A 72,089-nucleotide genomic window follows, 5' to 3' on the forward strand; every position below is an offset into this window, starting at 1 on the left:
CTTTCCCCAGTTCTCACTGAATTTTCTCCTTCAATTCCCATGTCATCTAAAACTAAAGGAAGTTTTACTTTTTTTCCAATCAGTATGCCTTCTATTTTTCTTCCTGACTTTATTGTTTAAAAATCACAGTAGAGTATTGAGTAGAGTGATGAGTATGTATATTTGCCTTGCCCTTATGGGGAAAAAATTAGTCTTTCACCATTAAATATTTTGTTTGCTGTAGGTATTTCATAGATGCTCTTTATCAAGCTGAAGAAGTTCCTTTTGAATCCCATTTTACTGAGTTTTTGGGCTTCCCTGGTGGTTCAGCTGGTAAAGAATCACTCCAGTATTCTGGCCTGGAGAATTCCATGGACTGTATAGTCCTTGGGGTCGCAAAGGGTCAGACACAACTGAGGAACTTTCTCTTTCTTTCAGTTTACTGAGCTTTTATCATAAATGAGGGTTTCCCTGGTGACTCAGATGGTAAAGAATCCACATGCAATACTGGAGACATGGGTTTGATCCCTGGGTTGGGGAGATCCCCTGGAGAAGGGAATGGCAACCGACTCCAATATTCTTGCCTGGAGAATTCCATGGCTAAAGGAGCCTGGCGGGCTACAGTCCATGTGGTCAGAGAGTCAGACAGGACTGAATGACTAACACTTTATCATAGATGAGTATTAGATTTTGTCAAATACTTTTTCTTCATTTATTGAGATAATCACTTTTTTCTTTTTTGTTTGTTAATATAGTTAATTGTATTGTTTGATTTTTTAATGGTAAATTAGCCCTATATTGTTGAGATAAACCCCAATTGATCTTACTGTATTGCTTTTTCTATACAGTGCAGATATATATTGAAATTATGTTTAGAATTTACATCTATGTTTGTGAAAAATCTAATTTGTACTAAACTCATCCATTTTCATCTCAGATATTGCAGCTTTCCTATGTAGAAGTTTGATTTAGGTGTTTTATTTGGCTGCTAGTTATTTTATAATTTTTAAGTCTCTTTTTAACTTTTTTCTAATGTATAGAGTACAATAATAACAGCTGTTTTAATTCCTTTCTGCTCATCCTAATGTCTATTTTTATTGGTCGATTTCTCATTATGCATCTTGTCTTCCTGCTTTTTTGCATGTCTGGTAATCTTTGATTGGATGCTAGACACTATTATTTTACCTGATTGGATGCTGCAAATTTGGTACTTCTGGAAGCATTTTTGAGTTTTTCTTTGGGTCAGAATTAAGTGACTTGGAAGCTTTCTGATCCTTTTTGGTTTCTTATGATGATTTTTTTATGATAGTTATGGATAGTACTTGTGCGTGTGTGCTAAGTCACTTCAGTCATAACCAACTTTTTGTGACCCTGTGGACCATAAACGGCCAGGTTCCTCTGTCTATGGGATTCTCCAGGAAAGAATAATAGAGTGGGTTACTGTGCCTTCCTCCAGGGGATCTTCCCAACCCAGGGACTAAACTCTCATCTCTTACGTCTCCTGCATTGGCAGACAGTTTCCTTACCACTAGGGCTACCTGGGAAGCCCTATGGACTGTACATAATCTAGAGCTAATTATTTCCCACTACTGTGACAAGGCCTCCTTGAGTACTCTACCCAGATTCCCATGAATTGTCAGTTTTTCCTATATAGCTGGTGATAACAGGCGTTAATCTAGACGCTGTGTGAGCCTTGGCACTGTTCCCTTTAATCCTGCTGGACGGTTCTCTGGCCTTGTGTGGTTTTTTCATATGCAGACTCTGAGCACTGCCCTACTGAGTTTTCTCCTTAGATCCCTAGGGCTTCTTCCTCAGGTGGATCTCTCTTCTCTTGCGCTCCGCTGGGGGTGCTGGGTTTCCTAGTGTATTCTCTCCATGTATCACAGCCTGGAATCTCTCTTAAGGCAGTAAAACAAGGCAGTAATAGAGATTACCTAATTGATTTTCCATTTCTCAGGAATCACTATACTTTGTTGCTTGATTTCCATTGTCTTGAAAACTTCTTAATATTTTTATCTATTTTTGGTTATTTGGGTCTGGAGGGTAAACCTGGCCTCTCGCTTCTTATCTTGGCCAAAGGTGGAAGCTGTTTTTGTTTTGTCAGTGGAATAGAAACAAAGTCATCAGCTGAGAATGAGAAGGGGTGGGGAGTTTAAGTTTTAACAAGAGAAGTAAAGGCATGAAATAGTTCTCTTAGAGAATAGTCAAGCAAATTTACTCCTGAAAATGTGTTAAGATTCCTAGGCATTATAGTCAGTCTACAATAAAGAAGGCAAGGATATACAATAGAGAAAAGTTTCTTTAATAAAGTCTCTAAGACTTGATGGTATCAGGACATTTAGGTCTTTAATACATTTTGAGTTTATTTTTGTGTATGGTGACATCATACCTGATACCATCAACTCTTAGAGATAACATAGGCAGAACATTCTTTGACATAAATCTCAACAATATATTTTTGGATGTACCTCCTAGAGGAATGAAAATAAATATAATCAAATGGGACCTAATTAAACTGAAAAGTTTTTGCACAGCAAACAGCAAAGGAAACAAAATGAAAAGACAACCCACAGAATGGGAGAAAATATTGAAAATGAAATGGTAGAAAATACTTGAAAATGAAATGACCAACAAAGAATAAATCTCCAAAATGTAAAAACAGCTCACAAATAACAACAAAAAATCTAATAAAAAATTAAAAGTAGATGAAATATCTAAATAGATATTTCTTCAAAGATACATAGATAGCCAAAAAGCATGTGGAAAGATGCTCAACATTACTAATTATTAGAGAAATGTAAATTAAAACTACAATGAGGTATCACTCCACATTGGTCAGAAAGGCCCTCATCTAAAAATCTACTAACAGTAAATGATTGAGAGGGTGTGAAGAAAAGGGAACTCTCTTGCATTGTTGGTGGGAATGTAAATTGTTACTCACAGTATGGAGGTTCCTTAAAAGACTAAAAACAGAACTACCATATGAACCAGCAAAGGCTTCTCAGGTGGCTAAGTGGTAAAGAATTCTCCTGCAAAGCAGGAGATGTGGGTTCCATCCCTGGGTCAGGAAGATCCTTTAGAGAAGGAAATGGAAACCCAATACAGTATTCTTGCCTCGGAAACCCCATGGACAGGGGAGTCTGGTGGTGGGCTACAGTTCATGGGGTCACAGAGTTGGTCACAACTTAGCACCTAAACAACAAAATGAAACAATAATCCCACTCCTGGACTTATGTCTGGAGAAAACTATAATTTGAAAAGATACATGCATTCCAATGTTCATTGCACCACTATCAACAACATCCAAGACATGGAAGCAACATAAATGTACCTCGATAGAAGATAGATAAAGAAGATGTGGTACATATACACAATGGAATATTACTCAGCCACAAAAAAAGAATGAAATAATGTCATTTCCAGCAACATGGATGGACCTAGAAATTATCATATTAAGTGAAGTAAGTCAGACAAAGACATATCATATGATATCTCTTATATGTAGAATCTAAAAAAAAAAAATGATACAAATGCACTTATTTACAAAACAGAAATGGACTTCAAAAACAAACATATGGTTACCAAATGGGAAACATGGCGGGGAAGGACAAATAAGGATTTAGGAATTAACAAACACACATCACTATATATAAAATATATAATCAACAAGGACCTACTATAGCACAGGGAAATCTACTCATTATTTTGTAATAACCTATATGGGAAGACAGGGGCTTCTCAGTTGGTGCACATGGCAAAGAACCCACCTGCCAATTCAGGAGATCTAAGAGATGCAGTTTCGATCCCTGGGTTGGGAAGATCCCCTGTAGGAGGGCATGGCAACCCACTCTGGTCTTCTTGCTTGGAGAATCCCATGGACAGGGGAAACTGGCAGACTGGTATATAGATGTATGTATGTATGCATGTGTGTGTGTGTGTATATATATATATGTGTGTGTGTGTGTATATATATATATGTGTGTGTGTGTGTGTATATATATGTGTGTGTGCGTGTATATATATATGTGTGTGTGTGTGTGTGTGTATATGACTGAACCACTTAGCTGTACACATGAAACAAACACAACATTGTAAATCAACTGTCCAATATAAAATAAAAATTAAATTAAAAAAAAGATTGCTAGGCATTATATGAAAAGGTAAGTATCTTCAAACTAAGGAGTACTATGAAGAGGGTTAAAATAAGCCTGTGTAAATTAAAACTTCTTTAATCTCTCATGTTAAACTTGTCATTATCTTTCATCTGAAGCTTAGTGTTAGGCCTTGCATGTCCAATTCTACTTCAATGTAAATGAAGGAAGATTTAACTACTTCAATTAATTGAAAAGGAAATGATTTCTGGTGGCAATATTTAAAGAAAAAAATGTAGCGTAGGCTGATAGTTTTCAAAAATATTTCATTATAAAAATATAGTATTAGAATGTAAAGGAAATCTCAAATATATAATTGGATACCTTTAAACAATTGCTCAGTTGATTGAGGAAAACTGATGAGCATTGTTTTCTATACAGTTTATTTGCCTTTCTGCAATGCAGGTCAAATTCCATAAGGAACATGTTAGTCTAACTGTTGCACATGTTAGCTTTAATCATTTTTCCCCCAAGATTTATCTCACTCTTTACATTTTTACAGCATCTTTTGATAAATCAATTTTGTGATTTCCTCAAGAATGCTTGCTTTTACTTTTTTGTATATACCAAATACGTAACACAGCAAAAAATGTTAGTTTTTGATTTACATTTTCCTGGCTTTATGTCATGTATAGTATTTGTTGACTGTTTTTCACTTTGAATTATTTAGTTCATGCCAGTGAATCAAATGTGAAAAAGTTTATGCTTTTGAGTCATGGATGGATTTAATATACAAACATGAGGAAGCATTTGTTTGAATTTAGAAATTTAGTATTTTATATATTTCTTAATCACTTTTACCATTTGTAATTAGTAATCACTAAATTTTATATACATGTTAATACCTTTATGTTTTTGCCAAATTTCCCTAATTTCTGAGCAAATTATTTTAAATAGTCTTTTTAAAAATGGCTATTATGTCCATAGCATTGTAGCAGACCAGTGATGGAAGCAATGACAATTAATATCTGATTACTGCCATTAATAAGAATTCACTTTTATTATCAAAACAGGATTTATACAGATCAAATAAGAAGAGGGATACAAAAGATCTGAAAACCATCCAATTGCTGGTTCATTTCTGCAGATGATGACATGCTTAGGTACTCAGAAGAGAATAATACAATTATGAAATGGACTTGGGCATTATTATAGATATACTACCAAGATAGACAGTGGAATGTCAATGTTATTTGGAGGGTAACAAGCAGTAGGGAAGGTAACACAGATACAGCATTCTGGGCACCAAGGTAGAGAAACCCATGGTTATATTGCGGGATGTGGAAGGTGGGGACAGTATAGCTGGAGCAGAGAGTTTGCACTGGGAAAAGGTGAGAGAGAGTAAAGGTGAATTTGGATGAAACTGTCAAAGGCATTAAAGTCAAGTTCCAGACTATTTCAAGGGCCTGATTAGCCCTCCAAGGGCTCTCCCAAGTATTACTAGGTTAAAAAAAAAAAAAAAATCACTTCTCTTTCCAATTAATAGCGAGCCATTAATTTATGCCATTCAAGGGCAGCTGAAAGTTTCAGTTGGGTCAGTCTTGCTAATTTAAAAGTGTCAGTCTAACTAAGTCCTTTGAGCTCACCCTGTAATATTTACTTCCCTGCGTTCTACAAATTATCCATTAAATATATTCACAGGCATCTTGATTTAATCTAGAACTAGATGGACCTCAAAGAAAGAATTTTCTTTTTTTCCTAAATGCTTGTATCTATTTTAAAAGCTTTTTCTGACCATTTTGTTTATTTTTTAAATGTTTCTCTGGCTTGGTTTTTTTCTTACATTGTGAAATGATCTAAGAGTTATAAATGACATTGAGGAAGAACAAAGCAACCCAGCAGTTGCGGAGAAAGCTCAGTACATGCCATAATTTTCTGCTCTGAAGAGATAAACTGATCAATGATATGCTACAGTGATTTTACCAGAAAACCTGTTTATTGTTTTGGCTTTAGCACATTAAAACTAGCAATGGTTCAATAAGAAGGGGTCGTGTTAAGAATTTTCTTGCCAACTGTAAAGTTCCTTGTTGGTTTCATAGATGGTTTCCCCCCCAGGAAATCTGTGCTCAGAAGGAAGGTTTTTGAACCCAAGAGAACATGCTTTCATTTGAAAATCTATGAAGAAGCCCACAACATAGTGAATGAGACATCAAGAAAATGTAAACATCCTTATGGTGGTGGAATTCCCTAAATAGAGTACATGACTCTTGTGATACAAAACAGCTGTTTTTCATGTGTCTCTACAACCCGGCACAAGGAGAAATTCTGCTCAGACACCTTAAGTCATTTCAAGTCAGCTTAAAGCATCTTTGGCGCCCTTAAATATTAATGAAAGTCAACAAGCAGTGAAGTCTTTGCCCTACAGGGACTGTCACTGGTCAGCTCCTTGCTGTTTGCTTCTGAGTTAATCAAATTACTATATCATTGGTGCATTTGTACCCTCCACCATTAATGATGAGAGTCTTTGAAAAAAAAAAGAGGATGTCTTGGCATAATGGCACATTAATCCTGTGGGAGATGGGGGAGGGGCATTCTTTTACCAAGACTGCCCTTGTGTGTGAGGTGGAAGTATAGATGAAGATCACTGCCAGAAATCAACCTTTAATAAGTCAGCCTAAAAGCCACTTCACTTCACATTATCCCAGCCAGCTAGGAAATATGCACGTGAAGAAGAAAAAGAAGCTATAAAAGGAAGAGTTTAATGATTTTAATTTCTTAATTTGGTTCCTTTGATGTAGTATCTAGATATTAGGACCATTCTTAATACGCGTGGAAGTGACTTCAGAAAAATCACTCCTGCTGTAGAGCTAATTGTTATCAAAATGAAAAAATACATTCTGGATGATGCCGATACGACCTATTTGCAGTTGGCAAAACAGATCCTTTCTTTCCAGCATCAAAATGGTTAAAATGAAGAAGCCAGGTTATTACACATTTCAATTCCAGAGTCAAATATAAAAATTTCTATTATAGGGACAATTAATTACATCTCAAAATGGCAAATGTGCATCCTTGTCAGGTAGAGTGTACTCTGATGGCCTTTCCTCAAACACTGAATGTGGAGATTTGATCTCTTCTAATGGTGCTGAGAAAAGGGTAATTACGCTATGGTCAAAGCTAATTTGCTTTCTGCCAGATGAACTGTTGTATTTTATTGTACGCTGACATTTTAAAGTAATTACGGCACTGTTGACCTTAGACAATTCCAGTTGTATCGCTGTCTACAGCTGCAGCACTCCCTCCACCTTGGGCTGGCAGACAGTGGCTGTAACGAGGTAATGACACGGACAAAGAGCACCATATGGGGCTCCTTTGAGATACACAAAGCCCAGTGAAAGGAAACAAGAAAATTTTAACATCATCATTACAGTCACACATCTTTACAGCTATAAAGGATCCTGTCCACACATGCTTGTGCGCATGAACATACACAGACCGACAGGCAAATAATCTAAACACTTTGCCTGCTTAGGTCTTAGGTGTGTGCATGGGGGGGTGTGAGTGTGCGTGAGTGTGCGTGTGTGTGTGTGTGTTCCTTTGTAAATGGCAGCAGCATCAAGAAGAAAAAGAGATCAGGTAGAACTGAACATGACGGACTGGTCTTCCTCTGACATGAGTTCAAAGGCTAAAGACTATTGATTGAGATAAAAGCTCAGGTTCTTATCTAATGTTAAAGACACGCCTTGTTGTCTGAAAGCCATGCACATAATTAGGCAGAGAGAAGAGCACTTGAACCACAAAATCACTATAAACGGAGCTTCATTAAACTTAGATATTAGTTAATTTAAAGGAAGAAGTTATTATTCACTGATATATTTTAATGAGCTATCTGGCTGTCTTTTTCTATGGTAAGAAATAAAAACGTGTCCAGAGTTTGGTCTGGTTAATGTATCCCTGCTAAGACAGCAAAATAGATTAATGCCACTGGAAAAAAGGACTTTATCCTCTCAATCAAAAATGTACAGGATATTGAGCTATGGAATTATTGTCAAGAAGAGGTGGGAGAAAACTGATCTTTTACCATCATGTTAAATATTTTATTCTGTTTATTAGGGTATGTGAAAATGGACTATGGAAATGCATGCTTGCTTCCAATAAGCTGTGGGTGTTGCCTACATCATAGCTTATGGCCTACTTATGTGACAATTACACGGATCAAAAAAAAAAAAAATCAATTTATTTCCTTTTGAATTATATTTGTGTCATTCAGGGTGTTTTTTTTCCCCCTAGTAATTATTGGAAGAGCCCTTGTGTCATTATCTTACTGAGGAAAAAAATTAATTTACAAATTATGTTAAGAGATAGTAGAGATTGCTCTAGTGTCCTCAATTTATTTTTGACTCTGACATTTATTTTTCCCTAAAGTTTGTTGGTTTTTTCCTAGCCTTTTTCACTTTTAGTAGTATTTCATTAGTGTTTGGAAAACTCTGTGACAATATAGGTATCTTTTTTTTAAGGCAGTGTTCATTTAATAGGGTTACTAAAGAATTCCTATTCAAAACTGAAATTATATGGAATTAAAGTGTATATTAAAATGATCATTTCTGTGATGCTTACTTTTGGAGGCATGTGACTTAAAATTTACCTTGTTTGTATCCCAAGTGAGAAAGAAGTTCTTTTTCTGTACCTTAAAAAGGTACAGTCGTCTCTTTTTAAGTTGCATTTTTGTTTTACCATAAAACTTAGGAAAAACTGATTAACTTATCTACTGTATCCATTGTGAAGGTCTTAGGGATACATTAATGTTATTTTTTAAAAAAATTCTTGCAGCTACTGAATTCCACATACAATTTCTGATATCGTTAGAATTACTTAACTATTCTGGCACTGTGATATTGGTGTAAATACACCCAACCAAGATCATACAATAAAAAGAATGTGTGACCAACACAGTTTAGAATGTGGAGGAGTAACAACATAAAAGCAATATAGCACAGGAAGTGTATATTAAAAGACTTAAAATTGAAACACTTTTGCTCTTTGCAGATTCAGATGTGCACTCAGCACCAGGAAAAACAACTGGAAGTATGAACAACTTGTTTATTTGTATTTTCATTTTTTGTCATTGTTAGAGACAACAACTCACACCTAAGACCTAATCAGTTCAACTCCAAATATCCTTGATTTAAAATATTCACTACATTTGTTGATGAGTAAGATCATGGAAGCATACTATTTCAGACTTATAGAAACTTTTAGAAAAGATTTATTTCTTCAGAAGTGCACTTAGTGATGTGAAGTTGGTATGTTACCGTCTAGTTTTGCTGTAAAAGGTACAAAAGGATAAAGAAAGAAAAGGAGACTTTTAGAAAGCTGCATCAAAAAAAAAAAGTGGAAAGCAAGAATCTTGTTCGTGTTTCTGAAAGAGGAAGGGAGTGAGGGAGATACACGAGTTCAGAGCATACATGGAATCAGGGAACGAGTTCTGATAGATGGAGAGTGAGTGGGAGAATGAAAGAGAGTGACAAGAAGTAAGAAATCACTTCCCTGAATTAAGAGTGAGTGATGCAGTGAGAGAAGCAGAGAGACAGATAGATGGTGTTGGAAGCACAGATAAGGCGAGAGCTACTCCGCGGCAGCAGGGAGACTATAAAAGACCATTGCATAATAAAGAAGGTGCACTGTGGGCAAACCAGAACATTAATGGTGATATCCGGAATTGAACCCTGTAAAAACCCCAATTACTTTGACGCTGACAGAATACTAATAAAAATAAATGAATAAAGGGAACAAAGTACACACAAAATAGAAGAAAAGACATATAACGGTTCCGAGTTCTAATTCTTCCTGTTGATTGCTTTTTTACCCTTACTAAAACAAATCTCCCAACGTGACATGCCAACATCAATTCTTCAGTTCTGTTCTGTGAAATGGGCTAAGTAAGGAAGACCTGAAAAATCTTGAAATGATTGCAAGACTAAGATTTCAATGCAACATCTCAGTAATTACACTGGTTACTTGAGAAATAGAATTTTTCATACCATTAAAAGATGGCAGGGAACGATTTTTCCATATGCAGTACAGGCTGTGAAACAAAACCAGAGTTGGCAAGGGGGAGGACAGTTTTCTGGAAGGTTAGAATTTTAAAGCAAGCATTTAAAAGTCTTTGGAAAAGTTCTAAGAGATGTGTTAGAAGCAAAATGATTCTTTCAACTCTACTTAAAATGAGCTAGTTTTCCATGCAAAGCTATTTTGAGCCATAAAAACACAGTAACTCTAATCAAGTATACAGATTCATTAAGGACCATACTAGATCGAGGTCAAATATGTGACCCTCCAATCTGGGTGCACTTAGCGGAGGCAATACTATCTCATCATTACTATCTTGAATTTATTGTCCATGAAATAGGCTGTTGCCTGCTTTTCTATCAAAACAAATATAAAGACTAATCCAGCACGTAAAAATGTAAGTCAGAGTATTTAATCTTTGTAGCTGGACTGGATATACTGAGCAAGAGAAGTCTGCATAACATTTTTTAATATCTTCCATAAAATAATGTATTTTCTCTCCTAAAGATCCACTGCATAGAGTGACTTTCATTAATTTCAGGAAATGGAAGCCAATCTTTGTCTATCTGCGTTTTAAAAAATGTCATCTATGCAGGAAAGTTTTAAACACAGTCAGTATTTTGCCTATCCAGAATAAAATTGGCCTGAAAAACAAGGGCACAAGGCCCTGAGGAAATTGTAAGTGATTAAAACACCAATGTTGTTATGAGGACTAAATGTATAAGTAAACATTAAAGGTTTGTAGAAAAATTCAGCTGACAAAGAAAAATACATATGTATGTATTGATTTCCATATATTTATATATACTTTTATTACTTTATGAAGCTTTAAGAGGAACACTCCTGTTATTGAGAAGACTTCTTTCAAAAAGCAATGGCTAGAAATTAGTTTGGTGCTGATTTAATCAAAATACTAGGTTTACATATTATTTTAGCATTTTCTCATTCAATGTATTTATTGCACATTTATATAAGGATTAAAAAAGAAGTAATTTAAGATTATTACAGTCGATTAACTCAAATCTTCAATTACTCATAATTTCCTTTCCTATATAAAGTTTGGCCTTCAGTAAAACTTTTCCAACCTTTTCTATCACAAGGTAAAATAATTCTTGTTATAAATTCGGACCAGTGGCAATTTCCAATTGTACCAGAAAACTGTTCTTATAATGGTTGTTATTAGATAATGTATTTTACATACATTAGCCTAAATTAAGAGTCAGGAAGAAAATCTTTCTTTCATCTCATTTTTTTTTCTTTCTTTTTCTGAATGATGAGTGACTGTCAGTGTGTGGATGCCTCTTTTCAAGGAATGTGTGAAGCTGTCACCCTGCTACAGCTGCAGGACAATCCAGATGTTACACGTATGAAATCCGGGTCTCAGCATGGTGATGATTGTCAAATGAGAACAACCTAATTGCAATGCCCAAGTCTCCATAAAATGACAATTTTTGGAGAGTTGAAGGAGGCCAGTATCTTTCAATTATTTTTAACCAGTATCTTTTATCTGTTAAGTTTTCATTATCTTCTTGTTGGTTAGCGTTAAAAAATATTTTAAAGTCTGTTTTGGAAAGGAATGAACCTATACCTCATGATCAGATTTCATTAGTATTTATAGAGAAAAAAAATGTTCTGTTTGAGAGGTTTTCTCTCATCATCGCTATCGAGGATGACGAATTCCGATCTGAGGACAGTGTACGTGCCACGCTGGCATCCAAGCCTGTTTATGCAGGTAATGGCTGGTTTAGGACACCTCTGAACTGTCACGTACCGTTTGAATTAATGAGGCCATACAGGTCTAAGGTCTCTAAAAAGGCCTCTCTAGATTAGGGTCTATTAAACCTGCCACAAGCTGCTTAGTGTTCTAAAAGTGACAACAGAGGCTCTTTTGGCTTATCATTTTGTTCTTTTCTTTTTTCCATTCCCTTTTCTAATTTTTCAGAATCTTGAAAAAATGTATTTTCTCATTCTTCAGCTAGTACTTTGGTAACTTAGAGTGAAGAAATTCCCACAGATTTCTGAGACACTCCAACATTCTTTAAAGAACACCAATATGCCAAAGGGGTAAAAAAAGCCATGATACCAAAAAAAAAAAAAAATAGGTTGAAAAGTAGGTTTTAGAAATTGCATGGTGAGTTAGTGAGGCCGTTAATATTATCTTGTTTTGTTTTGTTATAAAAGATTATTTAATGTAGCTAGATTTTAGCACAGCAAAATAGCAGAACCTTTTTAAAAACTGGCCTTATAATTAGGGATAAATAGAAAGCATTATCTCTGCTTAGGTATAATTCGATATTTAGCTGAGAGATTAAAATATCATGGTATGTATATGAAGGGCACAAACATCAACAAATAAAGAAATGATAATTAGCATTCTTTAAGGATCACATTCAATAGCATTCTCCTGACAATAATTTTATTGTCACAATGTTGGCTTAATATTTTCTTGCATCTCCTTTGTCTGCTTCCTGTATTATTTCAAAACTCTTCTTCAGATGACTATAGTTTTTCCTGGACCGTGAATATTATTGCATTAATGGACTTTTGTTTTTACTTAGAAAAAATTGTGTGCAAAATCAATTTAACATCTCCAAATCTATTAGGTGCTTAGCCTTTAATTTGCTCCACATTAACATTAAATGGTCAAAATATGAGGTTATTTTTGGAGTGATTATTATGATTGTAATAAGGCCTGACACTTGCGCCACTTCAAACACACAACCACCAACAGTTCTATTACAACAAAAGAGCTCCCAGCATAACACATTTTAATAGTCAGAAGAGTTGTGAATTCACAGCTTTGCACAGCAGGTGTGGCTGCACATCTTTGCACCCCTAAATACACTTGCTCATCTAATCTGACAGATTAGACAATGGCACAAAACCCCCATCACCGATGTCTAAACAAAGACTTCATTTCAGAAGAGACAAAGCTTCACGCAGACTGTGTTGCCACTAATAACTTTTCCGAGCAGAAAACAATGTATATTTTATTAATGAAAAACAAATTGCGGCAGGGAAGATGAATGTCTTGGCTTTTCTGACATTTTACATCATTTGCTTTCCCTTCCCTTTTGTGCCTTTAATATTTACCTTCATATCAATCTTGATGCAATTTTGTTAATTAGCTGTGGTGCTGGCAGCGAAAAATGGAAGGCATCACAGTCCAGGACCTTAAAATCCAGGTTGCAAAGGGGAAACAATTTTACAAATTTTGTGTAAAAATTGTGTGTGTATGTGTGTGTGTGTGTGTGTGTGTGTGTGTGTGTGTGTGTGAGTAAACTAGAGCGGAAAGCATCACCTTAATTAGAGCCAGAAGTAAGATGGACTTTGGGGCACCCACGTTTTGGTGGCAAGGTGCTTGGCAATTTCAAGGAAGCCAAGGCAACATGATTTTCTATTCAACTTCATCACAGCTGAACATTAAAAAGTGAGACTAGAGATGTGCATATTTACCATAAAGGACTGGACTGAGCATTAATGGGCTCGGGGGGCTTATTTGGAGGCAGCTGCACTTATCATGAATCAGGAAAAGGAAATAGCAGCCCTGGTGTGCTGTAGGTCAGTCACAAATGTCGGCTGGAGAGAGACATAAATTTCCCCCCGACTTCAGCCTGTGACTTGCAGAACACCCTTCTAGCATTTTTCGATAATTTAAAGATTAGGTAAGGTTTATCACGAGTGTGTTCGATGAAAATATTAATTTAGAGATAAATCCTGTAAGTGCTCTGAAGCAGCGGCTTCTGCCGCAGTTACACTTCAAACAGGATTGACTGCTAGTTTTGTCAACAGCAGGAGGTCATGGAAGGCTGCCAAAGAAAACAAACCTTTTTCAATAAAATGCTTTCAGTTCTAAGTAGTCACAGAATATCCCCTGTACTGTTTTACTACTGATATTTAAACTTTGATATACTGTCTTTTGCTGACAATTTCTTGAGTCAGAAATCTTAATCATAAAATGAAGTGTGGCACACACACCAGAAAGGCAATTAATCACAGCAAACTTGGGCAAGTTCAAATAATTTTGTTATTTTGGGTAAGGGGGGGCAGAAAACTATGGCAAAAGTTATGCTTAAACTGTTTCTCTTTCTTTTGAAATTTATTTGCTGTTTCCTGAAAGACACGATATATACTGTTGAGGAAAACTTGAACCTTCCATAAAAAGAGAGATGTTTCCCATTGAAGGAACGGTTTTATTAATGATAGTGATAAGGTGAATTTCATTTTCATTTATCAATATGGTGTAATTTACCCTAAAATTAAAGTACTCTACCTCTGTCTCTTTGTTTACATGTATAAAAATGTTAAAATAGGAAACTCAATGCACAATGGATATTCAGATTTGTCACATATTTAATAACCTGTATTAGAAGTTGATGCACTTGAAAATATTGTCCAGGTAAGGAAAATGAAAGTTGACGAGACTGATTTCCAAAACCACCTCTCACATGTAAGGTGAGCATTGTGCTAGAGGACTGGTTACAAAAATTTTCATTTGCACTTTCTAACCCAAGAGGCTTTGTTTGAAACTAGAAATCCATTAATGTTCTTCTGTCTTACAAGTTGGAAAGAAAAACACATGTAGCTATAAACACCGAATTCTATAAAGTGGGCACAGGATAACACCAAATACATATTTCATGTTCATCATTGAGGTTCATAGGAAAATTTTTGTTTGACTTTTTTATTTTTTACCTTTTACTATTATTCAAGTCCTAAAGATATAAGAATAAATGCAAATTGAAAATAATGTAAATTAGGATTTCACATATTCTTAATGATATCCTGGGGTTGTAAGATATAATTAACATTATATAGAGTGCCTGGAGAACCCAGGTAGGAACAAAATGAGAATTTAAGTCTCAATATTAGGAGTGTTGATGCAAAACTCACAGGCATCTCTCTTGCTTGCTCCTTATTTTCTCGGAGTATGGTTCAAGTGTTTTAATACTTACCTTGGCATCTTGGCTGGCTTTAAAAGTAACCTATGCATGGAGAACCCTGACACTTTGGTGCAGGCATTATCAGCACAGTCATATCTGTAAGCTATGCTTGGCCACCTTTATTGTTTTACTGTTTTAAAAGCTATGTTCCACTTTGAAATTACATTAAGAATATAAATTTCAACCTCAAAATTATGATTCTATACAACAGACGCAGAATGTGTGCTTTGTAGCACAAGATCCCTTTCACTTAATATTAAGCATTCATCCTCTCACATTTTTTTTTTCTATTTTTGAAAACTATTTGAAATGAATAGACATGCACCATAGGATTCTAGACCCTGTAGAATCCCAGGGCCCGTACAGACTGAAGCCTAGCAGTCTCTTGTGCAGACACTGCCAGCAGAATATTTGAAGTTGATGCAGCTTAGGGAAGAGGCTGATCTTCACAGAAAAGCTAGAATTTCTAAAAAAAAAAAAAAATGTAAAGCTATTTCACCCCTAATCATAGACAAGCATTAAAGATCTTAAAACATGGCTGTGATCAGGCAATTTTTTTTCTGGCATACTTTTTAAGTGAAGACTAGTGTCTGCACAATTTAGAATGAAGACCTGATGTTCTAACACATCCCATATAGTCTCATTTTGAAAGCCATCAACTATGTGATCTTCCTGAGTCTCAGCCTGTCCTCTTCTTTAGTACAGCTAAAATGAATGGAAAAGCACAGAAATCATTTAGAATTGATGTGAAATATATCTTTTTCCAGCTGTCCTAAGACATGGCTGAGATTGGCCATCACGCATTCAACTTGATTCCTTCATATTAGTCAATATAGATTACAAGCCCAGGCTATTCTATTCTTCTTTTTCTTATAATCATCATTGCTTACTTCAAACCATATACATAGGAACAAAAGTCATCACAAAGAATTGAGAAAACAGAGATAATGAGAGGTAATGTTTTTCATCATTTTCTTTCATAGAACTAGTTTAGAGTTTTAATTTAAGTTTTGTCTGTGAATTAACTCTGTCTAGAGTTTTATGGTACAAAAGAAATAGGAAGCTTTCCTGTTTGGTTAGCGTGAATTCTAGTATTGTTCATCTAACATTAAAGATATTAATTTTTGAATTGACAATAAATCTAATTGCTTACCATTAAGGAATAGTGTATTTCTGCGATGGAAAACAGGTTGGAAACAAGGATTAGGAAAAACATTTCATTATACAAGCAGGCTATTCTCTTTGGGGGATTTTCTCTAATACAACCATAATATCAAGAAATGCCATTGGAAAAATTTTGCAGTTGGTAAATTTGATAGATGGCTAGTATTCTATGATCACCATCACTTGACTGGGAAAATACGGGCCACAGACGAAGAGAACTGTAGTGTGAGAGTTTGGAGCCATTGTTGGCACAGTCAGAAAACGGGAAAGTTTATTTATTTGCTGACGTCCATGAATAAGTCAGTAGTTGCCACTGACATCTATGATATATGTCAGTATTTCGTTATTCAGTAAATAACTGTAGATCATTATATATTCATGGAATTCATGTATTATAATACCTGCTGAAGTTAGAAACCTATGACATGGCCCTTATCTTCAAAAGAAACCTCCCCCCCAAAAAAAGAAACCCAGAGTGTAAGAGGAAACTTCACAGCAGTACCTGGTTCTCCACTAAAACATTTATGACCTTCTATGGTCATGGTCTGCAGCCCCAGTGAGGTCCATAGGGCTGCCTGGACAGCTCTCTCACCCATTCTTTACAGCAACTATTTCAAACTCAGTCTCACCTCCCCAAGACGCTTATGCTGACACCAATGCCTCACTCCCAGGACATAACCTTTCCTCCCACTCAGCAGGAAAAGCAGAAACCATTGAGAGTCAACTCCTTCAACCTGCTGACCTCCAATTGCACTGAGTCTTCTTTCTCTTCTCTTGCCACTTGTATCAATCTACCAAAATTGTTTTCACTAGTGCTACACATGGATTAACTTTCAGTCACTCTCGTATTTGACCCAGACATAACTTGATATTAAAAAGGACTTTCATCATTCTCAAAAAATATTCCTACTGCTGCCTTTTCACCCACTGGCTTGTCTGAATATTACACTTTTCCCAAACTACTTTGGTCATTTCTAGTCTAGGGATTTTGCCTGGTTGTTTCCCCTTATTTCCTTCTTAAACGCAGGTTTTTAAAAATCTGATTCTATCTTTACAATACATGAAAGCACTATTTTAAAGCCTAGTATAACAAGAGTGATGGAGATTTGTGTTTGTTTCTTAGTAGCCAAAGAAACTTTAAAAAGAAATTTGCTTTTAAACTTAAAAAAGAAATTTGCTAGTGTTATATTTCCTTATACTTCAATTTCTTTTGTAGTCAACCACAGTATTCAGCTATCACCTATTGTGTCCAAAGCACCATACAGGCTTTCTGCCTGTTTACAGGATCAACTCACTACATCTGTTATGTGAGGCATACACTAACACTTTGCAATCATTACTAGAAAGTAGAAACACATCAACTTTTGATTTAGTTCAATTGTGGGCTGTGTTTGTGCCCTCTTCATGAAATTTTTCATCAACCCTCTCAAGTCTTATATCATAGGTGTATCCAGACTCATCAATAACAGCAATTTGTGTAGACTCTGGAAATTACTGACCGCTAAGATTTTCTATAAAAACTGAGTAACAAGGTAGTGTATTAAATTCATTTTATCTGTACAAGGAGCTTAGCCTACAAAAGGATGTTAAGTGATGACACTTTTCATGAGCCTTACCCCTTTCCTTAGGTCAAATATCAAAGATGTCACTTCACTGTTTTTTGTGGGAACCATGTTGGCAGGGCTGAGCATGGAATCTTATTGCCCAGAAGCTAGTATAAAAGAATTAATGAAAATGTTTACATAATAGATTATAAGGTATTCTAAGTTGCCATTCATTTTTTACTTCACTAAGACAGGAGTTTCTTTTAAAAATATATATATGGAGAAGGCAATGGCAACCCACTCCAGTACTCTTGCCTGGAAAATCCCATGGATGGAGGAACCTGGCGGGCTGCAGTCCATGGGGTCGCACAGAGTCGGACACGACTGAAGCAACTTAGCAGCAGCAGCAGCAAGCCATCATCAGTGTCTAGCACATCAGTTCTATGGGCGCTGGGCACTGGGTCCTGGCAGGGATGGACTGGGACGAGCGAGGAGGCTGGAAGATGCCAATGGCTAATGCGGCAGACTGGCCAGGGAGGCTGGGCTGTTTACCCTGGAGACCCGGCCAGTCTCAGGGCCAGAAGCAGGGTTATCTTCAGAGCCCCCAGTGACTGGTTTTAGTCATCTCAGATTTGTTATTTCACTCATCTCTAATAAAGGATTTTTTGGAGTAAAAAAAAAAAAAAGTATATATATACAATTCATATGAGTCTAAAATATTAGGCTAGGAAAGTACAGATTCTGAGTAATTTATTAACTATAGGTTCAGGGCATGTGTGACACCCTAAAAGGTTTGCTAAATTAATTAGGTTTTGTATTTGTACTCTGGGGAGTTTTTCAATAGAAGCATCATCGGGGTTATTTATGCTGCTTTGTGATAGCAAAATATTGAACTATCCATGTTAGTGGAAAGAACATACCTTTGAAGAGATGACGGAAATAATGACCAGTTGTTTTGCAAAGCTGATGTTCTCATGAATTGCTTTTCTTGAGGAAAATAAGGGCAGAGCTCTCTATTTCAATGTTAAAGGATGAAACAAAGGAAATTAAAAATTAATTTGGAACTTAAGACATGCCATGATGATGGAGACAAAAGAAGACTTAACCAAACTTTTTCACCTCAATCACTCCACCCTTTTAAAATAGCCAGCATTTATGTTTTATTCTCTTCATCCACCAGGTTCAAACAGCAGGGAATGGAGCTGGGAAGGTGGGCGTGGGAAATGGCTAAGTAAAGATATAGCCTGTTGGAATGGAGACAGAGACATTTGAGAATGTGTTCTCCTGCCTGTAGTAAACATCTGACAGAGAAATTAGAGTAGACACATCTTCACTTTCTTTCGTTCTCTTCAAATAACACCTTCTTTACTTTCATGGGGTATTATAGGAACACAATAAAGAGGATGCAGGATGGTAGTAGTGGGGTTGGATAGGGTCTTGCCAGGGCTCTAGATACTAGCTTCACAGATCATACTGCTTTGCCCACTTTGAAAACATCTATTGTATAAAAGGCTTGTTAGCATCCTTGATAACTAATAGGTTGGTCATTTAAACTGGAAAATTTACAAGTATATGGAAGTTAAACAACATACTCCTAAATAACAAATAAACAAATAAGAAATCATAAGGGAAATTAGAAAATACTTGATGGAATGAAAATGAAAACACCAGATAGCAAAACTTGTGGGATACAGTCAAAGTAGTCTTTTTTTTTTTTTTTTTAATAAATTTATTTATTTTAGTTGGGGGCTAATTACTTTACAATATTGTAATAGTTTTTGCCATACATTGACATGAATCAGCCATGGGTTTACATGTGTTCCCCTTCCTGGACCCCCCACCCACCTCCCTCCCCATCCCATCCCTCTGGGTCATCCCATTGCCCCGGCCCTGAGCCCTTGTCTCATGCATCGAACATGGAATGGTGTTCTGTTTCACATACAATAATATACATGTTTCAATGCTATTCTCCCAGAACATCCCACCCTCACCTTCTCCCTCAGAGTCCATAAAATTGTTCCATGCATCTGTGTCTCTTATTCTGACTCGCATATTCCATATATATGCATTAGTATACTGTAAAGTAGTCTTTAAAGAAAAAATGACCTAAATCTAGATCTACATCGAATGCCTACTTTAATGTCAATTGTAAATCAATTATATATCATAAATAATTGGAAAAAGAGGAGAAAACTAAACTCAAAACAGGAAGAAGGAAGGAAATAAAGACTTGAGCAGAAATAGCTGAAATGGGTAATTCAAAGATACGAAAGTCAGTAAAAACAAAGAGAAATCTACAAATAGACTGCTGAGGAAAAAAGAGAGAAGACTACTAAAATTGGGAATTATAGTAATGACATTACTTCTCACTTTACAGAAGTAAAAAGAATTATAATTGGATAACATGAATAATTATATTTCAACAAATTAGGTAACCTGGATGAAATGCACAGATTCTTAGAAACATACAACCTACCAAAACTAATTCAAGAAGAAAGAGAAAATCTGGACAGACCTAAAGAAATTGAGCTAGTAATATAAAAATGTATAACAAAGAAAAGCCCAGGGCCAGATGTCTTCATTGCTGTATTACACCAAATATTTAAAAAAGAATTGATGTCATCATAGAGTGCCAGGCTGTGCTCCCTGTGTTATATAGAGGGATCGGGTGGGAGGAAGGAAGCGAGGCTCAAGAGGGAGGTGATATATGTACAATCATGGCTGATACACATTGTTGTATGACAGAAACCAACACAACATTGAAAAGCAATTTTCCTCCAATTAAAAAATAAAGAACTGATATCAATCCTTTTCAAATTCTTCCAAAAAATAGAAATGAATGCTTGTTAATTCATTCTATGAAGCCAGTATTACCCTAATTCTAGAGTCAGAAAATAAGAAAAGAAAATTATGTCAATATTTTTATGAATAAAGATAAAATGCTAACAAATGGAATTCAGAAGTATATAAAAAGGATGATATATCATTACTAAATAGGACACATTCCAGGAATGCAAGATTTGTTGAGCATATTAAAATCAACATCCTATATCACACTAATAAAGAAAAAAAGATCATCTCAATAGACACAGAAAAAGCATTTGCCAAAATACAACACACTTTCATAATAAAAACACTTACAATCTAGGAGTGGAAAAAAAAAAATCCTCAACCTGATAAAGGACTTCTCTGAAAAATCCACAACTAACATCAAATGTAGTGGTGAAAGACTGAAAACTTCCTAAGGTAAGGAACCAGACAAAGATATCTGTTCTTTTTATTCTTATACAACACTGCATAGGATTTTTAGCCAAGGAATTTAGGCAAGGTAGAGAAATAAAATGATTCAGATTGGAAAGGAAGAAGTAAAACTATCTACTTGCAGGTGGCATTATCTTACATATATGCAAAATGCTAAATAATATACACATAGACACATAGTCATACCCTGTAAATGAATTCAGCAAATTTACAGGATATAATGAAAAGTCAAAGTTTTAGTTGCTCAGTTGTGTCCCACTCTTTACATATGACCCCATGAACTGTAGCCTGCCAGACTCTTCTGTCTATGGAATTTCCCAGGCAAGAATACCAGAATGGGTTGCCATTCCCTTCTTCAAGGGATCTTCCTGACCCAGGGATTGAACCCAGGTCTCCTACACCGAAGGCAGATTCTTTACCACTTTCACTTTCATATTAGCCATGAACAATCTGAAAACAAAATTAAGAAAATAATTCTATCTTCAACAACATCAAAAAGAATAATATATTTAGGAAAATATTTAACCAAAGAAGTGCAAGACTTGTATGCTGAAAACTAGAAAACATATTTAAATAAATTAAACAAGAGTTAAATAAATGGAAAGATATCCTCTGTTAGTGGATTAAAGATGGCAATAATTTAGATGGCAGTAATCCCCAACTGATGTATAGATTTCACCAAAACCAATACCAATGAAGGGCTTCCCTGGTGGCTTAGATGGTAAAGAATCTGCCTGTAATGAGGGAGACCTGAGTTCAATCCCTGGGTTGGGAAGATACTCTGGAGAAGGGAAAGGCTATCCACTCCAGTATTCTGGCCTGGAGAATTCCATGGACTGTATAGTCCATGGGGTCACAAAGAGTCAGACACAATTGAACGACTTTCACACACACACAGACACAATACCAATGAAAATCCAGGTGCTTATTTTTTCAGGAAAAGAAAAACTCATTTTAAAATTTATAATCCAAGGGACTCTAGATAACAAAAGTAATTTTGATAAATAAGAATAAGGCTGAAGGACTCATATTTTCTTATTTTAAAACTTACTATAAAGTTATAATAATCAATTCAATGTTTACTGGCATGAACCTAGATGTACAGATGAAGGGAAAATAATTAACAGTTGAGAAATGAACCCATTCATCTATGGTAAACTGACTTCTGACAAAAGTATAACCAAGAGTGTTCAGGGGATTATAGGATTATAATATTTTCAACAAAGAATTTTGGGAAATCTGAATATCCACATGGAAAAGAATGAATTTGGACCCCTCACACACTACACAAAAATTAAGTCATAAAGGATCACAAACATAAATGCAAGAGCTAATAACTCTGAAAACCTTAGAAGGTCTTAAACATATAAATTCACATGAGCTCAGATTTGTCAAAGATTCCTTGGGTATGACACCAGAAGCAAAAGCTACAAATGAAAAAATAGATAACCTAGACTTAATCTCAATATAAAAATATTGTGCTTCAGAAGACACTATCAATAAAATAAAAAGACAATCACAGATTTGATAAAAATATCTACAAATTATATATCTGATAAGCATTTAGTATCCAGAATAAAAAATAACTCACAACAAAGAAATAACTCAATTACAAAATGGGCAAAGGATGTGAATATACATTTTTATAATGAAGATATACAAATGGCCAATGAACACGTAAGAAAATGCATAACATCATTCATCATTAGAGAAAGGTAAATCAAAACCATAGTGAAACACCACTTCAAACAACAAGGATGTCCATTGAAAACAATAGAGAAAATATAACAAGTGTTGGTGAGGATGTGGGGAAGTTGGAATCACATACATTGCTGGTGGGCATACAAAATGATACAGCTGTTAAAAATTTTGGCAATTTCTCAAAATGTTAAACATAGAGATACAATATGCCACAGATATTCCACCTTTAGGTATACACCCAAGAGAACTGAAAACATGTACACAAATGATGTACATGTACAAAAAACATGTACAAAAAAACTTGTACACAAATGTTCATAGTATGATTATCATGATATTCAAAATGTAGAGGACCTAAAGAGACCTTTCTCCAAAGAAGACAAACAGATGGCCAATAGATACATGAAAAGATGCTCAACATCACTAATTATTAAAGAAATACTAATCAAAACTTCAATGAGATACCACCTCACATGGCTCCAGAATGACCATCCCTAAAAAGTCTACAAATAAGAAATGCCAGAGAGGGTGTGAAGAAGAGAACCCTCCTACCCTGTTGGTAGGAATGCAAACTGGTGCAACCGCTGTGGAAAACAGAATTTCTCAAAAAAAGAAAAATAGAGTCGCTATATGATCCAACAATCCCACTCTTGGGTGTATACCCGAAAAAACTAATTTAAAAAATGCACCCCTATTTTCAAAGTAGTACCACTGACAATAGTCAAGACATGGAAACAACCTAAATGTCCATTGACAGAAGAATGGATAAAGAACATTTGTCATATGTGTGTGTGTGTGTGTGTGTGTGTCTGTGTGTGTTTGTGTGTGTGTGTTTATATATATATATAGAGAGAGAATGAACAGGATATTATTCAGTCACCACTCCAGTATTCTTGCCTGGAGAATACCATGAACAGAGGAGCCTGGCAGGCTACAGTCCTTGGGGTCGCAAAGAGTCAGACATGAATCAGACCAAGTTCACTTTGATACAAAAATCTATAAACAGATAAATGTAGGATAATGGAACTTTGTCTAGAGATGTTGAGAAGGCATGGATTTTCTAACTTAATTTGTAGGTAAATAGAGGAAATGTCTATTTATTGGCTACACTAGTAAGATAGTCTAATGTATGCTGTGGTAACCTAACAACCCCAAATTTCCAGGGCTCAGAACAATATTTGTTAATTGTTTCCAAAGATTTAATTTTCTGTGATTTTACTTTGTCGTCATTTTAGAGAACAAAAAAGGGAAGATCAGATGCCGGGTAATGGCATTCTCATATATCAAAATTTTTCTCTTTGCTATTTTGAAAATTAAACTTCATTCAAAAATTACAATACCCTTATTACTGACATATAAGTATCAGTACATCACATTTAAAATGAATTAAAAAATGATCCAAGTTGAAGTTACACAGGGTTAGTGGAAGATTTGTTTTATATGTATCTGCCAAACTTCAATTTTGGAAATCACTTTGTGATTTTTCTTTTTCCAAAAAAAAATACATCTTTTTTTTTTTCAAAAATCCTTACCCATTGGAAAGCTTTGGTATCACACCTTTCATTCAATTTTCCTAATTATTGTCATAGATGTTTATATTAATTGTGTGAGGTTCACATTTGGATCATTCTGTTTCACTTTCCCTTTAAAGCTCACAGGAAGATTTCTTCTTAGAGTGTATGTAAGAAGTCAAGGACCTTATGCCTATTGAAATTACTATATTAGAGAAAACCAAAATCATGTCTCAGATTTTTAATGTCTTGAAATATCCCTGCCAATGTTATGTCATTCCTATCAAACAGTGGAATTCTCTATATTTTCCACTGCTACCTAAATAGTTACTTTTGTGGTGATCATTTGATGGCAAAGCAAATAATGGGATATTTAAATATACATGTACAAATAAATCAATGTGCTTCACTCTTTTGCTTAAAACACTCCAGTGTGCTTAAACTAATATTCACAAAACTTACTGTGGTCTGCCTGAACCTGCAGGGTCTGGTCCTTGCCCATACTTTCCATCCCACCTCCCTCCAGAACCGTGAGGTTGTACAAGTCTTAGAGCCTGGCCTGCCAAGGCTCTTGTCTATTGTATCTTTATTTCCACTGCAGATTTCACATGGTTGCCTCCTTCTCATCAATGTGGTCTCAGGTCAAATATCACTTCTTCCAAGAGAAGACTTTCTCTAAACACCCTTGTAAAACTATTCCCACCACTCTAATATTATTCAGTTTTATCATTTTTACTGCACTTATATAACTCCCTGGCTTATTAATTTGCTTGTTTATTGTAGGTGTTATGCTCCGAGAACGGGAAGTCCCCGAGAACAATGTATAGTTAGTGCCTAGATGAGTGCTAAATTGTGGAATAAATAAGTGAAACATGCCTTGGGTGACTCTGACATGTCACATTACTAATAGTTTTGATGCTCCCCATCCCCAACTCAACGCATGTGCATCATTGCACACATTCAGAGCAAAGGAGCTTCTGCATTCGGAGTCACTTCTAAAATGCATTAATAATCATTCATTTGCACTATTCATTATTGTGCAAAGACTGATAGGAGCCTGGTTTGAAGACCATAGGCTGCTGTATGAAATGTGCTTATTTTCCTCGACCCCAGTGAGTGTTCTCTGTGCTCATCTAAGGGCAGAATTTGGCCATGTGTGTGTTAGTCGATTACAACAAACATATGGGGAAAATGGCTGAGAATGCTCAAATATTGAAACCATATGTTACTGCATGGGAAACTATGCCTTATTAAAAAACAAAACAAAAACTGAGAATCCATCTAGAAACATACAGCTCAGAGCTTTTGCTGTCAGGGTTTAACCAGCACTTAATTTATTAGACAGAAGACTTCCTTTTAGATTGAACTCAGTCCTTATATCTCAGAGCAACTACTTAGTTAAAATATTTCTTTAGACTACAGAAGGTTCCAAAAATCAAACATCTTGCAAAATTTGAAAATTCATTAAAAAGTAAAAGTATTCTGAATCCTGTGAGATTTTTAAAATTCTATTTTAAATGCCATGAAGATTTCATAGCTTTTATATATACTGCTCATATAAATGGAATATTTAAACTCTTTTTCTCAATTAACATCACATCATCTTCATAGAGGAATGGAACAGATAAGGAGCTAGAATGATACATTTATAAGATATTAGTCTTGTAATAAAGACTAATAAAATTTAGATCAGAATAGGATTTGCAGTGGAAGTGATGCTGAGCATCAGTGGAAGACCTAAGAATAGTCTCATACACATTTCACATGAACCTCACTTAAGATCCTTCATTAAATCTAATATACTATCAATTGTAAGATACACCACTATGAAGAAATAAAATGCTGCCAATTAACTAAGATGCAATGCTCTCTTATTACATAAAATGCAATACACATTCTGATTTCACAGAGTTTAAAATGTGAAAACATACGCATGTTTGAATCAATGAAGTATGCTATTATACAGGGTTAAATTTTGGTTTAATGCCCTAATATAAAGCACCACATTCAAGGCACTGTAATCAACTCAAGAAATTTTCTTTTGATGGATTCACACTTCCTTTTCCATTTTGGTCCCCGTTTCTTTGGCTAAGGAGCTCAATGCCCTCTCCTCCCCATCCCCAACCATACACAGAGCCCTGGCAGGAGGGAGTTCTTTAGAGCTTTGCTTTCTAGGGAGAACCAATACTCCAGACCTTTTCTTCCACCTTTCTTCTTTCTTTTTGCCCCCAATAGATATTGATCTTATAGATTACTTCGGGCTAGGAAATTTGATATCCAAAGATAACCTTATTTGATCATCTCCCCAATATTTGCCTTTTAACTTCAGATGAACAAATTCACAAATTTTAGCCCAATTACACCAGCCACCTATAGTGGATTTGAAGTATAATCACAGGCTATATTTTGAGATATAAAGACATCTAAACATGTAAATATATTCTCATTTTGATTCAAATATAAAGGGAGGCAATATACTACATTAGAAAGAGCATTAGCTTAGGGATTTACTAAGAACTTGTTTTAATACCGACTATGTGATCTAGTCAACACTGAAATCATGTTGATTATATTCTTTGCAGTCAAAGATGGAGAAGTTCTATACTAACCCTATCATAAAGCATGAGTTGTTATTCCTGATGCTTTTCTTCCTAACTTTACATGAACTGTTTAGATATTCTTGGGTACATATCAAAAGCATTTAACAAAAATCTAGGCAGTTATATAACTGATATTTCACATTGTGACAATTATTTGAAATGCTTTTTTTCTCACATGAATGAAATTAATATTCTATATTACTAATGTGTTTTTAAAATTTTTAACATAGTGTTTCCTATGTATTTTTTTCTTGTATTATAATTTAAAACTGCCATGCTTTGGTAAGAGCACACTTCTACAATGAGAATTACAGAACTTTTATCTCTCCTACATTTCTCTGATTATTCTTACCTTTCCTGAATGGTCATTTTTCCTTTTCTCTTGATTCTCCATGTCTTATCTTTAATTTTTTGTTGTTATAACCTACTCCTTACCGTTTCATGACCCCTCTTCCAACTCTGAATTTTTTTTTCTTATTTCAATAAGATTATAAATTCAATAGATATGCAGTTACATTGAACCCTGTTTCTTTTAGAGAGTTAAGATCCAAAATATATTCATTTATTAAAAGATGAATTTGTGTCCATGTCCACAATTACCTGTATCTTTCTTGTTTTTCATCAAGTTCTATAAATAATTTTTTTCAGCATGTTTACATTCTCTCAGGTTCAAGCTTTTTCAAGCAAGCACAAACTCTAAATAGTTTTAAAGAAACAATTTAAAACTTAAATTTTAACTTAAAGCTTAAAAAAGTTTTAAAGTTCAATTCTAGCAAAATGCTACTGCAGGGGAATCATGCTCCCCACTGAGCAGGTTATTAGACATTGAGACATGAAGGCAACTAATCAGAAGTGAATAAAGGTGAGTTTGACCACAGAAGGCAGTCAAGAGTTCTCCCACTGAAGATGGCTGAAAGGTAATAATACACTAAGGAAGGAGAGGAAAGAAGGGGAAAAGTAAGATGGAGTCAGGCTGGATAATAAAGTGAAATCTTTTTGAAAATAGAAAATACTGGAGAACTAGTGGTTGGCAGTGGAAAATGTACCAGCGGACAGGGAGGACTTCAACATTTTAAAAGGAAGAAGGCAACTGATGGACGAGGAAGGACAAAATTATGGACTTGACAGTCAGTTTAAATGTTAATGGAGAGTTCCCGAGTGTGTAGGCGCCGCTGCTGACAGGAACTGAGGATACATCAGTTTTAACTATCACCCCTAGGCAGATGAGTCCCAAGTCCTGCCTCTCGACTTAACCTTTCTCCCGAACTCCAGTTCGGTGGGTGGGCTTGTCACTCAGGGACACACAGGCAGCAACCATGCTTCTGTCCAACTTCTCCTGCTATTATTAGTCTACAGACACATATCTATTTCTGTCAGTTTGTCTCTGTTAACTTCACCATACCCTGGCTTCTCTTTTTCCACTTGCCTTCTAAAAATACGCTATTTGATACATTGACAGTGTCACTACATGCGATTTAGATCTAGAACCTTTAAAGGGAAAAATGTTGAATGGAAGAAGGAACAGATTGATTGGCAGATGCGTGGATGACTGAATTTCTTGATTGCTTAGTATCTGCCAAGTGCTATTCTAGTCCCTTTGCATACAGACATGTCAAGAGATGAATTCCCTGTCTCTACTTTGTTGACCGATATAGACAAAACAAACGTAGTTTAGGCCCATTTGTGATAAGAGCTAAGAAATGAAGTAAAGCCAAATGAGAACTGAGAATGGCGGATTGCAAGAGCTGTTATAGTTTGGTTGATCAGAAAAGGCCCCCGTGAACATCTGTCATTTGGGCAAAAGCTAAATGAAATGAAATGAACAATATATTTGGAAGAAAAGTTTTCTAGGTCCAGAGAAAGCAAACTCAAAGACCCTATGATTAGAACATTCTTAGTCTGAATGTGGTAAAAACTACTTTCTACTTTGGTAGATTTGCCTATTCTGGATATTTCACATAAACAGAATCGCACAATATTCAGGCTTTTGAGTCTGTTTCATTTTATTTAGTGCTATGTTTTGAGATTCATCCATGTTATAGCATGTATCAATACATCATCACTTTTAATTGCTGAATAGCATTTCATCAAATATATATGTTACCAGTTGGATTTTTTAACAAAAATAATGCAGTTTTGAATATTCACACACAAGGTTTATAAAAACTGTGTCTTTATTTCTTGTGGGTAGATTCCTCGGAGGAGAATTACTCAGTTTCATGGTAAATTTAGGTCAAGAGCTTGGTTTTGAACTAACATTCAGGTAGAGGTATCGTGAAGACACCTCATGTATTGGTCTAGAATTCAGGAAAAAGGTAAATAAAAATTTAAACATTATATACATGATTTCAAAATAATTGGACCATGTAAGCTCAGATAAGTAGTAAATACAGTTTTAAAAGAGAAAGCGCTGGGGTGTAACTCTTAGGGCATGACAATTTAAAGGCTAGGAAAATGAGGAGGATTCCTAAAAACAGAATACATGGAACAAACAGGGAAAAGGTCAAAGCAGACATTTTGTGTGTCCTGTGGACCATGTCCCCTAGGCCAGTCCCTAGGCTCCGCTGAAACTGGGGTACATGGCCCCAGGCCGTGCTAACAAACTCCCAAGTTCTCCTGCTTCACTGCCTCGGGAATTTTTTTTTTTTTTTTTTTCCAAAATGAAAAAAACTCACTCAGCCCTTGTGGTGGTGTATGGAATCAAGGACCCCACAGGCAATTCTCAATAATGAGAAGACAGGACTCAGGATTATAAATGCCCCAGTCTCCTATCCTTTGGCAAGATAATTTTGAATTTCAGAATAACAAAAAGACTGACAGGCGTTGATTCAAGAGAAAATAGGAGGAAAGAAAGGGAGGAAATTGAGATGCATATAGAATCTATTTCTGGGAATTTTGCTGCAAGGCAGAGGAGAAAAGTGCCAGGGTGGTAAGTAGACAGTGATAATCAGTGAGAGAGCTCAAGAGAGGGATTTGTTGTAGAGGTGGGGAATGTTATGTTGTGTTTGTACACTGGAAAGAAAGGGAAGACACAGGAAACAGGGAGAATTGCTGGAGCGATGTCTTTGAGTAGGTGAGGAGGCATGTGATTAGGAACAAGCACGGAATGTTACACGAGGATAACAGATTTTACCTGTTTTAACCAGGGACCGCAGAGGTTCGGGATGTAAATGTGAGTATATTGGTATATTTAACTGGGAATTAGGTGTTTGATCTATGGCTTGACAAGTAAATTCATTCCTGAACATCTAGAAAACAGACAGTCTACCTTCTATTAGAACCCATGAACAATGAATATTTATGCTTTATAGTAAACCATTGCATTTCACACAATCCTAGAACACCACAATTTCTTCTCCGTGATAATGAGTTAATGGATATAGAGTGAAAGTCCTGAGTGTATAGTGTATATAAAGTCCTGAGGGTATAGCATATATAAAGTCCTGAGGGTATAGCATATATAAAGTCCTGAGTATCGGTGGAAGAGACCTACTCGCTGTGAAATGAGAAGCAGCCTTTTGCAGCAAGTAAGGAGAAGGCAAACACCCCTACCCACCAGCCAAGACCAAGATCAGGAAATATGTATGTAGGAAACCATGTATGTATGCATGAAGAAAGCATAAATGCAGTGGAAAAGGTAGCTGTGGCAATCACAAATGTTAGACAAATTTAGCTACAAAGCATGATACAAAAAAAAACTACCTTAGCATAACAATTGTATTTTATATCTAAAATTCTTATGATTTTCATTTGTTTTGAGTTGAATAGTGAGATTGAAGTCTTAATACACATTCTTGTTAGAAAAGAGCCTTAAAATCACATAGTAGATAAAGTCTTGCCATAGCAACTGGGGAACTGGTCACGTTAGCTTAGCCTTTTTTTTTTTTTTCTACTAGTATAAAACTATATAATAACTCTTGTCAACTCTAAAGAAAACATTGATTTCTTTTAACATTAAGCCAGTAATTACAATGGTCAGACACTGACTGGTACGTACTAGAGATAAAAATGAGTTAAGTTGTCTCTGCTCCCATGGAATACACAAAAGATTGCAGTAGAGTATTATTTAAAGACAAAGAGCTTGGTTAAAAAAAAAAAACAAAAAACTAGCGTATGATGATTTTTTTCTGGGAGATGTCAGTTAGGTCATGACAGAGTAGTAGTCCCATGAAAAGGGTATTTAAATACGAAGACATTGACTAAGGAAGGACATTTCAGACATAAAGCTAGTGCCACTTCACTTTTTTGGACTTAGTTTTGTGTCTGTGTAGTCAGATTACGTAAGATATTTCAAGCTCTGCTCATGGAGTTCTTTACAAGCCACAGTAAACTCCAGAGAAGTTTGGGAGGAGGAAGTCAAGATGAGCAATTAGGGCTCTCGGGCTCTCACTTCCACTTCAATGAAGCGATATCTTCACAGAAATATCTTCTGCCAGTTCAGTTTAGTTGCTCAGTCGTGTCAAACTCTTTGTGACCCCATGGACTGCAGCATGCCAGGCTTCCCTGTTTGTCACCAACTCCCAGAGCTTGCTCAGACTCATGTCCATTGAGTCGATGATGCCATCCAACCATCTCATCCTCTGCCATCCCCTTCTCCTCCCGCCTTCAATCTTTCCCAGCATCAGGGCCTTTTCCAATGAATCAGTTCTTTGCATCAGGCAGCCAAAGTATTGGAGTTTCAGCTTCAGCATCAGTCCTTCTAATGAATATTTAGGACTGATTTCCACGTGGATTGACTGGTTTGATCTCCTTGCAGTCTAAGGGACTCTCAAGAGTCTTTTTCAACACTACAGTTCAAAAGCATCTGTTCTTCTGTGCTCAGCTTTCCTTATAGTCAAACTCTCACATCCGTACACGACTACTGGAAAAACCATAGCTTTGACTAGATGGACCTTTGTTGGCAAAGTAATGTCTCTGCTTCTTAATATGCTGTCTAGGTGGGTCATAGCTTTTCTTCCAAGGAGCAAGCATCTTTTAATTTCATGGCTGCAGTCACCATCTGCATTGATTTTGGAGCCCAAGAAGTAAAGTCTATCACAGTTTCCACTGTTTCCCCACCTATTTGCCATGAAGTGATGGGACTGGATGGAAATATAAAGGGAGTTCCATTAATTAATTTTAAAAATTAATTTTAAAATCTATTTGTAAAAAAAAAAAATCATCGGGTAATTTGATCTCTAAGTTTCCAGATCTAACCTTTCAAAGAAAAAAATCTTTGAGGGATACTGTGTTCATTGGTACCATTTTGTTAATTATCAGAAGAGAAATCTAATTTCTCCCATATTCTAGGGACTGCAACATGGCTGCCACTTTTGAGGAGAAGTGTGGGAAAAGGAAACTGTGGTCCTTTTGGGGGCAAAAAAGACTAACAATCAGAGTGAAAGAATCTAGATGAGGGTGAAAGAATCTCCGGAAATGCAAAGGCAGAAAAGAACCAGAAATACATTCAAACTTTGCTTAAGACCAAATTTTGTCTCTGAAATGCCAACTAAAATATTCAAATAAAAGATGATAAAGTTATAAATACAATGTGTGTGTATATATATATGTATATATATTAATATATATGTATATATATTAATATATGTATATATATTAATACATTAATATGTCTACATCTATATATATGTAGATGTAGACATATTAATATATTTCAGTTCAGTCACTCAGTCATCTCCAACTCTTTGCGACACCATGAATCGCAGCACACCAGGCTTCCCTGTCCATCACCATCTTCCGGAGCTTACTCAAACTCAAGCCCATCCAGTCAGTGATGCCTCCAACCATCTCATCCTCTGGTGTCCCCTTCTGCTCCTGCCTTCAATCTTTCCCAGCATCAGGGTCTTTTCCAATGAGTCAGTTCTTTGCATCAGGGGGCCAAGGTATTGGAGTTTCAGCTTTAGAATCAGTCCTTCCAATGATAACTCAGGATTGATTTCCTTTAGGATGGACTGGTTTGATCTCCTCGCATTTCAAGGGACTCTCAAGAATCTTCTCCAACCACAGTTCAAAAGCATCAATTCTTCAGCACTCAACTTTCTTTATGATCCAGCTCTCATATCCATACATGACTACTGGAGAAACCATAACTTTGACTAGACAGACCTTTGTTGGCAAAGTAATGTCTCTGTTTTTTAATATGCTATCTAGGTTGGTCATAGCTTTTCTCCAAAGGAGGAAGTGTCTAATCCTCACTGTTTCCATTGTTTCCCCATATATTTGCCATGAAGTGATATTGCATGCATATTTTATACAGGAATCCATGATTTATAATTATCTAACAGGAGAGAATTGTGCAATATCTATATCTGTGACCCAAGTCCTTTGAAAGTAGTCAAGACCAAAAGTAAGAGAAACAATTTCCTGATAGTTTCTAAAATGCAGAAGAACCATGGTGATTGTGTATTTCTAGAATTCATTTTCTTAATCAAATAATCCAATTTGGAATTTCAAACATGTTAAATGAAAACCTTCTATTGCCACACAAAAAAAATTACATCTCATCATAAGTAAGTTTTCTAGAGGTCATAAATTCTCCTTTAGACAAATCAGCACTTTATCTACAGTAAGTCTCAAAACTATAACATCTCCAATAAAATAAAGTTGTGAAAACCTAATCATTTCTTTAAAAAAATAGGTAAACTGCTTTTTAGATAAGCATTAGGGTACAGTATACATTTTTACATCGTTAGTATATGCTTTCATTTTCTGTAGTTTTCTTTATCAGCTTCTATTTTTTTAATGCCAAAGACCATACAGTCTGTTTTATATTAGTCAATCAAAAGAACACAGCTGAGAAATTTAACACTGAGTCCCAATTTTCCTAAAGGTTTGCTTGAGAAATGTCTTAATATTTCACAGTAAATCAACATTCCTATGACATCCCATTATGTGTTGTTATATACATGCATTTTGTACAGTTTACCTCAAAAAGCTTAACAATTACTAGGTTAAATTAAAGTCAGTCTTGTCCTCAGACCATTACCTTGTGTCACAAGACCGCAAATATGCTTGCATTGCTTTTCTATAAATAAACTGCATTTCTTCTTATTTTTGTATATTTCTTTCATGACTTTATGACAATAGCAGTAAAATAATTACTGTTTACAAAAGCTTAGAGATATAGATTTTTATAATGAATACTAACTAACCTCATTTTATCCCATAAAGGTAAAATGAGCATGTATCTCTGGAATTGGGATCAAAAGGTGAAGTTGATTTTCACATATATTTTAAAGACCTTTACAACATAGTCTACTCTACTTAATTCAACCGGTGCTACTGTGCAGATAGACGAACTTTGTGACTTTGAAAATTGTTCTTCACAATGTTTTTTATATGATATCAATTTTACTGTGCACCAGAGGTGACTGAGAAACATATTTACTTGGTTAAAATACTATAGTCGGTGACAGTCCTCCATGCAACTTTCAAATAAGAATCAAACAAATCTTGTGTGGTCATCCATGTGCAAATTTTCAGTCAATTTTAACTGGTTTGGCACTTCCTCAGGTTAAGGTATTTTAATGGTTGAAAGCACATTGCAGTGAAGCTAGCTGTACAAGTCAAAGGGTAGAAGATTAGGATTTCATTATTTTAGCTCTTGCCATGCCTGTTTTCTGTCCAAGCTGCCTCTTGCCACCATTTAACTCATGCTTTTAAAGACAAGAGAGGCTGAGAACTTGAGGGCCTCTGGCTTCATTTTAACAAGGTGTCCCTAGCACTTTGGTACATAATTTGTCATAAACGTCAGAGGTCACTGGACGCTCGAAACCTACAGTCAGCAGATGGTCATTACAACAGCCATTATGTTTCAAAGGCAAAGGATGTTTCGTGATATATATTTTAGTGTGTTGGTGTTACACCTCAGAGTATATCTGAGAAGATTCTAGTTTAAATCAAATCATCCTTACAATGAAATACCAAGAGATGGAGCAGTTTTCAAAGACATTCCATCTGGTTATTCTAGCCTAAACTTTACACCATGTAATTCATTTTCCTCCTCATGCTCAAGCACTGATTATGGATTTCCTAGTTCTAGTTTCTAGTAAATTTCTAGTTCTTGTTTCCTAGTGCCTAGTTTCCAGGAGAGTAAATGAAACCAAAATTAAGTTTAAAAACAAATTATTAAAATTTGTTAATGTTAATTCCCATATCTATCCAGGTCATTGAAATTACATAAAATGTTAAGAGCTATGGATGAATTTCTATACTACAGCTAAGTATTCTCTAATAGCAGTGCTAGATAAAACAAATAGAAAATATTTTATTAGAGTCTACTGTACTTCTAAATTTGTTAAGCTTTACTAATTTCTTCATTATTTCATCCTAGTTTTTATTTATGATATGTCATACTAAACAATTAACAATTTGATCGGTCCTAAGAGCTGATATTGAAAAGCAAAACTTGACTCCCACCATATTCTATTAGACAGCTCCAGAAGAATTGGTGAAATAAATGTCTGTGTCAAATAAAAGAGGTCTGTATGTGCTGCTGCTGCTAAGTCACTTCAGTTGTGTCCGACTCTTTGCAATCCCATGGACGTAGCCCACCAGGCTCCTCTGTCCATGGGATTCTCCAGGCAAGAATACTGGAGTGGGTTGCCATGCCCTCCTCCAGGGGATCTTCCCCACCCAGGGATTGAACCTGCCCCTCTTAGGTCTCCTGCATTGGCAGGCAGGTTATTTACCACTAACACCACCTGGGAAACACAAAAGAGGTCCACCAGTTCTTTAAAAATGTTTGTTCTTAAAATCATGGATTTAGCAACAAGAAGCATTGGGCATAATCTAGTACTATTATATACAAAAATATGTATTTCTATTAAAGTTCATGATCATGGAAGAGAGAAGGTCATGGAGATAGAGCATGGCAACTCACTCCAGTATTCTTGCCTGGAGAACCCCTGTGGACAGAAGAAGCCTGGAGGGCTACAGTCAATAGGGTCACAAAGAGTTGGACATGACTGAAGTAACTTAGCAGCAGCAGCATAGTTGGAATTAGTCTAGCTGTGTGCAACGGAAAAGCCAAATGAATTGGTTTAGTGCACATGATTTGATTTTTCCTGAAAAAATTCATAGGTCAGTGTAACAAAATCCAGGGTTAATGTAGCAATATCACAAATTCTTGCATATTCTAAGCTTCTTTTAGCCCTTCATTCAAACCACAATAGATTAAGAGCATAGATACTGAATCCAACTTCACATCTTTCTAGTTGTTTAATCTTTGGCAAGTCACTTCATCTGTCTCTACCTTCATATCTACATCTGTAAATAGATTTACAATCACTTACTATAAATTATTTTAATAGAAACTGTTAATTGGAACAATGGAGAGTAATTTTTTATAAGTACTCAAAACTAATAGTAGCTAAGATCTAATAAGTGCTCCTCAAATCCAGGTGCTGTTCCTAACTCTTTTCTTAATTAAGGTAATAAAATTGTAATGCAGCATCAAACACCAGCCATATGTCATCTAGGAGTTCATAAAAGTGTAAAAATTGTTTGTTGGAAATTCTTAGACAGACATTTATTTTAGATTTTTAGGAAAGCCATGTATAAAATAAAATATTGGCAAAAGTGTTGGCATGATCTGTTATCTAGAACGCCATTCTTCAACTATCCAAAAGAAGATTCTTAAGGGCAGAACAATTAAGCAAAACAAAAAGAAAATCAAGGAAGAAACAAACAGGGAATATCTTAAGAAACCATATAATTTGTTTGGATGAGTTAACATTTACAAATTAAAAATATCATAGACCTCTATGATCAAAACCATAGAGATTTTGAGAAGAGAAAGAGAAAGGAGAAAGTTAAAAAATGAGATAAAGTTTTATGGACAATACTAGAAAAAAGGAAAGCTAAGCTTTGCATGATATGCAAAATTGAGCAAAAAGGGAGAACCACTTTGTTTGGAGAGATGAAACTGAAACAGAATTTGTCATCTTTTACTCTTCATCTTCAACCTCAAATGTGAAGACTCATACGAAGAGTATAACACGTACCACTAAGACAGTTACCTTTGTTTTTTCTGCACAATTTTCCTGCATTGTGCTTTGCACATACTGTTTCTGTTGTCTGGAATATCTTTCCTCTTTTTCTCTCATGAAACACCCACCCAACCTTCCTGAAGAAGTTCAAGCAATAACCCAAGAAAGTCCAAGGAGAGTCTGAGAGTTTCCAGAAAATGTATCTGTCGGATGATTTCCAAGCTTCTTTTTGCACGAGGGTGGGATAAGGCCAGCTAAGGGTGGGCAGATAGAGCAAACTCAGCATTTTAGTTCAGATGCTAGAGCTCATTCTAAGTAAGGAAGTCAAGAACAGATAGATTCAGCCCAGGAATAAATGCCAAAGTTGGGACAAAAAGGGAAACAAAGTCACACAAGTCCAGTGAGGTGAATATCAGGCATACTTGATGGTTCCTATTAGGTGGAAATGTTACAAAAAGAGTTAGCTTTATTTAATGTAAGCTTTAATAATGAATTTAATATGAACCTTAGTGATTTCCACATATTTCTTGGCATGTCTTGAAAAAATGACTCTGGTTATTTTAAGTTGTCTTTTCTAGTTGCCAGCTTCAGTCTCCACAGCTGTAATGGACTTTCAAGGCAAGTTACGACAAGTAAGTAAGATGATCCACATACAACACGCTGCTTTGTTCCTGACACAAAGTATTTGGTCAATACTGGGTAGCTTGCAAACTCAGGGATAGCTACCATACCTTGCCTAAAATAAAAGAGTTAAGATGTATCAACAGTGTTTCAAGTTTCAAAAACAAAATGGTTTATGACCCCTTGAATAATTTGCATACATGAAGTGGAAATCACTTGCTTCCTCTCCTTCCACCCCCAATCCAGCTCCTCCTTCTGACCTTTCTGTCTCTACCAATGTCTTCACCCTTCCTGAGTTACTCAGGCTCAAATATTTAAAGTCCTATTTGAATTTTTCTTCCTCATTCATGCATCCATTCCCTTGTCAAGGTATGTAGATTCTAAATGCTCCATGTCACTCACATCCATTCCCATTAACAGAGTTCAAGTCCTCATGTCTTTTCTCCTGGACTGCTTAAAACCATCCTAACTGCTCTTTCACCTAACTGCCTCCCCGACACCAATGCATCCTCCAGAATCCTTCCTGTTGAATTTCAACTCATGTACTTGAACCCATCATTTCAACCTGTCAGTATCATTCAAAATCTTAATCCTGTCATCCATGACTTGTTATCTTTCTGTCCCCCGCTTCTGCTTTCAATGTCATTATCCAAATCATAAAATTAAAATAATAGGCAATAAGATAAAGCAAAGAGCTCTACTAATATAATTGAAAACCATTTCCAAGGTCGATTTCAACTCAAACCAATTTAATTAAATAAATATTTGTTGGTGTCCTTCCATCTACAATGCAGTGCAGTGTGGAAAGAAAGCATTTCACTGTCTTATCCATCATACAGTCCTGGTTTGAAATCATAGTTTCCTACATGATAGTAATCTGAAGAGGAATTTTAAGTCCACTAAGCAGACAAAATGGTAATATTATACCTAACTTATAAGCTTTAACGCTAACAATATAATAAGGAAAGGCAATCTAATTCAATGTTCAGAATACGGTGAATGCTTAATGCATTTTACTTTTAAAAGATTAAGCATCACACTGAATCTGCAGAAACATGAGTAAGACACGATTCCTGTTCTCAGAAAACTTACAGTCCCATTGAAAATGATTATAGATGTGATAAGAAAAGTACACACATGTTAATAAGAATACTGAATGTGATAAGTCCCAGTGAAATGCTGTGGGGTTCAAAGTAGGCGTCACACCTGTCCTGAGAGTTGGGCCTCATAGATTTCTCTTGAAACTGACTTGAGGGCAATGAAGAATCAGTGGAAGCTTTTAGAGAAAGAGTTAAATGATTAGAACTAGACTTGATGAAGGCTCGACAGAAATCTTATAGGTTTAGTGAAAGAAAGTCAGATTAAAAGATGTTAACGTTATTTTTTATCTTATTTGACTCTTACTCTGCATTTGAAACTATTGCCTCCTGCTTCTTTCTTGATCTTCCTTGTCTCTTTTCTTCTTCAAACTATCTCTCTCTCAAGATCTTGTCCAAAAATCTTCAGCTATTTCTCACTCTTATTTCCGGCTTCTTTTTCTCTACTCCTGCAATAATTACCAATGTTTCCTAAATTCTATCATTTCTTCTTTTCTTAGCACCCCGCTACACTTTCCTTAAATGATTTTATCTAGCCTCAAAATTTCAAATCCTACCTGTATTTTGTGGATAGTGGAGGACAGGGAAGCCTGGAGTGCTGCAGTCCATGGGATTGTAAACAGTCAGACAACGGAGTGACTGAACAACAATAACCTGTATCTTGACAGGTCCCAAAACCAAATTTCTTCGCAGAACGCTCTTGAGCTAAAGACTTTTATTCACCTTGCGCCTAAACTTTAATACTCAGTTATTTCTCACCCAAGTTAAATTAGCTACCATCTTTAAAATGAACTATCACTCTCTCATTCATTCATTTATTTAGCAAATAGTTTTTGAGATGTGGCTATGTCCCAGATACTATTATAGGCCTTGGGCTTCACCCATGAATGGAGATATTAATCCTTGTAGAACTTACATCAGATTCACCCTGCCAATGGAATTTTTGTATTTTGATTATGATCTTGACTCCACCTCTACTCCCATCAGTTTTTTCTAATCCATCAGTTACTCTCTAATAACTTCAGGATAAAATTCAAGTATCTCAGGATACCATCGAAAAAAACAAAGTGACCTAATCTATACTTACCAAAAGATAGGTGATATTTTGTCATAGTTTACAATTTATATAATTTATAATTCATCATATGAGTAACGCTCTAGCTCACTTTTAGCCTTTATCCTTGCTTTTTTACTCTATCGGAAAAGTTCTCTCTTCACCCACAACCCAGCTAGCTAATACCTACTTATTCTTGAAACTCAACCAAAGCATCAACTCTTTCATCATCATTCTTCCAATTTCTTATGATTGGTTAAGTGACCTTCTCTGTGTTCCCAGGAACATTTTATATACCCCTATCTTAGCCAGGTGGCGCAGTGGTGAAGAATTTGGCTGCCAATGCAGGAGACGCAAGAGACATGATTTCAATCTCTGGGCTGGGAAGATCTTCTGGAATAGGAAATGGCAACCTGCTCCAGTATTCTTGCCTGGAAAAGTCCATGGACAGAGGGGCCTGGTGGCCTACAGTCAATGGGGCTGCAAAGAGTCAGACATGACTGAGTGACTGAGTGCACACACACACACACACACACACACACACACACACACCCCTTAGCATTTATTACATTTACTTTTACATCAGTACAAGTATTTCATGAGCTAATGAAATATGGGGACTTGGTTGTTTTTCTGATTCCCTGTGCCAATTATCACAGTGATGCTTCATAACTCCAAATCCATTTGTCTTTGCCTGGCTTGGTAATACTACGGCTGGACTTTGTAACTGTTTCTTCTTTGCCATCTGACATGAGATAAAGCTTTGTTAAGAGAAGGCATAAGAAGAACAAGTACAAGTAAAACCCAGACCTTTCTTAGGGACCAGCCCAGTCACACCCTCCTGATAAACCTTTTGCCGGGACTCTCTCTGGCCTGACTGCGTATTCCAGCAAGTTTTTCACTCACTCAAGGGGACATCCCTAAGTACAAGGTACATCCCATACTACCCTTAAGCAAATTTCTCAGCCCTCATATGGGTGATTCTTAGGGAACAACTGGACCCACTTCTCACTTCTGCAGATTTCCTAAGCACTGGCAGGCTATGTGTTTCTGTGGCAATCATGCTTTCTCCCAGGAGCTCTAAATCTCTGCACTGAGAAGAATTATTCTTCCAAGTTATAGTTCCTTCTTGTTCACCCTCTCTTATACCTAGGTAAAGTAGCTGCTTTCTGCACATGCTTTTTCTCTAGCCTTAGAGACTTTTTTACTCTGTGTGTGTGTGTGTGTGTGTGTGTGTGTATTTGGGGGGTTTTTTTGCTAGTTTACCCTTCATACTGAATTTTCCCTGTTTACATTACTGCGTGCTGTTTTTTTTTTTTCTCCTGGCTGGACTCTGATATAATCCCTAGCATGATACTAGGCACATATTGAGAACAAAATAAATTGTAGTTGAATTGCTTGATGATCAAAGAAAGAGGCTAAAGATCTATATTATTCTTCAGCTATATTAGCAGAAGAAGGGCTAGGTATAAGGATCATTGAGAATTCAAACTTTACGGGAGATGGCAACTAATTATATATGAGGGGCAAGACAGAGCCAATGATAACACCACAATTTTGAGCCTAAGAGGCTGGGAAAATAGTGAACTATTAAAAGAAACAGACAACTAAAGAGGAGAAATTCTTCGGAGGGAAAGATGCAAATTTTAAGTGACTTTAAAAAAAATTAAGCTTATCTCTTGAGAGGATGGCATTTCCTGGGGTGTCTGGAGTATGTGTGGTTGTATTAATCAAGTTACTCCAATAGCTAAAACATACAATCCAAAAATCTCAACAAATGGCTTAATGGGCAAGCTGTCTCTTTGTTGTTGACATAACAGCTCAAAGCCAGCGTTTGGCTAGAGAGCTATCACATGATGATTTAGGGAATCAGACTCCCTCCATCTCATGGTTTACTTTTCCCCTGGGAGTCCTCTGCATTTGGATGCACGTAGGGAAGAGACAGAGAAAGGAAGCTAGTTTCAGGAATAACTGGCTATATTCTTATACCTCTGGCATGTTTAAGGTGAGACAGAAAAAAGAGGAATAAAAGTCTGTATATGTTTGATCTTATTAGATCTTATTAACCATCCAATTTTATGTGAAGTAATCCTAAATGTTTTCAGTATAGAGAAAGATATGTGAGAAATCAGAAAAACTCCCTTTTTAAGGAATAAAATTTAACAAATAAAATTTACTTATTTATAAAAGTACTAAAATAGCTTGCTCTTAAAATAATGGCTCTATTCAGTGACAGTCTGGTGTTTTACACATAGCTTATAACCGAAAAGCTAGCCTCTATAACTCATAGCTCAGTTGGTAACGAATCCAGCTGCAATGCTGCAGACCCCGGTTCAATTCCTGGGTTGGGAAGATCTGCTGGAGAAGGGATAGGTTACCCATTCCAGTATTCTTGGGCTTCCCTTGTGGCTCAGCTGGTAAAGAATCTGCCTGCAATGTGGGAGAACTGGGTTCAATCCCTGGGTTGGGAAGATCCCCTGAAGAAAGGAAAGGCTACCCACTCCAGTATTCTGGCCTGGAGAATTGAAAGTGAAAGTCGCTCAGTCATGTCTGACTCTTTGTGACCCCATGGACATTACAGTCCATGGAATTCTCCAGGCCAGAATACTAGAGGGGTAGCCATTCCCTTCTCCAGAGGATCTTCCCAACCCAGGTATTGAACCCAGGTCTCCCATATTGCAGGCAAATTCTTTACCAGCTGAGCCACAAGGAAAGCCCAAGAATACTGGAATGGGTGGCCTATCCATTCTCCAGTGGATCTTCTCAACCCAGGAATCTAACTGGGGTCTCCTGCATTGCAGGTGGATTCTTTACCAACTGAGCTATCAGAGAAGCCCAGAATGTAATTAGAGATATCTATAAAGTCCAAATAGGAAAAGGAGTACGTCAAGGCTTTACACTGTCACCCTGCCTATTTAACTAATATGCAGAGAACATCATGAGAAATGCTGGGCTGGAGGAAGCACAAGCTGGAATCAAGATTGCCAGGAGAAATATCAATAACCTCAGATATGCAGATGACACCACCCTTATGGCAGAAAGTGAAGAAGAACTAAAGAGCCTCTTGATGAAAGTGAAAGAGGAGAGGGAAAAAGTTGGCTTAAAGCTCAACATTCAGAAAATTAAGATCATGGCATCCGGTCCCATCACTTCATGGCAATTACATGGGGAAACAGTGGAAACAGTGGCTGACTTTATTTTTCTGGGCTCCAAAATCACTGCTGATGGTGACTGCAGCCACAAAATTAAAAGATGCTTACTCTTTGGAAGGAAAGTTATGATCAAACTAGACAGCATATTAAAAAGCAGAGACATTACTTTGTCAACAAAGGTCCATCTAGTCAATGCTATGGGTTTTCAGTGGTCATGTATGGATGTGAGTGTTGGACTATAAAGAAAGCTGAGCTCCGAAGAATTGATGCTTTTGAACTGTGGTGTTGGAGAAGACTCTTGAGAGTCCCTTGGATTGCAAGGAGATCCAACCAGTCCATCCTAAAGGAGATCAGTCCTGGGTGTTCATTGGAAGGACTGATGCTGAAGCTGAAACTCCAATACTTTGGCCACCTCATGCGAAGAGCTGACTCATTTGAAAAGACCCTGATGCTGGGAAAGATTGAGGGCAGGAGGAAAAGGGGACAACAGAGGATGAGATGGTTGGATGGTATCACCAACTCAATGGACATGGGTTTGGGTGGACTCCAGGAGTTGGTGATGGACAAGGGAGGCCTGGCGTGCTGCGGTTCATGGGGTCGCAAAGAGTCGGACACAACTGAGCGACTGAACTGAACTGATCAAGTCAAGTAATTTCAGTGTTATGTAAGATAATTTTTAAATGTTCATTGTAGTTTGTAATGGCTATGTGGCATTGGGTAACAAATAATCTCATACCTTAATGGCTTAAAATAACAACTGCTTTATTATACCTTATACTTTTGGGGATCAGGAATTTGGATGAATCCTGTTAGATGGTTGCTATTTTTCCTAATGTGGCATGAATGGAGAACAGGCTGGCCATTAGAGTCTGAGACGACTCCACTCTAATTTCCAGCACCTTGGTGGGGATGGATAAAGGAAGTCAGGGTGCAGTTGGGAAACTTGACTGGGCCCTCTTTAACATAGAGGCTTTCATTAGTCAAGCTTTTTTTTTTTCCATTTTAATAGAGCTATGTCTTTCACTTTACTAATTCTCAAAATATGTGGTTTCTAGTAAACATTTTACATGGTAGCTCATGGCTCCAAGAGCTATCTTGTTTTGTCCTAGCAAACAAAAAAAGCACCATGGCCTTTTATAAACTAGCTCCAGAAGTCCTATAGCATTATTTTCTGCATACCCTGAGGTTCTTAGCAATCACATGGCCACCCAGATAGAAAAGAATAGGAAACTGACCCCACCTCTCCATTAAAAAGTGTTAAAGAATTTGTAACCATGTATAAAATCTCAACAAGAATAACATTCTCCAATATTGTGCTAATTGAGTTCTGGATAAACAAGAATCAGAAATTATAAGCCCTTTCCTTAAGGGTCATAAAAATAATTTTAAAAAATTTAACAGTTATAGTTCATTAAAAAATACTTGATTTTATTTTTTATTTACCTTAAATACATAGTACGTAAGACATAATAATGTATATTCCATAGAACATACAATGTTCTCTGGAACATTCCAGAAGAAACATCTCTTCCTCTCTACCCATCAAATTCTATTCATCTTTTGGGTCTCCATTAAATCCTATTCACCTTTTAGGTTCCAAATTAGATATCAGTAGAGTTGGTGATGGACAGGGAGGCCTGGCATGCTGCAGTCCATGGGGTTGCAAAGAGTCAGACGTGAGCTGAACTGAACTGAACTTTTGTCATTTGAAATTTTCCCAAATCTACCAGTCAGAACAAAGCTAATCTCTACTATATTCATAGAATACTATGAAAGTATATTTATTATAGGACTTATAACAGTCCATTTAAAAATTTCACATTTCTTCTGTTAGAATATGTATAACTAATAATCATGGTATAATATTCTGATGTGGCATAGAGTACATACTCAATAAATGGATATTAAATAGTGGGTACTTCATAAAACATAAGGCATGGCAATTTGATCAACAAGCTTATCACAGTAAATTGTAATCATAAATTAAATTGATATTTCTAATCTGGGAAGTATATTTATAATAGCATTTCTATATGAAAATCCATTTTAAGTTGTAAATTAACAAGTTGTAAACAAACACTGTGAGCTCTATCATTGTTTAATTCATATTCAGTGATGTCATGTACTTCATCTGGAGGAGTTAAGAGCTCCACCTTGGCTTGCATACTCTTGGGAAGACCTACAGGGTATTTTAATCTCAAGTAGTGAATAACCATAGATTCCAGAGTAGGCTACCTTCATGCAAGTCCATTCTTCAACACATACTAATGAACACGTCCAGAGAAAACTGTAATTTGAAATGATACAGGCACCCCAATGTTTACTACAGCACTATTTACAATAGCCAGGACATGGATGCAATCTAAATGTCCACTGACAGAGGAATGGATAAAAAAGATATGGTACATATATACAGTGAAATATTACTCAGCCATAAAAAGAACAAAATAACGCCATTTACAGCAACATAGATGGACGTAGAGATTATCATATTAAGAGAATGAAGTCAGATAGAAAAAGACAAATATATGATATCACATATAAGTAGAATCTAAAAAAAAGATACAAATAAACTTATTTACAAAACAGAAACAGACTCACAAACTTAAAAAAATAACCATATGGTTACCAAAGGGGAAAGGTGGAAGGGAGGCATAAATTAGGAGTTTGGCATAAACATATACACACTTCTAAATGTAAGATAGATAATCAACAAGGACCTACTGTATAACACAGGGAACTCTACTTAGTACTCTGTAATAACATATATGGAAAAAGAATCTGAAAAAGAAGGGATATATGTGTATGTATAACAGAATCACTATGTTGTGTACCTGAACTAACACAACATTGTAAATCAACTATGCTTCAGTATAAAACAAAAAATTTTAAAAAAACAATAATTTATGCCTTTGACTTTTTTAAAGCTTTAGTTTCTCCACCTGTGAAGTGGGAATAATTTTAACTATTTCATAGGGCTGTTGTGAAAGACAAATGTTTATTGAGGGAAAACTTTTAAAGTAATAACTGACACATAGTAAGCATTTGTCAAAGGCACTTCATAGTTCTTTGTATTTCAATCAAAAGAATTAATTCACTTATTTATGAATATATCTAACTTCTTTCTTTTTATATTTTGAATGCTTAGAGATAAGCAAACTTGACTCAGGCAACTAACTAACCCTTATAAGACAAAACTCTTTATAATTACAATTTGCATTTTTGTTAACAGAGTTCTTTCATGTTTATTATTTATAATCTTTTAAAAAATTCCATAAAAGGGTAGTCAGAGGTTTTGACCTTGTCAAAACTACATCTGGGTTTAAAATTCTCCATTGAAAAAAGAAAATAAGCTGGTGGGAAATCTATATTAAACAATTTGTAAGGTAACTTCTGGAGCCATGATTCTGGTAATTATTTAAAATTTTAAATGGAATACCTGCTGAAATAAAATATACATACCAAAAGGGAACAAATAATAAACATCAGCCTAATTAATTTTCACAGTTTGAACATAGATGTGTAACCAGAATGCTAGTACTGGTAAAGTTATAAGTACTTATAATTAAAATATTTACTTATATTACCACATCTTCTCAAATATAAGATTATTTTTGTTTTGGCATTTATGTTTCAAAATTGAACACAAATGTTTCCAAAGATAAAAAGAATTAAGTTATCAAAATAGTAAATATATCTGCACCTTTAAAGTTTTGCTTTATATATAATGGTTGACTGTGTTTTGAGTCAGGAATAAATATTTACCTTAAAGGTCAATAATAAAAATTCCTTATAGTTTTGTCACTTGTTACCTTAGAAGAAAAATTACCCTTTACATAGGCGTTATCAAATAAGGTACCAGCTATTTATATACATATATGTACATACAGTAATATAAATAATGAAAGAGTACAAGTAAGTTCTCTGCTTGAATTTTCAGTAATTAAGTCATTTTATTAATGGTATTTCCCTAAGAGGCTAATCACCAGTCACAATACTGAAAAAGTTAATAATGGAATTTAAATGACACTTGGAGATTGTAACTGAGTCCCTCGTGGACTTTCAAGTTTTATTTCCCATCAAGACACCTACCTAGAGAATCTTCAGGATTATAAAACATGAATACCTTGATATTTAGTGACAGGATAAAAAATATGTTTCCTTTCTTTTTCCTCTTTCCAACCTGTATTTGGTCAACTTTCTTCCCCTGTGGTGTGTGGATCCTGAAAGATACCGCTTCCAATGTGCATATCCTTTCCCGCAAAAGAGCAAATAAAATTAAATAAATTGCAAAATAAATTAAATTGTACTAAACAATACAGCGGGCCTAGAAATTAAAACTTGAAGATAGGGATAAATTGTGTTTGAGTTTGCATCTCACTTGATGTGTACATTCTCTACATAGCCTATAAATCTTCCAAATAAACCATTTGTCTTCTGACTTAAACAGCATCCTTTCCCATGCATAGCTTTTGGCCATGGATTTCAGAATGTGTCTTGTAAAAAGTATTAAGGAGAAAGAGCACACAAAAAATTGATATGGTGTAGGTAGGTAGCCACTAATTAACGAAAAAAGAACCCCAAATAACTCCAAATATTTAGGCTTGATGATTTAAATGTGCTTACAGGGGTGACTATTAGCCTGTTAGAGAGATGGTCAGTTCATTCATGGCACAATGCAGGTCCCCAGACACACCGCTGTGCCTGGAAACAAAGGGTGGGACAGCCCCACCCTCACTCATTCTCCACTCCTGCAACACCCTTGCTCACAAAGCCCCTTTCAACTGTGCCTTTATTCTGGATGTTTACTTTTACTCATTCAGACCTCCTTTTGCCACCTCATGCACAGCGTCCCCCAGGCCTCCCCAAGGAGGAGAGGGGGGAGTTCTGATACAACCCACCATAAACCTGCCATTGAAGAAAACAAGCTGCAGGCCCAGGATTCTGTGATTGGGAGAAATGTTTTGCGAATTTTCACTTTTTTTACAAAACAGTAACTAAAGGTATTTTTATGCAAGCTAAAATAAAATTCCTGGAGAGAACTATTCTGCAGTAACAAAGGAAAGTTATAGCGTAAGCTGTGAGAGGGTTTTATTCCCCTTGATATTTTAAATAAGCGTAGGAAAATATCACCACCTGAATGGTATAACAATGGCAGAATAAAAATATCTATTGTATTCTAGAGTTGGTGTGCTTGATTTTGAGTCTGGTTCTCATTGTTAAGGTAGCTTTTATAATTCAGAAGTTTTTAAATCCTTGAGCATGAGACAAATCAATGTGTATATGATATTATCATTTGAAACTATATATATATATATATATATAGTATTTCCCTATGTGATTGTATACAAATAACTTTGCAAGAAATTTTACCTCTAAAGGGGTGGGGGGCTTTTAAATTAAGTTATTCCTTAATTTTTAATCCAGAAAATTGACAAATAATATTTAACAAATGTCTATTTTTTAAAAAGTAGCATAATCAGATCAAAGGAATGTTTATAATGATATCACCATTTACAGTTGAAAATTTCAACAATTGTGTAAGTGTACTAGACAATTCTCCAAGTCATTTGTGTAAAATGGAATAGATTCTACTCAATTTCATCTTCTGAACAGGGACTACCTTATTTTAAAAGTATTTTAAATAATAAAAAATTAAATACTGGCAAAAATCTATGAAAAAAAACTTTATTTTAATTTGAATTAATCAAGTACAGGTTATTAAACCCAATGAAACCTACTAATTTACTGCTGCCTACTTTCATGTTATAAAAAAATCATTTTAAGTCAGCTACACTTTTTTTAAATGAAATGCATATTTCAAATGCTATGGGAATCCACAGCATAGTAAGCAAGATTTATAATAGCTTCACTCAACTATAATATTGTGTTTTTTCAATATCTTTAAAGGAAAAGTTAAAATAATTTTTCCTATCAAGGAAAAATGTTGCTATTTCCCAATACCTCCACACTTACTTTTAGAAATATGCCCACGTTCAATGTACTATCAAAGCCTTTACTTTTAAATTAATAAAATGATGAAGTTTTATCTCTTCCATCCATAGCAAGAGTTACATAAACATATTTGAATATTTCACTCATCTTCTTTGAACGTGTAGTTCATGTATGCCTGTTTAATTGGGATGATCCCTCTCTTCTAAACTCTCAGATACTTTCATTAAAGCACATGTGCATGCAAGCAATGATGACCCTTTAGACTAGTCGTAAATTTAGTCGCTGGGAAATGAGAAGGCTTCACAGATGACTTAATTTGCTGTGGGAACCTGCGCTTCCTCCGCATGTAACCTCTGCATTTGGCTGCCTGTGACCTTGAGCACCATCCACCTGCTGGAAGCCATGTTTGATTCTCCGGCCAGGGAAACGCCTGCCTGACAGCAGAATGGTATCATAGGATAGTGTGAAGGAATTTTTCTTTCTCTGTCATCATTAAGGGGGTTCCCCCTATGGTGAAGGGAATGAAAAGTACGATTTAATGTTCTCTGGAGAGTGGCAGGGGGAAGAAAGGCTCAAAGCTTTGCATGCTGCTTTCCGAGTGGGTCATTTCAGTCCTTGTGGCGAATGGGATGTCCCCATGGAATTTGCCATAGACTGTCTGAAAAGAAAGGGATTAAGACCCTTTTCAGGATGGAAATGTAACAAAAGGACCACTTTTATGATGTAGCAGCATAAAATAAGGGGCTCTATTGTGCAACTGATTGCTAAAGATCTTTGAATCGGGTTGCCTAGCCTGGTAGGCCCCGTTCCCGGCGGGTTTGGAGGCTTGTACAGAATGGTCCGTCTATACTAGAAGCAGAGTTCTGCTCTCATTTAGGGGCAAGTAAGAGATTATCAGTTTGTTCCTACATGATTTTTTTTTTTTTTCACACCTACGGAAAAGTGGCCTGTAGGGAGATTATACTCTAGTGAAAGTTGCTGCTAATTAAAACAAGTAATTAGTGTTCCTTCAGGCTTTGCGGTTTCACTCACTTTTGCCCGCCAGACAGCATTAGTTTAAAAGCAATCCAATTTCTAGCAATAACAGACTGTAAAAAAGTCATTTAACAAGTATATAAGTGTAAGGTTACAGTTCAGGCGTTGATTTATCTCTTCTGGGCTGTTTAGAAATACTGTAGTAAAGTTAAAGAGAAAGAAAGTTAAACGGCTTTTAAAAAAAATTAACATTAAGAAAAAAAAAAAGACTACATGCCTCAGTCCATTTACAAAAAAAGAAAAATGACAAGCAAAATCTGGGAGCGTATGAGATTTCCTAAATTACATTAGGAAACCAAAATTGGATTTAATGCTGTTTTCCTCATAGAACCCTCACTTAGCATTTTGTAAACAGATCATTTCATTAAGTCCTTTTGTTTCTTCCCTCGCCTTTGCTGAAACAAGGACTTTTTATCGACTGATTCTCATTGAAATGAATTGGAACAGTAGAGTTTAACACAACACGTTATTACCTCCTTTTTTTCACAATTCCAAAATGACTAGCATGGCTCTAGTTTGCATATCTGGTGGGAGGATTTAGTTAAACTAGAGAGATCTTGAGAGAGATTAAAATATTTTATTATAAAGAGATATAACAAAAATTAATATTAAAAATCATACCTACACTGAATCATGCCCTACTAAAATTCTTGTCTAATTGCTCAGTTTTTTAACTTGACATTCTTTTATAATTGCTGCCTTTGCTACTTAAAATGATGTATTTCTGAGGTTGATATCATCAAAGACATGTGTGATATTGTGCAAGAGATTCAATATAGCTAATCATTAAAACCAACCATAAGTCTACCTTCCCCTTAAGAAATGAATTTATAACATTTTAATTAATATATAGTTTTCATATCTGTGGGTTCTCCAATGCTATTCTTCTTTTTTTAACATAAAATGATGCCAGCTACTCTGCAATACACAAAACTTTGCTGTGCTTTTTATATAGTGCTAGTCATATAAACAAAATTCTCCATGTGAAAAGACATTTATGATAAACAGTAAATACCAAGAAAATGACAGCTACTGTCACATATTCAACTAGTAGATTCTGAACTTAGTCATCTTCTTTAATGGGTTACAATTAATGAAGTATTAAATAGCCCAATTTTGATCATTTCAGGTTAAAATAAGACTAGACTGATCACATTTCAAACATTAATTTGGAAGACGAAGATGTCTTTCATAAAATCTAGCAGCTTGTTTAAATTAAAATTTCATCATGTAATTTTTGAACTCTAAACTATATTTTATAATTTCAACATATGCTGTTTCTTTCCTAGACTTTATTTCCTATGATTATTTAAAGTGTAAGAATTTTGGTAACCAAGCTCAAAAAATAGTTTGTATGTATCATAGGGTCAGTATGTATTTGAATCTCTGCTTAATGTTTTAAAATATCTATGAGAATAAAAAGTATGTTTGGCTATAACTTTTTCCTTAAGAAGGAATCTAAAATTAATGAAGACTGTATTCATTACTAGGTGTGTTTATTATACAGATTAAGTTTCCAAAAGACACTCAGCTTTCGAAATTCTAAAATCACTTTATAATTCTTGCAGAAAGTTTAGTGTGGTATATTGAAAATCTTTCTGCCATATCATACCTTTTTTTCCTGATAATTAGAACAGTGCTCAACTGGCATTTTAAGATATTTTATTTTTGGTTTTGCCTTTTAATGGTATGAAGCTTCTTTCAAAATCAGCCTTTGATAGTATTTGATTTTCTTAAATTGAATTTAAGCTGCCTCTATCAAGTCTCCTTTTGAGCTCAGAATATGCTTTTTATTTCAGGACTGATAAGCTGGAGAATGTGACTATGGCAGCACAGACCTGGGGCACCAGAGGGCAGACTGTGCAGAGACCTGAGAGGCCTCTTTAAGGGTCGTGATGGAACCATAAAGGACACCATAATAGCTCTCATTTTATGAATTGAGTCATATTTGCACAACAATTCCATTATAATAGAGAAATAATCTTTGGAAGTAATTTTAAAACAGCAAATGCAAAAATGCTGAGTCTCAAGTAAAAGAAAACAATTTTCCTAAGCCAAATGTCTTTCATAAGAGATTTCAATGGTCATTTGATTCTGTCTTAAGGATAATTTGACCTTATGATTCACCCATTTCTTCAGTACACATCTCAAATATAATTGTTTTTATTTGAAGTTAAAAAAAAATAGAACAGCTAAATAACCCTTTGTGATTTACTTTACTGCATTGTAGTGCTTTTGTCTAACCAAAGAAAACTCTTAAGCATGCAATCATTAGCATTAAAATTGATGCCTTCAAGAGTTCAATACCAACTTTGCAAAAAAAAAAAAAAAATCACATACTGAAAATGCTGACTCCAGATTCTCTTTACATTTTTATATATTCTTTGTAATATAGCTATTATATCCACCAACCTAGATCATACCCAGTCTTTGAAGCTAGAGATGGTATTATCTTTATATAATGTAATAAAGTTCAATAAATGCTATTGAATTCAATATGATTTAATTTCTTTTATTTTTATCAATATTTCAATAAAGATATAGCGTGAATAGCAATTTTCATTGCAAAATAATTTTGGAGTTTCTAACAAAGATAAAATGTATAACATGTATCTTTCTAACAAAGATAAAATGTCGTCTATGGTGCATGGTATTTATAGAAGACCAGACCTGTGTCATTTCATATATACGAAGTATAGAATGCATTCACTATACAACATCACTAGACAAAAGGAGTCAAATTAGAATGTAAGAGAAGCTACATCAAGACAAGTATTATACATACTAATGCATCATCTCATTTATTATAACACTTTCAGAGATGAAGACTTGGGAGCTTAGATGGGTTAAGAAACTTTCCCCAAAAAGGTAAAGTGAAGGGGATTTATTTTAAAAGATTGTTTTAACATGTTGCCGGTGTCTACCTGCTATGTGCCAGTCACTGTGCTAAAGCACATTGTAGGCATCTGTGGACAAGATGCATGAGCTCCCTACTTCTGGAAACACACATTCTAGTAACTTATAGACAAATGCACAAGTAAATATGCAACAATAGTGATAAGTATTATAAAGGGCTTCCCTGGTATCTCAGACAGTAAAGAATCCACCTGCAATGCAGGAGACCTACATTCAATCCCTGGGTTGGAACGATCCCCTGCAGGAGGGCATGGCAACTCACTCCAGCATTCTTGCCTGGAGAATCCCCATGGACAGAGAGGCCTGGTGGGCTACAGACCATAGGGTCCCAAAGAATTGGACAGGACTGAGTGACTAAGTAATGCTTAGATATGTAGATGACACCATCCTTATGGGAGAAAGTGAAGAAGAACTAAAAAGCCTCTTGATGAAAGTGAAAGAGGAGAGTGAAAAAGTTGGCTTAACGCTCAACATTCAGAAAACTAAGATCATGGCATCCGGTCCCATCACTTCATGGCAATTACATGGGGAAACAGTGGAAACAGTGGCTGACTTTATTTTTCTGGGCTCCAAAATCACTGCAGATGGTGATTGCAACCATGAAATTAAAAGACGCTTACTCCTTGGAAGGAAAGTTATGACCAACCTAGACAGCATATTAAAAAGCAGAGACATTACTTTGCCAATAAAGGTCCATCTAGTCAAGGCTATGGTTTTTCCAGTGGTCATGTATGGATGTGAGAGTTGGACTATAAAGAAAGCTGAGCTCCAAAGAATTGATGCTTTTGAACTGTGGTGTTGGAGAAGACTCTTGAGAGTCCCTTGGACTGCAAGGAGATCCAACCAGTCCATCCTAAACGAGATCAGTCCTGGGTGTTCATTGGAAAGACTGATGTTGAAGCTGAAATTCCAATACTTTGGCCACCTCATGCGAAGAGTTGACTCATTGGAAAAGACGCTGATTCTGGGAAGGATTGGGGGCAGGAGGAGAAGGGGATAACAGAGGATGAGATGGTTGGATGGCATCATCGACTCAATGGACATAAATTTGGGTGGACTCCGGGAGTTGGTGATGGACAGGGAAGGCTGGCATGCTGCAATTCATGGGGTCGCAAAGAGTCGGACATGACTGAGCGACTGAACTGAACTGAACTGAGTGACTAAGCACACATATATATTATAAAGGGAATCAGGATAATTTTCAATCAATAAACAAATCTGTCTGCAAGGTAATGGCAATCGTTTCCATATTATTTTGATGTTTTGAGCCTAAATTCAGGCATTTACATTTATTTCTATTCTATTTAATCCTGGAAACTTTAGTCAGTTTTCCCCAGATTTTAATTTCCTTTTGATTCCCCATGTGTTTACTTTTTGAAAAGCCTGTGGTCACTCAGAACACACCATTCATCCCATCAACAGCCAGTGCAGACTGCATTCAACTTTTGCAGATTCACTTTATTCTTCAGAATTTAGACTGCTACTTCAATCCTCTCCCTGAAAGAGAACTGATTTTTCAGTTGCAATTGATTCCACTAAACTTCATTCCATGCTGTCATTTTTTAAATTAATTTTTACTGGAGTATGTGAAAGTGAAAGTGTTGGACTCTTTGCCACCCCATGGACTGTAGACCGCCAGGCTCCTCTGCCCCTGGAAATTCCAAGCAAGAATACCGGAGTGGGTTACCATTCCCTTCTCCAGGGGATCTTCCCTACCCAGGGATCAAACCCAGGTCTCCTGCACTGCGGGCAGATTCTTTACCATCTGAGTTTCCAGGGAAGCCCCTTATTGGAGTATAGTTGCTTTACAATGTTGTTAGTTTCAAGTATACAGCGAAGTGAATGAGTTATATGTAAACACACATCTCTCTGTTTTTTGGATTTCCCAGAGCACTGAGTAGAGGTCCCTGAGCTGCATAGGAGATTCTCATTAATCATCTATTTTGTGTGTGTGCATGTGTGACCGCATGGATTGCAGCCCACCGGGCTCCTCTGTCCATAAGGTTCTTCAAGCAAGAATACTGGAGTGGGTTGCTATACCTTCCAGGGGATCTTCCCGATGCAGGGATTGAACCCGCATCTCTTACGTCTCTTGAAATGTCAGGTGGATTCTTTACCACTAGCACCACATGGGAAGCTCACCTATTTTATACACAGTATCAATAGTGTATGTGTGTCAATGCCAATCTCCCGATTCATCCCACTCCCCTCGTTCCCCCTCAGTGTCCACAAATTTTTTTTCTCTATGTCTGTGTCTCTATTTCTGTTTTGCAAATAAAATCATCAATACAATTTTCTTGATTTCACATATATGTGTTAATATATGACACTTGGTTTTCTCTTTCTGACTTACTTCACTCTGTATGACAGTCTCTATGTCATTCCATACTGTCTTGATTTCCTCCCTTCTAGGCTGCTATTCGTTTGATCTTGCATCTTTTATCACAAAACCATTGGGATGGTTGCATTTCTTCATCTTCAGTATAATAGCTAACATTCGTTAAATGTCTACTGTGTGCCCCCATTATTCTAAACATTTTTCTTTACAATTGTACCTCTTGTAGTTCTCTGACTTTATAAAGAAAAGTACTCCTGCCATTACTCTTTTACAAATTAGGAAAATGAGAAGCAGGGAAGTTCCCAAGATTATATACTAAGAAGTGACAAAGCCCGGACTTAGAAGAAGGTGGTTAAGAGATTTTACTGTTAATTTCATGTCTCAGAGTTTTTTATAACACTGGAGCCATCTTCCATTTTAAAATGGATGACCACAGAATCAGGCCTTCCCCCCACAAACAGTTTTCCTAAAGTTTACAGTGTAGGTTAAATTATATTCAGTGTACCTACCCATAGTTGTTATAAGTTCTAAGTTGAGATCACACCCTCATAATTTTTAAACACCACTTGGTTTTTAAACACCACGTGGTTTTTAAACACCACTTCTTCAAGTCTTATTTCACTGAAAGGGAGAATGGAAGAACAGAAAGGCAGTGGGCATTTGCTATGCAGGCATCCAGAGTTGCCTTCAAATCTAGTTCTGCTGTTTACCAGCTGTGTTACTCGGGCAATTTATATAATTTCCCTAGACCTGGTTATTCCTTTTTTCTCATTGAGGATAATACATATCTCAGGAGGTTGCCATGGGAATCAATCTAATACACAAAAGTGGTTTGGTACATGCTTTGCTCTCGGTAATTTTGACTCTATTTTATTTGGAATTAAGATTGAACTGGCAATTTTTTTCATTATTTCTTAAAAATTTGAGAGAAAAAAGTTTCCAAAATTAAACCAAGTTTTATCAGATGTTCTGTTATTTGGCTTTTTGATTTATCATAGTCTGCAGAGAGTCAGTCGTATTCATCATTCATTTGCTTATCTACTCAACAAGCAAGGCAGTGATCAAGCAGTTATAATAGACCCATTATACCAGGCTCTGTTCTAAGCAACAGGATTTCAGTGGTGAGAGATGGCGCCTACTATCAAGAAGTTCATATTCATAAGATGTGATCACAGGTATAAGAGAAGTTAGCAAAGGAGCTAAGCTTATGTTAATATCTGTAGTGTGTAGAATTACTGACCTCTTCTCTCTTTCAAGATGGTCGGCAGTTAATAGTTCCCTCAATTCAGTTTCAATGGTAAAGTTAAAAAGTTTATATACATGTCCTTCTAAGATCTATTTCATCCCTGAAACACTATGCCTCTGTAATCATGTCATGGCTGGTTCTCTTTCTTTTTATTCCTACTTAAATGCCATCTACCATATTTCCAGTCTAAGGTTTATAAAATTTACTGGAAGTAGAATGACTTATTTTCAACTGGTATCACTTTTTACTCCTTCCATTAGGTGAATTTGTACACATGTGCACATAATATTGTTTGAATTCTTGTCCAATTTACCTTATACCTTGCTGAAGGTATAAGTTTTATAATAGATCATTGGCTCTCTTTTTCGTAATGATTTCTGGGGGCCTCCTATACCCCTTTTTCTACTTTCTTCAGTTTTTCCTATTGTTTCTCAAAGAGTCATATTTTATATAGTACATCCTGAGCATTTCCCCCAATCTCTCTTAAATTTTATCAAAGTAGTAATTTCTGCTCCAAACTAAGTTGGGCTGAATATGTCTAGAGGATAATCAAAAACAGGATACTTAAGTCATTGCAATGTGGGGAGCATTCAATTTAGATTTGAAAACACATTGAAAGTTCAACCTTCAACCACGGTATCCTTGAACTGAACATCTATAAAAAGTTAAGGAATTACAATTGCATACACTATTAGACAACAAAGGCAGAGCCTTGCTGACCTGCAAGCACAGCCTAACCTACATATGACACACACAGACTTTTTTAGCATTCAGTAAATCCTATATTCTGTCATTCTTTTCTTCCATTGCACTTTTGCCACACTGATTGTCAACTGCCTCTTATCCTTGTATGTAAACTTCACAAGGAGAAGAAAGTGTAATTGCTACTACTCAGCTAGAGCATTCCTTAAATACTCACTGAATAAATGGCATGAATTGGATAATATTGTACTGAAAATATGATGAGATTAAAGTGCTTGAGTTATTATCATGTAGCATTTAGAGAGACACTTGTTAAGGGAGATATAATTTTAACATTCTAGAGCAAAGTAGTTTTACAATTATTGTATAATTTAAGAGTTGAAATTGAGTCACAATTACCACGGTGTGGCTCTAGTTTGCAATATATCCCTTCACCTTGAAAAAAAAAAGTTTATTCTCATGGAAACCTTACTGCTATAACCACAAAATAATGAGTGGTCTATAGAATGCAGACTTGAAACTAAAGTTTCCTTTTATTCTTTCATTTTCTTTCATCCTTAACCAACAATTTCATTTGTGAAACAGTTTTCTATCGAATGTGTACTGTGTGCCAGACACTGAGAACAGAGCACTGTAGATGCAGAAAAGACAGAGATAATCTCTGCTCTTGGGTACTTTTTTTGTTAAATAAGATGACAAAATCAACAATGGAGGCAGAGTGCAGAAAAGTATCTAAATACACCACAAAATTATAACAGAGCAAGGAATAAGGGAGCCATAGAGAACAGGAGTATCAGAGAGCTCCTCCAGATGGAGATAGTTAATAAATCGAGTTCTTAAAAACAAACCGAAGTTTTATAGGATGATCAAAATAATCAAGTTCTAACATGTCCACAATGACTTATTTACCAGGTGGACTAGCTACTTCCACTAATTAAATTTGATTCTAGGCAATCTAAATCATGTTTAATGTGCATGTTCTTTGTTCTCATACTAAAGAACAACCTGTAATCCATGTTGTGTTTTAAATGTAAATGCCAACAATACTTCTGTTTCTTATTTACTTCATGTAGTTCATTTAATTCATTTGTTAGTTCAGCAGCACAATGAGAACATTAAACCACATTTTTTAGCCACTCCTCCTTACAAATAAACATCTCTTTATTTCCTTACTGACTTCTAACTCTGAAAGTTATCATTCTATACTTCTTATGACTGTCTTCGTTTAACTAAATCTAGACTTTTTTCACTGTTTTCAAAACTTCCACCTTTTCTTTCTCTCTTTTTAATTTTCTATTTTTGTTTAAAAGCCATTGAACAGTTTACTCTTGTCTCCTCACCACTGAAATTACTGTTAATTAACTAATGAACAAATGTTTAATTTCTTCTGAAAATAAACTTGATCAAAGTTTTCACTATAATTCATAAGAATCAAGTTTATGCATTTGTTAGGGCCTAGGACTGTAGACTTATTACAGAGAACTACTAAGAAAATAAATACACTGATAAATTTTTCCAATATATTTGGTGAAAAGAAGTATATGGTCTTCAGTCAGCCATCATTTGTTCCTTAATTACTGGTTTCAACAAAAAATTATATCTTATTAGTTGTTCTTTTAGTAAAGATCATGAGTCTCAAGAATGTAAAAAGTACCTTTCCTACCCTTATCAAACATGTAACTTCTCTCCTCTCTGTTTACTATCTCCTTGAATAACTCACATCTATTCCAAACTTTCCAAAAATGTCTCTTTCTTTCTGTTTCAGTAAAAGCCTCCCTATCTACCTTCAGGGGATGGCTGAAGCTCACTTGGCGAAAAGAGCAACTGCAACTGAAACCCAGAGATGAAGACCCCAACCTTTGTTCTCCACTTTGTAGCCACATGATAGTATAAAAGCAACTTATTTTTCTACGTTTTCCTGGGCCTGAGAGTTGGCAAGTGAGAAAAGTAGATGAGGTCATCTCTAAAATCCTTTATGGTTCTTGTATTTTATAATCCTATTATAAATCACTCTTAATTACAAGGGCCCTCGGGTTTTGTGTAGTTAAATTTATTTGGGGCTTTTATTTTTGTTGTTGTCCTTATTTTTCTGTGTGTTTATTTTCCTATAATCACTTTGATGGATACAAGCCCCTTCATTTGTCCTTTGCAAAGCTGCATAATCTTTAGCAATTAAATTAGTCAAGCTGATATAATTCATGGCCTCCTTCTTGCTAGAAATTTTGATGTAAATTTTGTACAACTAGAGACTTGAATTATGAAAATTTCATAAAGTTCAATTTTACTCTTATGTGTGACATTCTTTTTACTTTGGAATTTTATTGATGGTTTCAAGTTTGCCTGAGCCAGTGGCTCAGAGCACCATCTAAAAAAAAAAAAAAACCTCAGGAAGGTGGAAGGTGGTATTTATATTTGTCCTGGCCTTGAATTCATGCTGTGTGTCTCATAAAGCAACCTAGCATGAGACATGAGACGAAGGGATACTCCTATCAAACAACTGCTCAGAGAGAAGTTTGTGTGATCTCAGTCCAGTTCAGAGCAGAGAGTTGTCCACCTTGCAAAACTCTCTGCTCAGTGGAAATGATCATCCTATTTGTTGTCAGTCTCATCCAAGAAGTTCAATACTGAATGGACCTATGAACGATATTAGTCCTTTAAACCTTCAAAGGGCCTCCTGTGCATCAAAGACAGGCCCTTGTCATCTGACCCCACCAGTTCATGAATGATGATCTTTTTAAGGCCCTTAAGTCAGCTTTAAAAGAGAGCACTAAAGTAGGATTTCATGAAACAGAACTGGGAAAACTGGAAAGAGGAAAACCTTAAGATGGTGTAACATTGCAGGGCTTGAAGGCATTATTCTTCTTTTGTTGTATTAGGCAACCTAGTTTTAAATGACCAAATAGAGACCAAAACAATAGCAATAAAATAAGGAATATTTTTAGGGAATGGTTTACTTTAGAAGATATTTTAACATCTTTATTAAACCAAAATAGAGTAATTCAACACCAAAAGAAAATGTAATTTGGGTTCTTACAGAATGTATTATTTATATAAATTGTAGGTACTTGATATCTGCTTAGTGATAATGATGATACTAGTGATCATTTTGATTATGAAATAATATAAAACAAAACACTTTAAAAGGAAGTTCCTCCATTGAGTATAGGAGATTACTCTTTTTAATTATCATTTTTAAAAGGTTTAATATTGTTATTAAGAAATATATATTAATTTATAACACAAGAATAAAATTAGCTCACCATGTTTATAGAATCACTGATATAAAGAAAAATGTTGGTTGAGGGCTTAAATGATTACCCTAAATTCAGAAGATTAAAGCCAAAGCTAATTTAATGTGGTCATATTATTTCCAATCTGAATCTTAAATAAATTATATAACCTATTCTAAGACATATTCCATCCTTTGAAACAAACTTTGATGCAATCACTTAAATAGTAAAACTCTTTTTGCCTTCTTTGAAAAATGTTGTGCATGTTTTCTGGGGTTTTTTTGTTGTTGTTGTTTGTTTTAGTTTAAAATTATGTACTGTAGTTAAAATATCATAGCCTTCTAGATTTCAGTTTGGTAATCAACTGGAGCTTTTGCCTCTCAGGACTTTTTCAGGTTTTTATTTTTTACTTTTTTCCCTCTTTTGCTTCGTCTTTCTTTGTTTTTTCCTTTCTCTTAGTTTCACTGCATGATAAATTCTGGATTATGTCTCACTGAAGCTTCAACACTACTTTTAACAAAGTGGCTGAACTTTTAACCTTTGAGCCCAACACACTTTAAAACTATCACCAATATCCATTGCACTTTTTTCTGTAGTTCTGTGTCAGCTCTAGGGAGGTTAAGCCTTTTAGTATTTAGGACCTTATTTACCCAGGTTCCTTGTAATAGCCAATAGAGAGGATTTAATTCTTTACTGATCTTTCTCAAAATTCTTGGAAAAATAAGATCCTGGGGCCTCTAACTGTCTATACTAGTCAATCGTGCTACTTGATTGGTAATTAGTTCGCAAAAATAAGGAGTTCCTCGGTGTCAGTTTTCAATATAAAGTCACTTATTTATAACCAGGCTTCAAACTTCCAAGACAAAGGATGATTTTTTTTTTTTTTTAACCAAGTCATCTTACAGCATCCAAGCTCATCCTCCTCAGTGACACATTCCCCTGCAAGGCAGCACAAGCAGCATTTTCTAGAATTCCAAAGCCAAATAGCGAGGATGCTTTCCAGATGCTCAAAAGGAAAGAACTTTTTTTTTTTAATGTAGAATTTATACTTACATATTCCTCTTTGTGCCATTATGAACATTCATAAAATGTTACTCCAAGCTATGTCCTTCTAAGAGGAGCCAAAAATCTGGCAGTTCTCTGTCTTATTTGTTAGAGGAATAATTTGATAAGCAGCGAACACTAGAGGGGGAGCTTACGCGTTCAGGAGAGAGCTTCAGATTCTGTGGGAGAGGATGAGAGTGATACCGGAGCTACTGACTTCCATAAGTCAGACTAAGACTTGGTCAGCCATGCTTAGGAAGTCAAAAGGTCAGGAATGCCAGGTGGCCAATTTATTGCCATTTTCCAAAAAGGCAGGGAATCATAAGTGGACTTGAGAAGTTCGGTTGCTGCTCATGCCATGATATGGAATATTTTAAAGACCCCTCTGGAGGCAGTTTTAACAAGAGAAGTAGGATTACAGAGACTTTCCTCCCTTTACTATGACGGTCTGTCATTTAAATGTCTAAGGAATGATGGAATGAATTATCATAAAATTTTGACAAATTTGATGGCTCAAGCAAAAAAGGGAAATAGACATTCTGATTATTAGGTTCTAATAAGACATGACATTTAAAATGAATTTACATGGTAGTTAGACCTTTGTATTTTTTCCTCTGATTTAAAAAACACTGAGATTATTTTCTTTGAAAAGGACTTATTTCAGTTTCTCTTCTCTCTAGTTTAATGATTATAAATTCTATTTTAATTCATTTATCTTTATCCTCCATAACCATAAACTATTTGCTTTCCACAATTTGCCTGAGCTTGACAATTCTTAAAATGTATCTTGATAGCAAGTAGAATATTTTAGTAGAAATATTTAGTAGAATTTTAGTTAAAAAATATAAGCAGCCCTCTCATTTGTTATTAGCTGATTTTTTCTGTATTACATTACAACACAGTAGATAAGTCTTATTGATTTAAAAGAACAAACTGCATTTTCCAAAATGAAAAAAAAAGCAATAAAAGGGGATTAACAAAAGTATTGAAAAACAAAATTAATTTTCTCTGATCTCAACTTCTGCTTCTTTACTACCAAAGAGCAAGTTCTGTTTGTAATAAACTATTTCATTAACCCACACGAGCAATCTCTGATATGATGTTTATATCATTTACGGAAGAATCAAGCTTTTTGGAAAAAAAAGGGGGGGGATAGTTCAATCACAATTAGTCACCCTTGAAAACATCTTGAACTTTTAGTTTAAAACAGAAATAGCCTGAGACATCTCCCAACTATGTACTTATTAATACTATAAGAAAATTATTTCTTTACAAAAAAACTAAAAGAAATATGAAACACTTTAAAAAACACTTCTGGGATGTTTTTCATTGTGTCAGACTTTGACAACTCTAAGTGAAGTAGAAAGCAGCACTTGATTTTAGTGAATAAACTATATATGGATGATGTAACTGATCAAAATCTGACTTTTCCTAAAATTAGTTTATTTATACAAACAGAAGAATGTTATTTAATAAGATTATTTTCCCTGGTATATTAAAATGTGGATTTATTTTTTGCTTTACAAGGGATTTCCTAAAACTGTGGTGACTAGATTTTTAAATCTCTCTTCTGACTCCAGTAATGTTATTCCCCAGAGGTTTGTTTAAGGCTAAGAGGCATCTCCCACAGGTCTGGATAGCAATTGTTACTTAAACATTTTTATTTATATACTTAAATAATAGAGCAGAGGAAATATGGATTAAATACTGTAATTGTAAGTTTCTACAGTTTCACATTACAAAAGCCAACTATTGGGCTACCTAGTAAAATTCTATCTTGAGGTTGCTGGTCTGGCCCGTAGGCAACAGTGCAAATTGTGAGAGTGATAACACAGTGGTTATACTTTCTTGGAGCTCAGACTTTGCAGCTTTGGAGTTAGGCAATTTGGATGGGAACATGAATTGGCCACAAAAATGTAGATTTCCCCTTGTACTGTCAGGACTAGAACCATTTTGGTTACTCAGAAGTGTTTAGTTAACCATTTGTGGTCCTATCAAAGAAAAAAAAAATTGTCATATGTTAGAAAAATGCTTCTAAGTCCCTTGGGAGTATTAACTAAGCTTTACTAAAATATTTTAATTCCTCAAGTCAGATAAAATGTAGGTGCTCAGTGCTCAGTTGCTTCAGTCGTGTCCGACTGTTTGTGACCCCATGGACTATAGCCCTCCAGAGTGTACTCTGTCCTTGGGATTTGCCAAGCAAGAATAGTGGAGTGGGTTGCCATCTCCTCCTCCAGGGGATCTTCCCAACCCAGGGATCGAACCTGTATCTCTTATGTCTCCTGCATTGGCACTAGCACTAGCCAATGCACCACTAGCACACCTGGGAAGCCAAGATAAAGGGCGTTGAGACTGTGAGTAAACATAATACACTTGGAAACTATACTCAACATAAATAAGACCTGTCTCAAGTCCCTTGATTTGTTTCGTGCTTGATCTTTCTAATCAAATATAGTTTCCAATATTTGTCTTATTTGTGTTTCAGGTGACTGTAAAACTTGGCTTTTTAAAAATTTTCCCAGTCAAATTGACCTAAACCTACTCTAATTCTAACTTTAAGTTTTATAAGACAAGTACACTTATTCTTGTTTTATTTCTTCCATTTCCACTTCATATTTTAGGAATCTGACAATGATTAAAATAAAAAATCATATATATGACATGTATATCATTTTATGAGTTTCATTTTTTATTATATATTAAATACATTCCTCTTTTAACTTTATTGTGTCACAATTGCAGTGAGGAAGATGTTACAACTAAATTATTAGTAAATGTCTAAATATTATTCAGACACATAAAATAAGATTCAGACCTAGAAGTATAAGTGGGAGAAGATAAAGTATGATGCCTGATTTAAAAATAGCTTAATAGAAAATTAATAGTTAAGTATTATATTCACTTGACAGTGAAGAATCAATAACCTTTCATAAAATTTTGTTTTTTTCCTTACTTAGAAGAATGCATCAATGTACATGTCTCTGCTAATGACTAGCAATATAGCATGGAAATCCATGTCTACATTCTTCCTTCAAGGGTTTTAGAATTCATTTTCAGCATTTCATGAAAATGGCCTGCTGTTTGTTCTGTGTCCTACTGATGAGATATTTTACTTTGAAACATAGACAGGACCAGAATGAGAGAAAGAAATAAAGACAGAGAGAGAGGTAAGAATATATTTACAAAGGTGGAAAATAACAAAAACCAATTGTAAAAGATTTGAAATCAAATGATGAATTTTTTAAGGACTTCATATAATTGAAACCAGATATCTACAGGGAACTGTGTTAGAAAATGTAGTTAACAAGATAGGAATGTATATGTCTTTAATATTAGGTTGTTCTCACAGAGGTTCCTGTTTCGATTAACCAATCTATTGACTCAGCAAACAAAAATATACTGATCACCTACCATATACCACACACTATACTTAACTCTGACTTACTATAAACTAGACAAGAAAGACAAGCACTATTATGAAGCATACAATATAACAGGGTTCCAGATAAGTGCGTGGGCAAGGATGATAAAGCAAGAGTAGGTTATTATTGGTACTCTAGTGTTCTTGGGCTTCCCTGGTGGCTCAGCTGGTAAAGAATCCACCTGCAATGAGGGAGACCTGGGTTTGATCCCTAGGTTGAGAAGATCCCATGGAGAAGGGAGTGGCTTCCCACTCCAGTATCCTGGCCTGGAGAATTCCATGGACTGTATAGTCCATGGGGTTGCAAAGAGTCGGACACAACTAAAAGACTTTCACTTTCACTAGGAATACCTTATCCAGATTACAGAAATCAAAAAAGATTTTGAAGGGAAGTCCCAAAACAGTCCTGAATGGGTGAAAATAATTAAATAACTATAGAAGGAAAGAGGGTGGGGTTGAAAGGAATGCTTAGGGAAAATGAACAAGGGAGGGCAAGGGAGGGAGTGATGGAAGAATGGTAGATTAACAAATTTGTTAGCCACGGATGAGCCCAGCTTTACCTGGGAGGAATGGAGAGCTGGCAAACACTTGCAAGCAGAGGAATGCTCAAGGATTTGCATTTTAGAAAGCTTGTCCTCACAATGTGGAAAATGGATTGAAAAGCAACAAAATTATAGGCAAACAATTCATGTGGGAAGAGGAACTGTGGTCTAACCTAAATCAGTGACAGGAATTACAGAGAAAAGCAGTCCTGTCTGGCAGCTATTTTTAGAAGGTAGAGTAGACAGAGGTTAGTTGTAGATTAGATATGATAGAAAGGGAAAAAAGTATCAGGGTTATAAACAATATATTAATTATACCAAATGATCTCACTGCTACATTTAATGTGCTTATTTGAGCCAACTGACTATAACCCCAAGTATGATGAGATGATACCATAAGGAAGCACATGGCATAAACAAGTTTATCCACCTATATATTCTCCATAATCTTAAACACCAGGATAATATTTTGACATGGAATCAGATTTTCTCACTTTACTGAGAATATGATTTTTTGTAACAATTTCAGTTTTACTAGAAATTCCCGATTTAAAAGAGAATCACATCTATTTTCATTAAATTACATAAGGCAAAAATTTACCCAAAATAAGAACAATTGGGGCATACTTAGAATCATAAATACCTGCCAACTGATGACCTGCAGAGAAAATACTTAATAAAGAATAATCCCTCTTCCAACTTTAAAAAAAATGACAATATTGAATCAAAAGCACTTTAGAAACAAATATTTACAAATTTGTGTTTATATAATTATTCATATTGGTATATATGGAAATGTTTGCATTAACCTTCTAATTTAGTCCTATTTCCTTACTCATTCAATAAACTATTATTTTATGAGATATATGCAAACATTTATGAAAGTTATTTATTATAAAAGTCAAAAGGATTAGCTGGCTTATTAGATTCCCTCATTTCAGGATTATTAGTTTTAAGCACTGTTGTAGGAGAGAGACAAAGAGAGGAATCTAATTTGCACCAAATAATTCACCTGCATTCTGAAAAACAGACTGAGGAAAACTTGAGAATATCTTGACAATAGTGAAAGTAGAAATTTACCTAGAATATTTGATCGCAGAACTTATAGTTTTGACAGGAGTGCATCCCTAGTTTCTTTAAAAGTGTAAGTGTAGAATCCTGTGATCCAGCAGATTTGTTTCTTTCATAGTAAACATCCCCAGTGGTTAAGGAAGAAAATACATGAGATGGGGTTAGAGCATGAGTCGAGATGTGGAGTGTGGAATTCTGTTTATTTCCTGCTTTTGATTTGGATGTCTAACGCCTAATTTTCTGATGAAGAAAATAATTTCAGTGCCCTGAAGTCAAAGCAAAATTACTATCCCTTTAACCACTTATATCCCTCTAGTCTTTCCAGGAGTCCTTCCAGGGATTAAGCCAAATATTAAGAGAAAAAAGGTGCTGCATATATTTGCCAGTTCATAATATTTCTTTAATAGTCTCAAGCCCAAGTACATCCAAAATTTTAATTGCTAAAAAAAAAAAATCTATAAAACATCAAACATATTTAGACTGCTGTTAGAAATCTAGTGGCTGAGACTAACCAGCCATGCAAAAAATGCTAGGTAAAATTTGTGATATGGAAAAGTTGCCATTCCAAGATTTGTTAAGACTTCCATGTCATTTAAAGAAAGCGTCCTATAGGTAGGATACCATATGTCCTTGTTTTCCTGGCACAATCCACAGTATGTCTGTTCTCTGGCCTTACTAATAAGAGTTCTCTTTCATTCTGAAAATGGATAAATTTGGATGACAAAATATGTGGTTACCTTACTAACAGAACTTTAGCACCATAGATGCTTGAACAACATCAGTATATAGTGCTCTAAGAAGGATGCCGTTATTTGGACATGATGATAAAGGGACATGGGGTTCAGTATTAATTGTAGGTTTTGAAATTGTACTGCTTCTAGGAAATCACGTTAAGAAACACAAGAAAGTTACAAAATAACAAGAAATATCAAAATTGTGTAAACAAAGCAGTGAGTATGCATGCTTCATGCGGCTGGTGAAAATAACACTCGAGGCTACTTAACCTTTATGGGTTATTTTCACAACTGCATTATTTATAAGAAAGTTCAGTACGTGAATCCCAAAAGGATCTCTGACTCAGGTGTCTATGTATGGTGGTTATTGGGGATTTCTAGTAGTTCTCATGAAGTCTGAGGAGAATGTTTCCCATCAGTGAATGACACTATCTTTTGCCATTCACCACAAAATTTTGGAATTCAGAATCTCATTTTGTATAGTAACCCACTGGGAGGTGCTACCTGCATTATTCTTTGCTCATCCATATAAGTCAGTTAGTTAAATGGTACAGAAGAGGAAACACATTTTATGAATTTTGAAAATCTAAAGTGAAATTGATAAAGAATTGATTAAAAAAAAAAAAGAATTGAAAGTACCCAGCAAAAGACCTAGTAACATAGGTGGCTTGCAATGTATTAAATGTGTTTATTTGTACTTTCAAAGTTCAGATTTCCTCATACATTTTCATACTGATGGAGATAAAATGCTAAAGTCTTAAATCCCTCTATGCCATGCTGAGTTGCTAAGGGCTGTTGAGTTTTTGTTATTTCTCCTCTCGAGTTAGCTCTGATTACGCCTGCTGAGTGAAAAATTTGTATTTGCCGACAGAAATAGGAACCACCCCACGTGCATTTGCACTCAGCAAATGCTCCAATATATCACAAAGATTTGCTCAACCCACCTTCAGAGGCCAAATCGAGCATGTTATTTTCTGTTTAGATCTGATTCTGGAGCCTATCAGTCAGGAGTGTTTTCCAATCTCTGATTAAAGCAAGGCCTACAAAGCTGGAAGTGTTCACACACAGTCTCATTAGAGTGCTGGATAGAGTGACCCAGGCCTTCTAGCACAAAGCTCTGAGTGAACTTCAAATATGAGAGTGCATCAATCAAATCCAAGCAAGGCTTTTATGTCATTTTTCTACTTTGCCTTTAAAGTCCTATAGGAATGCCCTTTCCAGCTGTACAGCCGAAAAGCATTCAATAGAAACAAAAAAGCAAAGACCCTCAACCCTCTGCCCCCACCAAATGGATATGGTTTTACCTCCCCCACCAGGCACTAGAGAGTCCTCTGTGCGTTTAAATTATTTAGCATGTTCAACAATGCAATGAAGAATATATTCGCATCACTCAATGGCTCTGTATTAATTATTTCAATCCATATGAAACAAAACCAATAAAGTCAAAGGCAATGAGATTGCATATGGTATGTCTTAAATATAGGTAGCAGAGAGATTGGGTAAAAAGTAAAACAATGCTCAAGGAGGCTTTTCATTCCTAGCCCCAAACCCTAACCCCCAACTTCACTTCTTGCTTTCTTTGTGTTGACTTATACCATTAAGAAAACAAACAAACAAAAAAAGCAAAGGAATAAAATCATAAAGGAACATCAAGAATCTTGGCAGGAAAGATGATAAGGCATAAGTCAGAGAGAGAGGAGTCAGGCATTTAGTTAATATTTCTTCTATACATAGCTCAGGGCACTAGAGCCATTTTCAAAAATAGATCTTTAAAAGATAAGCAAAAAAGCAAAACAATATAAATTTGCCCACTAATATCATTAGAGGAAAATGCATGCATGCAGTTAGTAGTGATTATTAAATTTAGGTATTTTTGCTTCCCACATCAGGCCAAAAAAAACATTATAACACAAGCAACATCAGTATGAATTAAATAAAATGAGGCTCTTGAAGCTTGAAAAACAAAATAATTTAAAAGGAGAAAATAAATCTCTCTTACCGTGTAGATAAAGTTTTCTGGATTTTGCACTCCTCTTTAAACAAATGAATTGTTCAACTACTCAAGATATCCTATGTTTATCCAGTTAGTAAGAGCAATCTACTGGAAATACAGTGTACATCAGAATATTGGGCACATACATGGCTTATTCAAGGGAATTCCCTGTATGCGTACATTTGTTTTCCATTTCTAAACTTTACTAAATGTGAGGCAAATACTACCCACAAATAGCACTTCACCCACTCAAATATATTACAGCCTGTAAAAGAGTCTTTGAATTTAGAGCAATATATATTTTTTAATTTAGCATGTGTTTCTTTACAGGGCTTCAGATGTTTGGAAGAATTATGCAGATTTTATAAATGAGTACTAGAGCATTATGCTACTTGATAGTGTCCCATCTGCGCTTCCCCTGTAGTGTTTGATGGGGCATCTGTGTAAATTGCTTTTATTTTTTTAAATTAGTTTATTGCATAAAACTTAATACACTACCTGATGAAAAACTTTTGTTCATTTCAGCACTTCCCCGCCTAGAGTTGATATTCATCTTTAGCTCTAGTGAAGACTAACACCTTCCTTTGTAGACATTTAAACTGAAATAATAACATAATGTTTTTTCCCTCTTTATTTATAGAGCTTAATAACACTATGCTTATACGACAATAAATACTAAGAGTGGGTGTGCTCATTCATTCAGTTGTGTCTGACTCTTTGTGAGCACATGGACTGTAGCTTGTCAGGTTCCTCTGTCCATACAATTCTCCAGGCAAGAATACTGGAGTGGGCTGCTGTTTCCTTCTCCAGGGGATCTTCCTGAGCCAGGGATCGAGCCCATGTCCCTCGTGTCTCTTGCATTGGCAGGCAGATTCTTTACCACTGTGCCACCTGGATTATTTAAGATTTTAAAATAAGTTCATTTGATCACCCTAGTATTTCACGTATTTTGTCATAGCTTCCTAACTAAAATATTTTCTAATATGTTTTCCAGGGATATGTTAAAAAAATTCTTTAAAAAACTTCCTAGGGAACAGATACACATAGTCAAGAAGTGTGTGCTGCCAATCTTTCTTTTATCTCTAGGGTATCAGTTCAGTTCAGTTCAGTCGCTCAGTCATGTCCGACTCTTTGCGACCCCATGAATTGCAGCACGCCAGGCCTCCCTGTCCATCACCAACTCCTGGAGTTTACCCAAACCCATGTCCATCGAGTCAGTGATGCCATCCAACCATCTAATCCTCTGTCGTCCCCTTCTCCTCCTGCCCCCAGTCCTTCCCAGCATTAGGGTATGTTTGGGTATGTTTGCCTCTAATTCAGTTGTTTAAATTATGTCAACCTAGGACCAAAAATCTTGATGAAATAAACTACAAAACAAAACAAATTATAAAATCAGTTTTCATTTGCCTGTATCTTGTTCAGAAAATATAATAGAAATCCCAGATGATAAACTCAGTTTTTCAAGTTCATCTCAATATTTATTCTCTGGAGAAGCAACACAAACTAAAGGAAATAGACACCCAGGACAGATAGGAGAGTTTCTGGAAACATTTGCTAGGCAATATAGACCATTGATTGGGGCTTTCTTGGTGGCTCAGGCAGTACAGAATCTGCCAGCATTGCAGGAGACCCAGGTTTGATCCCTGGGTTGGGAAGATCCCCTGGAGAAGGAAATGGCAGACCACTCCAGTATTCTTGCCTGGAAAATTGTATGGACAGAGAAGCCTGACAGGCTACAGTCCAAAAGTTCTCAAAGAGTCGGACACAACTGAGCAACTGACACACACACACATACACAGATCTTTGGTTAAGGGCCTAAGTTCTGAATGCAACCTATGTGAGCTGTGTAACTGTGAATTTTTTTTACAAATCTATACTCCAATTTCTTTATGTTCAAAATGATCTCCTAATGGAGAATCATTGTGAGTATTAAATAATTTGACACTTGTCAGTGTATAAACAGTGTCTGGCATGTAACAATTGCTCAAAAAATGTTTTCTCTTTCAAAGTAATTTTGGTGAGAACAGCTATTTTGCTACAAACATAAGCTCACATTATGTCTGAGCTTATGAAAAAGAGTACTATCACTTTTTCAAAACTTAAAATCTTTATTTTATGAAACATTAAATTCAAGAAAACTTATGTGTAAGATATATTGTTTTTTTTTTAAATAACCAAGAGGACAAAAAAGGCAACTATTACTTTTTCAAAAATTAAATACTTATTTTATGAAACATTTAATTCAAGAAGACTTATATGTAAGATATATTCTTTTTTTAAATGACCAAGAGGACATGCCTCTCTAAAACTACATTTTATTTCATGAATCTTTCAGATTGAAGCCTTAACACAGTCTTCCAGTTTTGAATTATATACTTTAGTTTAGAGCTATTTATTTCCTTTTCCACATTATGGTCAGCATATAGGTAAGCTCCATATGTTTTAAATAGTATACTATGTAAACATTTTTTTTCCATTTATAAGCTGTCTAAATTATTTATCCAATGAGGTTAACTATTTATTTAGTGGGCACTGATACTATAATTGATCTATAACATTACATATTTGTGCCCTGTTATTTTCTCTGTCAAATGTTTTTTTTTTTTTTTAAAGAAGAATATAGATAGAGTTTGATATTGAATTTACCTTATCTAAAAATTTGGAAAGCCTGTCAATGAGGTGTACCCCTGGAATTTAGAAAGTTTTAATATCTGAAAATCAAAATGTCAACTACTCTGAATTGGAGCAAACTGAATCATGAATTAAACCCTCCCCCTGTATAAATATATAAAAGCGTAGTTAGCTCCATGAGTGTTAGACTCACATATAATATATATTACATCCAATAACATAAAAAGTTTACATACTCTGTATGATAAAAATATTTATATGCATTTTGCCTCAAGATTTAAAGTATAAAGGTTTCCAGCAGTTGCTTAACACTCAAGGGAAGAAAAGAAACATCAGTTTGATACCAGTTATGAAAACTATTGAAGAAAGACTATTTCGTAGTTACGGTTTACCTTTCCCACGTGGAAGATGATACTTAGTACAATCTTAGTTGAGAGGCAATAATACTTTAGCAG

The sequence above is a fragment of the Giraffa tippelskirchi genome, chromosome 6 (genome assembly GCF_054371585.1).
Source record: "Giraffa tippelskirchi isolate mGirTip1 chromosome 6, T2T-mGirTip1v1.2.pri, whole genome shotgun sequence".
Taxonomy (NCBI): domain Eukaryota; kingdom Metazoa; phylum Chordata; class Mammalia; order Artiodactyla; family Giraffidae; genus Giraffa; species Giraffa tippelskirchi.